At 47.5% G+C, this 71,289-nt stretch overlaps 1 protein-coding gene across 1 annotated transcript; it reads left to right on the plus strand.

Moving 5' to 3' along the window:
- Positions 1 to 15,444: 15,444 nt before the first annotated feature.
- EIF4EBP1 (eukaryotic translation initiation factor 4E binding protein 1) lies at positions 15,445 to 45,680 on the plus strand. Its single transcript, XM_030817110.1, has 3 exons — positions 15,445 to 15,661; positions 42,429 to 42,608; positions 45,219 to 45,680. The coding sequence occupies exons 1-3, from the start codon at positions 15,517 to 15,519 to the stop codon at positions 45,248 to 45,250; spliced, it is 357 nt and encodes a 118-aa protein (XP_030672970.1). The 5' UTR covers positions 15,445 to 15,516; the 3' UTR covers positions 45,251 to 45,680.
- Positions 45,681 to 71,289: the final 25,609 nt, after the last annotated feature.

Raw genomic sequence — 71,289 nt, forward strand, 5'->3', positions numbered from 1 at the left:
AAAAAAAAAAAAAAAAAAAAAATCTGAATTATAAAATCTTGTGGTAGATTTTAACAATTATATGTTTGGCTTGGTATTCATTTTTAATCTCCCTCTAACACACCCAGATTCTCTTTCTTTCTCCCCCTTTGTACTCTGAAAAGTAAATTTCACTATCTGATTTTAACCTGAGTTGTTCCTTTACTATGCAAATTTAGGGCTATCAAGCTGACAATTGCCTAAAGTAATGAAACAGGTTATCAATGTGAACCCAAAATACCTGAAAGAGGTCTCAATTTTAAAAAGTTTGTTTTGCCAAGGTTAAGGATGTGCCTGTAAAACAGCCTCAGGGGGTCCTGTCAACCATGTGCCCAAGGTGGTCAAGGTACAGCTGGGTTTTACATATTTTAGGGAGACATGAGACATCAGTCAACATGGGTAAGACATACGTTGGTTTGGTCCCAAAAGGCAGACAACTCGAAGTGGAGTGGAGGAGCTTCTAAGTCATAGGCAGATAAAAGACAAAAGGTTGTATTCTTTTGTTTGTTTGTTTTGAGACAGTCTCACTCTGTTGCCCAGGCTGGAGTGCAGTAGCTCAATCTGGGTTCACTGCAACCTCCGCCTCCCAGGTTCAAGCAATTCTTCAGCGTCAGCCTCCTGAGTAGCTGGGATTACAGGTGCCCACCACCACCATGCATAGCTAATTTTTGTATTTTTAGTAGAGACGGGGTTTCACCATGTTGGCCAGGCTGGTCTCGAACTCCTGACCTCAAGTGGTCCGCCCATCTCGGCCTCCCAAAGTGCTGGGATTACAGTCGTGAGCCACCACACTCAGCCTGTTTGTTTTTTTGAGACAGGGTATCACTCTTGTCTCCCAGGCTGGAGTGGGGTGCAGTGGCACCAACATCACAACTCACTGCAGCCCCGACCTCTTAGGCTCAAGCGATCCTCAGATCTCAGCCTCCCAAGTAACTGGGACTACAGGTGTGCACCACCACACCCAGCTAACTTTTGTATTTTTTGTAGCGACGTCTTTTCACCATGTTGCTCAGTCTGGTCTCCAACTCCTGGGCTCAAACAATCTACCCACCTGGGCCTCCGAAAATGCTGGGATTACAGGTGTAAGCCACCATGCCTGGCCTGGTTGCATTCTTTTGAGTCCTTGACCAGTCTTTCACTGAATACACAATTTAGTCTGACTCAGTGAATCTGCATTTTTACTTAAACAATAGAGTAAAGGAAGCAATCAGATATGCATTTGTCTCAAGTGAGGAGAGGGATGACTGTCCATTCTGCACCTGGGAAGATAAGCTATCAGTTTACAATGCCAGGGTGAAAGTCAACAGAACTGTTTTAAGGTAAAGATCTTGGGGCCCACAAGCAAATTGTGAGGGAGGTATGTAGCTTTTTTTTTTTCTCTTTTGAGACAGAGTTTCGCTCCTGTTGTCCAGGCTGGAGTGCAATGGCACAATCCCAGCTCACTGCAACCTCCACCTCCCAGTTTCCAGTATTTCTCCTGTCTCAGCCTCCCAAGTAGCTGGGATTACAGGCATGCACCATCACACCTGGGTAATTTTGTATTTTTAGTAGAGACGGGGTTTCACCATGTTGGCCAGGCTGGTCTCAAACTCTCGACCTCCAGTGATACACCCACCTCCGCCTCCCAAAGTGCTGGGATTACAGGCGTGTAAAATTTAACTAAAATTTACTTAAATTAAACACTTTATAGAAAAATAGAAACTTTAAGCCTAATTGCCTTTTTAAGTTCGTGTGACAAGTAAATCTTTAATAAATAACCTGGTTTTAAAAGTATTTGTAAAATAAAATTAGAAATGTTTTCAGAATTGTCAACATACATTATTGTTTAGATTTATTAGTCAAGTGGTTTATATTATCTCTGCTAGATATTATAAGTTGTCAAAATGTGGCATGAGGGTTATAAAACTATAAATGTAGCCCAAAAGAGAATTATCATTGTTTGTGTAATTTTTAAATAAATATTTAGGCCGGGCGAGGTGGCTCACGCCTGTAATCCCAGCACTTTGGGAGGCCGAGGCGGGAGGATCACGAGGTCAGGAGATCGAGACCATCCTGGCTAACACGGTGAAACCCCGTCTCTACTAAAAAAATACAAAACATTAGCCGGGCGCAGTGGCGGGTGCCTGTAGTCCCAGCTACTCGGGAGGCTGAGGCAGGAAAATGGCGTGAACCCGGGAGGTGGAGCTTGCAGTGAGCCCAGATAGCGCCACTGCACTCCAGCCTGGGCAAAAGAGCGAGATTCTGTCTCAAAAAATAAATAAATAAATAAATAAATAAATAAATAAATAAATATTTAATGTTGGCTTAATGGAAACAGCTAAATCCTGAGTTATTGGCAAAATAAAATAAAACAAACATTTATTTAATCTTAAGTTTCTTACTTTGGTAAACATCTGAAATTCATAAGACATAAAAATGTTTAACAGGAAAATAACTTTAAATGATAACTATCACAGTTTTCATAAGCTATCTAGGTAAACTATCTTTAAAAAATTAATTAGGCTGGGAGTGGTGGCTCATGCCTGTAATCCCAGCACTTTGGGAGGCTGAAGTGGGCGGATCGCCTGAGGTCAAGAGTTTGAGACCACCCTGGCCAACATGATGGAACCAGGTCTCTACTAAAAACACAGAAAAATTAGCAAGGCATGGTGGTGAGCGACTATAATCCCAGCTACTCGGGAGGCTGAGGCAGGAAAATCACTTGAACCCCGGAAGAGGAGGTTGCAGTGAGCCAAGATCACGTCATTGCACTCCAGCCTGGGTGACAAGAGCAAAACTCCCTCAAAAAAAAAAGGCCAGGCGCGGTGGTTCACGCTTGTAATCCCAGCACTTTGGGAGGCCGAGGCAGGCGGATCACGAGGTCAGGAGATCGAGACCACGGTGAAACCCCGTCTCTACTAAAAATACAACAAAAAAATTAGCCGGGCGTGGTGGCGGGCGCCTGTAGTCCCAGCTACTCGGAGAGGCTGAGGCAGGAGAATGGCATGAACCCGGGAGGCGGAGCTTGCAGTGAGCCGAGATTGCGCCACTGCACTCCAGCCTGGGCAACAGAGCAAGACTCCGTCTAAAAAAAAAAAAAAATTGATTAACTAGGTAAATTCAATAGAATAAATCCTTGTAAATAAACTTATATAATTTAGAATCTAAAGTTATATTAAATTGGCCAGGCGCAGTAGTTCACGCCTGTAATCCCAGCACTTTGGGAGGCCAAGGCAGGTGGATCACCTGAGGTCAGGAGTTCGAGACCACCCTGGCCAACATGGTGAAACCCTGACTCTACTGAAAATACAAAAATTAGCTGGGCATGGTGGTGCACTCCTGTAATCCGAGCTACTCGAGGGGCTGAGGCAGGAGAATCTCTTGAACCTGGGAGGTGGAGGTTGCAGTTTGCTGGATTGCGCCACTGCACTTCAACCTGGGCAACAGAATGAGACTGTGTAAAAAATAAAAATCTATGGCAAATAATTATTCTTGTTGCATTTATGCAAATAATCAAGCCAACTATAATAAGACTAAAACTTATTTTACAAATAAATTGATCCTACTATGATTTCGTCTTTAATAAAACTGAGGAGTTGGAGACAGAAAAATTATGTTTCACAATAAACTACAGTACACCAGTTATTAGCTTCTAGCCTTGTCCAATGCTTTTCCAGTTTATTATGTCCTACAATTTGAACTGAAACCTGAAATGTTTCCTGGCTACAAGTCTCCAAAATAATGTTTGCAACTTTTTTCTTCTTTTTTTTTCTTTTCCCCCCATTTATCCTGATTTGAAATCCCTAAAAATTAAGCTATGCTTTTCTTAAAGTGCTGTGAACTGAAGCTAGACAACTTAAATTTCAGAGGAAAATAAGAGAAACCTGTCTATATACATAAACCTTTGTTTTTTTATTTTATTTTACTGAGACGGAGTTTCCCTTTGTTGCCTAGGGTGGAATGCAGTGGCATGACCTCCGCTGACTGCATCCTCCACCTCCCAGGCTAAAGTGATTCTCCCTCCTCAGCCATCTGAGTAGCTGGGACTACAGGCGTGCACTACCACACCCGGCTAATTTTTGTATTTTTAGTAGAGATGGGGTTTTGCCATGTTGGCGAGGCTCGTCTTGAACTCCTGGCCTCAAATGATAGAAATCCTTGGCCTCCCAAAGTGGTGGGATTACAGGCATGAGCCACTGTGTCCAGTCCGTAAACCATTTTTATACCTGTCTACTGATGTATGGACTTCAGAGTAATATGGCCTATATTGGTTTTCCAGGATTGCTCTCCCTTTTTTCTTTGTTTGCTATTTCTTCCTTTTCTTCCTCTGTTTTCCTTCTTTCTTCCTTTCCCTATTTTTAATTCGTGGGACATGAGACTTCACAAACTACTGAAAATGGGCTTTTCTAACAGCATGGGACCTATCTAGGAATAAACCATCCTAACCATGACAGATCAAACAAACCCAAAACCAGAGACTCATTTTCTTCTTAAATGCTTTCTCTTGGCCTGGCTCAGTGGCTCATGCCTGTAATCCCAGCATGTTGGGAGGCCGAGGCAGGCAGATCACCTGAGGTCAGGAGTTCGAGACCAACCTGGCCAACATAACAAAATCCTAGCCCTACTAAAAATATAAAAATTAGCTGTGTGTGGTGGTGCACACCTGTAATCCCAGCTATTAGGGAGTCTGAGGCAGGAGAATAGCTTGAACCCGGGAGGTGGAGGTTTCAGTCAGTGGGATTGTGCCACTGTACTCCAGCCTGGGCAACAGAGCGAGATTCCATCTCAAAAAAAAAAAAAAAAAGCTGTCTTTGAAAGTTTTGTTTGTTTGTTTGCTTGTTTTGTTTTGTTTTTAGACCTCGCTCTGTCACCCAGTCTGGAGTGCAGTGGCGCAATCTCAGCTCACTGTAACCTCCGCCTGCCAGGTTCAAGCAATTCTCCTGCCTCAGCCTCCCGAGTAGCTGGGACTACAGGTGCCCGCCACCACGCCCGGCTAATTTTGTTTTGTATTTTAGTAGAGACGGGGTTTCACCATGTTGCCCAGGCTGGTCTCAAACTCCTAAGCTCAGGCAATCCACCCACCTTGGCCTCCAAAAGTGCTAGGATTACAGGTGTGAACCACTGCGCCCGGCAAACATTTTAAAAAGAAAAGGAGGGATAAATGTCAAAAGAAAAGGAGGGATAAATGTCAAAAGAAAATAAAACCTCGGGACACCAACTCAAAATGCCAAAAGGAAAAACCCCATTAAGCTGAACATTGAATCATACAAGAAGCTGGCTTTCCTTTTGTTCCTAAGACATCTACTAATATAAAGTTAAACAGGCCCACAAGTAGCTGTACTATGTTCACCTTATCTTATGTAAAGTGCCAGTTTACTGAGCACGAGACAAATTTGTAACTGACTGTTTCCTACCTGCTCTTTCTCTTGTAATGTGAATGACCACACCCTCCCTCTATCCCCACCCGCCTGCTTTTCCCCTTTAAATACTGAAGCCTCAGAATCTTCTTTGGAGAGAGGCACAGATCACAGACTGTTTCTGTGATTCTGTGTTCTTTTCTCCTGGGCATGTCCTTAATCTTGGCAAAATAAACTTCTAAATTGATAGAATCCTGCCTCAGATACTTTTTGATTTACAATACAACAGCCTAGGACAAAGTCTATTGGCCTTGTAGAGCAGACAATGGTTTGTGACAAAATTCTGTCCAAGTGTGTTGACAAACTTCAGTCTTTCATCCTGTGGTCAGAGTTCCATTAATGAGAACACATGGAAGGGACCAGAGGTGATTGTTTTCTTCTTTGGCAGATGTCAACTTTAGGGAGATAAGGAAACTTCAGAGAACTACTTCATCCTGTGCTTTGGGAGAGACAGAGGATTGAGAGATAGGGGGCCCAGGAAGTCAGAAAGACCTTGAGGCTTCTTCAGTTCAGCATGTCAAAGTTCCATATTGGCTTCTGAGCTCCAGCGCTGGGATACCATGAATCTATCTGGAATAGAAACAGAGCTTTCTGAAGAAAGGCTGAATTTATATCTGGGGAAGGAAATTGAGAAGAGGCACGCTCAATGAAGAGTCAAACTCTGAAAAATATCTGAAGAGATTTATTCTGAGCCAAATATGAGAGATCAGTGGCCCATGACACAATCCTCAGGAGATCTTGAGAACATGTGCCCATGGTGGTTGGGCCACAACTTGGTTTTATACATTTTAGGGAGACATAAGGCACCAGTGTATCCATGTAAGATGTACATTGGTTTGGTCTAGAAAGGCAGGACAACAGGAAAAATGGTGGGGGAGCCTTCCAGGTCATAGGTGGATTCAAAGATTTTCTGATTGGCGATTGGTTGAAAGAGTTAAGTTATTGTCTAAAGATGTAGAATCAATAGAACAGAATGTCTGGGTTAAGATAAGGGATTGTGGAGACCTAGGTTCTGATGCATATCAGCCTCCAGGTAGCAGGCTTCAGATAGAGTAGATTGTAAATGTTTCAATTTTTTTTTTCTTTGAGACAGAGTCTCACTCTGTCACCCAGGCTGGAGTGCAGTGGTGTGACCTTGGCTCACTGCAACCTCCACCTCCCAGGTTAAAATGATTCTCCTGCCTCAGTTTCCTGAGTAGCTGGGATTACAGGCATGTGCCACCATGCCTAATTTTTGTATTTGTAGTAAAGACCAGGTTTCACCATGTTGGCTGGGCTGGTCTTGAACTCCTGACCTCGTGATCTGCCCATCTCAGCCTCCCAAAATGCTGGGATTACATGTGTGAGCCACTGTGCCTGGCCTGTAAATGTTTCTTATCAGACTTAGAGTCTCTTCTATCAGCAATTTTAAAAGGGACGAGGGTACAGTGAGGCATATCCAGCTCGCCTTTCCCATCATAGCCTGAACTAGTTTTTCAGGTTAACTTTGGAAAGCCCTTGGCCTAGAGGAGGGGTCCATTCAGATGGCTGAGGGGCTTAGAATTTTATTTATGGCTTACAAAGCCCAGAATCCCTTATTGTACAAGAAATAACAGGAGCCATGAAAGATCACTGGGGCCATGACAACAGGACAAGAAAGGATTCCCAGTGGTGAAGCAGGGAATGTCTTCAGTATCAAATAATATTTGCATTAGACCAGGCGTGGTGGCTCACAGAGGTTAGAAGTTCAAAACCAGTGTAGCCAACATGGTGAAACCTTGTCTCTACTAAAAATACAAAAATTAGCCAGGTACAGTGGCACATGCCTGTAATCCCAGTTGCTCGGGAGGCTGAGGCAGGAGAATTGCTTGAACACAGGAGGCAGAGGTTACAGTGAGCCACGACTGTGCCACTGCACTCCAACCTGGGTGACAGAGAGAGACACCATTAAAAAAAAAAAATTTGCAATGGAGACACACACACATGCACACCCAGGACACTTCTCTCCCACTGTCTCCCAAGTCCCTTTCTAGCTTGAGTGGCTTCAGAAGTCAGCTCCACTACAGGTTTCTTTTCGCTTTTGTGTTTGAAGACAGAGTCTCACTCTGTTGCCCAGGCTGGAGTGCAGTGGCACAATCATGGCTCACTGCAGCCTTCTCAGCTTCAGCAATCCTGCCACCTCAGCCTCCTGAGTAGCTGGGCCTACAAGCACATGCCACCACATCCGGCTAATTTTTCTATTTTTTGTAGAGACAGAGTTTCATCATGTTGCTCAAGCTGATTGCAATATCCTGGGCTCAAGCAATCCTCCTGCCTTGGCCTCCCAAAATGCTGCAATTACAGGCGTGAGCCACCACACCTGGCCTCCACTACAGTTTCCATTCAGTGAACTGGAAGCATCTCACTCTTGCAGCTCTTGCTGCTTCCTGGAACCATTCCTGGGGACCCTCTCTTGACACACCTGCCCCAGCTGGTCCAGATCAGCAGAGCCGTGTTGAGATGAACACCAGAGGGTGCTGGTGCCTGCTCAGGGCTGTCCTTAATTTTCCATCAATATAATTTATGAACCTCACAAAGCATTTCAAACCAGAAGGACGGTGCCATTGTGCCTGTTTAGGTTACCAAGATGAATTCCACCCACTTAAAGTAACATCTGTCCCTGCCCCTCCCTGCCTGTTGGTCAAGTAGAGCAAGGTGTGATGGAACCTCTTCTCGGACCCTGCATCCCCCACCCCATCTTTCTTTCTTCCTCTTTTTTTTTTTTAATATGGAGTCTTGATCTGTTGCCCAGGCTGGAGTGCAGTGGCACAATCTCAGCTCACTGTAGCCTCCGCCTCCCAGGTTCAAGCAATTTTCCTGCTTCAGCCTCCTGAGTAGCTGGGATTACAAGTGCACACCACTACACTCAGCTAATTTTTTTGTATTTTCAGTAGAAACAGGGTTTCACTGTGTTGGTCAGGCTGGTCTCAAACTCCTGACCTCAAGTGATTCACCCACCTCAGACTCCCAAAGTGCTAGGATTACAGGCATGAGCCACTATCAGGCGAACCCACCCCCAGTATTTCAACGTAGGTTCTTTCTATTTTCCATAAGTGTCGGCCGGTCTGAGAAATAAAGAGAAACAGTACAAAGAGAGGAATTTTACAGCTGGGCCTCCGGGGGTGACATCACATATTGGTAGGGCCGTGATGCCCACCTGAGCCTTAAAGCCAGCAAGTTTTATTAAGGATTTCAAAAGGGGAGGGGGTGCAAGGACAGGGAGTAGGTCACAAGATCACATGCTTCAAAGGGCAAAAAGGAGAATAAAGATCACATGCTTCTGAGGAAACAGGACAAGGGCAAATTCAGAACTATTGATAAGGGTCTATGTTCAGCTGTGCACGTATTCTCTTGATAAACATCTTAAACAACAGAAAACAGGGTTCGAGAGCAGAGAACTGGTGTGACCTCAAATTTACCTGGGTGGGGTTTCCCAATCCTAGTAAGCCTGAAGGTACTGCAGGAGACCAGGGCGTATTTCAGTCCTTATCTCAACAGCATAAGACAGACACTCCCAGAGTGGCCATTTATAGACCTCCCCCCAGGAATGCATTCCTTTCCCAGGGTCTTCATTATTAATATTCCTTGCCAGGAGAAGAATTTAGCAATATCTTCTTTACTTGCAAGTCCGTTTATAGGCTCTCTGCAAGAAGAAAAATATGGCTCTACTCTGCCCGACCCTGCAGGCAGTCAGACCTTATGGTTGTCTTCCCTTGTTCCCTGAAAATCGCTGTTATTCTGTTCTTTTTCAAGGTGCACTGATTTCATATTGTTCAAACACACATGTTTTACAATCAATTTGTACAGTTAACACAGTAGTGGTCCTGAGTAACGTACATTCTCAGTTTACGAAGATAACAGGATTAAGAGATTAAAGTCAGGCATAAGAAATTATACAAGTATTAATTTTGGGAACTGATAAATGTCCATATTAAAATGAAATCTTCACAATTTGTGTTCAGAGATTGAAGTAAAGACAGGTGTAAGAAATTACAAAAGTATTATTTGGGAACTGATATATGTCCATATTAAAATGAAATCTTCACAATTTGTGTTCCTCTGCCACAGCTCCAGCTGGTCCCTCCGTTTGGGGTCCCTGACTTCCCGCAATAAGCTGCTGTGCCCAGCCTCCCACCCTAACTTTCTTTACTGGTTCTAGAAAACATTCCTCAGCTCATTCCAACTTTTTTTGTTTTTTGTTTTGAGACAGCATCTCACTCTGTTGCCCAGGCCAAAGTGCAGTGGCACCAACACAGCCCACTGTAACCTTGACCTCCCAGGCTTGAGCAATCCTCCCACCTCAACCTCCCAAGTAGCTGGGACTACAAGCATATACCACACCCCACTAAGTTTTGTTGTGGTGGTGATTAATATAGAGGTCTCCCTATGTTGCCCAGGCTGGTCACAAACTCCTGGGCTTAAGCCATCGTCTCACCTTGGCCTCCCAAAGTACTAGGATTAGAGGTGTGAGCCACCAAGCCTGGCCCTCCTTTTCTTTGACCTCCAGCTGTAACAGTTGTGAGCTTAAGTAATAGACTTAAATGAGCCTGGAAGAAAAGTCAGAAACATGTTTGGCTTTTGGCAGCAGCAGCACCCAAAAGTATTATCAGTGGCCTCTCTTGGGTAAGTGCTGAGGAGAGTGAGAGTAAGTAAACACATGGCCCCTGCCCTGTATTGATACTCTGTGACAACATGGATGTCCATATGACAGGAGCTGATACTCATTGACATGGTGAAATACTCGGCCCTCCATATCCAAGGGCTGCTCATCTGTGGACTTAACCAAGCTTGCATAGTACATGCCTGTGCCTTGCTTCTTTGTAATATTCTTTATAAAATACCAGTAAACCTAAGTATTTCCCTGAGTTTTGTGAGCCACTCTAGCAAATGAATCAAACCCAAGGCCCGGGTTGTCAGAAGCACAGATCACAGGCTGTGCTTTTGACTGACATCTCAAGGGGGGGCAGTCTTGTAGGACTGAGCCCTTAACCTATGGGATCTTGCACTATCTCCAGGCAGAGAGTGTCAGAATTCGACTGAATTAGAGGACATCGAGCTGGTGTCCCCTGGAGAGTCTACCTTGGCCAAATTGCTCGGTTGCTGTGTAGGGAGGAAACCTCACCCAACTGGTGTCTGAGTGTGGAGTTGGACATGTGAGAAGAGGAAGAAGAATTTGGATTTTTTTCCTATGTCCCTTTCTACTCAATTACAAGACTTGATATTGTCAACCTAAGGAAGAGCTGAGGCAAAATTAATATAAGTAGGGAGTTTATTTGGGCTAAACTTGAGGACTGCAACCCATGAGCATAGATTCATGTCCTGAATATACACTCCAATTAACAGGAATTACAAGTTTACAAGTTACAAGTTTAAGGCAATAGGTTCTGATACAAAGTGGTCTGTCAAGCATTCTCATTGGTTTACAGAAATGGTATCAATTAATGATTCGCTATACATTGATTTTTAATTTTTTATTTTATTTTTGAGACGAGGCACTCTGTCACCCAGGCTGGAGTGCAGTGGCGTGATCTCGGCTCAGTGCAACCTCTGCCACCCAGGTTCAAGCGATTCTCCTGTCTCAGCTTCCCTAGTAGCTGGGACTACAGGCGCATACCACCACGCCTGGCTACTTTTTGTATTTTTAGTAGAGACAGGGTTTCACCATGTTGGCCAGACTGGCCTCGAACTCCTGACCTCAGGTGATCCGCCTGCCTCAGCCTCACAAAGTGCTAGGATTATAGGCGTGAGCTACAACTCCCGGCCACATTTTAAAAATTTTTTTTGTAGAGATGAAGGGGGAGGGTCTCTCTGTTGCCCAGGCTGGTCTCAAACCCCTGGCCTCAAGCCATCCTCTCACCTTGGCTTGCCAAAGTGTGGAAATCACAGGAGTAAGCCACTGCACCCAGCCTTGGCTATATACTGTTAAGTTATAGGGTCCACACCCTATATAGTCTTTAGTGCAGCATTATTATTAATAGGTTAATTTATGGCTACTTACTATGACAATAGCAAGCAGTTTTATGAGATGAATACATAGCTCAAAAGGGGGTAGTGGGATGTGATTGCTGTCTCATTTTAATATCTAGATCTGATAATTTAAAAGGATTCCCATTCTTCAGATAAAAGCTGTTTTTTCCATATGAATGAGTTCCTGCTCTAGAAAAAGGTAGAGGGGCCGGTCACAGTGGCTCATGTCTGTAATTCCAACACTTTAAGAGGCTGAGGAGGGAGGATCACTTGAGGCCAGGAGTTTGAGACCAACCTGGGTAACATAGCAAGATTTCATTTCTACAAATTTTTTTTTTTTTTTTTTTTTTTTTGAGATGGAGTCTTGCTGTTGCCCAGGCTAAAGTGTAGTGGCAGGATCCTGGCTCACTGCAACCTATGCCTCCTGGGTTCAAGTGATTCTCCTGTCTCAGCCTCCTGAGTAGCTGGGATTACAGGCGCACACCACCACAACTGGCTAATTTTTGTATTTTCAGTAGAGACAGGGTTTCACCATGTTGGCCAGGTGGTCTCCTGACCTCAGGTGATCTGTCTGCCTTGGCCTCCCAAAGTGCTGGGATTACAGGCATGAGCCACCTCGCCCGGCCAAAAAATTCTTTTCTTTAATTAGCCAGGTGCAGTGGCACGCACCTGTAATCCCAGCTACTGGGGAGGCTGAGGTAGGAGGATTGTTTGAGCCCAGGAGTTGGAGGCTGCAGTGAGCTATGATTGTGCCTATAATTAGCCACTGCACTCCAGCCCAGGCAAGAGTGAAACTCTCTCTCTCTTTTTTTTTTTTTTTTTTGAGATGGAGTCTCGCTCTGTCACCCAGGCTGGGTGCAGTGGCACGATCTCAGCCCACTGCAACTTCTGCCTCCCGGTTTCAAGCGATTATCCTGCCTCAGCCTCCCGAGTAGCTGGGACTACAGGCATCTGCCATCATGCCCGGGTAATTTTTTTTTTTTTTTTTTTGTATTTTTAGTAGAGATGGGGTTTCACCGTGTTAGCCAGGATGGTCTCAATCTCCTGACCTCGTGATCTGCCCGCCTCGGCCTGCCAAAGTGTTAGGATTACAGGTGTGCACCACCACACCACACCCGGCCTGAAACTCTCTCGTTTTTGAAACAAGGTCTTGCTATGTTGCCCAGGCTGATCTCTGAACTCCCGGCCTCAAGCAATCCTCTGGCCTTGTAATCCCAGCCCTAGCTGGGATTATAGGTGCACATCGCTGCAACCAGCAAGGCCTGGTCTATTTTTATCTTATTTATTTTATTTATTTTTTGAGCCCCAGTTGGAGCGCAGTGGTGCAATCTTGGCTCATGGCAACCTCCACCTCTGGGGCTCAGTTCATCCTCCTACCTCATCCTTGAAAGTAGCTGGGACCACAGGTGTGAGCCACAACACTGGGCTAATTTTTTTTTTTTTTTTTTTTTTTTTTTTTGAGACGGAGTCTCGCTCTCACCCAGGCTGGAGTGCAGTGGTGTGATCTCAGCTCACTGCAAGCTCCGCCTCCCGGGTTCACGCCATTCTCCTGCCTCAGCCTCTCCAAGTAGCTGGGACTACAGGCGCCCGCCACCACACCCGGCTAATTTTTTGTATTTTTAGTAGAGACAGGGTTTCACCGTGGTCTCGATCTCCTGACCTTGTGATCCGCCCGCCTTGGCCTCCCAAAGTGCTGGGATTACAAGCGTGAGCCATTGCGCCCGGCCAACACTGGGCTAATTTTTAAATTCTTTTGTAGAGACAGGGTTTCACCATGTTACCCAGGCTTGTCTCAAACTCCTGAGCCCAAGCAATCTGCTCACCTCAGCCTCCAAATGTGCTAGGATTACAGGTGTGATCCACAGCACCTGGACAAAATTAATTTTTTTTTTTTTTTTGAGACTGAATCTCACTCTGTCACCCAGGCTGGAGTGCAGTGGCAGATCTTGGCTCACTACAACCTCTGCCTCCCAGGTTCAAGCAATTCTCCGCCTCAGCCTCCCGAGTAGCTGGGATTACAGGCGCCCGCTACCGTGCCCGGCCTGTTTTTTTGTTGTTGTTTTTGTTTCTTTTTGTATTTTTAGTAGAGACAGGGTTTCACCATCTTGGCCAGGCTGGTCTTGAACTCCTGACCTCATGATCCACCCGCCTAGGCCTCCCAAAGTGCTGGGATTACAGGCGTGAGCCACTGCACCCAGCCGAAATTTATTTTTTTTTTCTTTTGAGACAAGAGTCTTGCTCTGACGCCAGGCTGGAGTGCAGTGGCATGATTTTGGCTCACTGCAACCTTTGCCTCCAAGGTTCAAGCGATTCTCCTGCCTCAGCCTCCCGAGTAGCTGGGACTATAGGCACGCGCCACCATACCCAGCTAATTTTTTTTGTATTTTTAGTAGAGACAGGGTTTCACCATGTTGTCCAGGATGGTCTCAATCTCTTGACCTTGTGATCCGCCTGCCTCGGCCTCCCAAAGTGTTGGGATTACAGGCGTGAGCCACTGTGCCTGGCCCAAAATTAATTTTTATAATGTATTTTTCTTAACCTAGTATACTCAAAATATTATCAGTTCAACATACAATCAATATAGAAACAAATTATTCAGGTATTTTACATGATTGTTTTCACACTAAGTCTTTGAAATATGGTGTGTATGTTAAACTTGTGACAGTTTGGACTGGCCACATTTGGAGTGCTCAATGTGCACCTGTAGCTGGTGGCTACTGTCTTAGCCACTGTAGGTAGGCCTAAAGTTTCCCTCAAAACTGAGACCAAACTCAACAGGTCTCCCTATCTCAGGCCTTGCCCTCCTTGGCCCATCCTGAAACTTCACTGGCTACTAGTCATCCTTCCGAAAAACAACTCAAATCATGTCATCCCCCTGCTTAAAAGATCTCTGATGTCTCCTGCCCTTCTAAGACAAAGTCCAAGCACTTTGGCATCATTTGAAAAACTCAACGACCTGACCCCAATTTCCTTTTTAAAAAATTATTATATATTTTTTAGAGATAGGGTCTCTGTCACTAAGGGTGGAGTGCAGTGGTATGATCACAGCTCACTGGAGCCTCAAACTCCTGGGCTCAAGCATCCTCCAGCCTCAGCTTCCTGAGTAGCTGGTTTTACAGGTGCACCACCCAATTTCCCTTTTAAACTGTCCTCCCCTCTTCACCCTCTTCCCCACAATATGTGCCCATAATGCTAAGAACTTCTCAAACCCAACAAGCTTTTCCATCCTCGGTCCTTCTTGCATTTTTCTCTCTCCCCTTGAACATCCATCCATCCATCCATCCATCCATCCATCCATCCAACCATCCATCCATCCAAGGAGTAACTACTAAACCTCAGGTGGGCGTTGGACTCAATTCAGGGGCTATCGGGAAACCTCTTTGACAAACTCTTACTCCTCCCCTACGCCTTTCCCCACCCCCCAACTCCGCGCCCCCAGCTCTAAATTTAGCTCCCAGGACGCCGCTGGTTGGTTGACTCCTCCTCCCACACCCTCTCTAAAGGCCGGGAACGGAATTGTTAGCCCCTCCACCCCCACCCCCATCAAGGTCAAGAAATTGAAGCGGGGCGGGGGAGGGGGTTAGCATGACCACTCAATCCCCACTTTCTCATCTGAGGAACTAAGGCACGAAACAGGGAGTGCCGAAGGGTACACCGGGCCTGATGTCCTAATGCAGAAACCGGGCCTTCCTGCAGTAGGCCGGGTCAGCTCGGATCTCCGCGCGGTCCTGAGTCGCCGCCCCCAACCCAGCCAAGGATTAACTTAGGCGAGCTATCCCGCCCGCCACCCCCATCCCCGTCCCTGCCAGCGTGGCGGGGAGGGACCCCGGACGGAGGGGCAGTCGCTGCGGGGCGGCGCCGGCGCCGTGCGGAAGAGCCCGTGAGCAGGCGGGAGTGGGTCGGGGGCGGCGGGGGATCCCACGTGGAAGCAGCGTCCTGGAGCTGGGTGGTGCTGCGGCACGGACTACAAATCCCAGGGGCGTGGGGCGGGAGAGGCGGGAGAGGCGGAAGGGGCGTCCTGGGGCGGGGCGGGGCGGGACGGGACGGGGCGAGGCGGAGCGAGGCTGGAGGCGCGGGAGGGCAGCGAGAGGTTTGCGGGTGCAGCGCACAGGAGACCATGTCCGGGGGCAGCAGCTGCAGCCAGACCCCAAGCCGGGCCATCCCCGCCACTCGCCGGGTGGTGCTCGGCGACGGCGTGCAGCTCCCGCCCGGGGACTACAGCACGACCCCCGGCGGCACGCTCTTCAGCACCACCCCAGGAGGTAGGCGCGGGCTTGGGGACGCCGCTTGCCGGCTCCTGGGCGGGCGGGAGAATCGGGAATCGCGGATTGGACCGGGTGTCCAGGCTCAAGGGCGCCGTGATTGGAAGGAAGGAGAAGGGGCATCGGGGAGACAGCGAGGGTCATGGAAGTAGCCGCCCGCCTGCTCTCTGAGTGCGTCTTCCAGACCCGAGTTGCAAACTGCCCCGTTCGTTTCCTCTTTCTGTTAGGTGTCAGACAGCTGACACCTAACAAACACGCACGCCTCCAGGGCTGCCACATGTCGAACTGTGCTGCCCCTTGTGGGTGTTGGGGGCGCTCCCGAGGCGGGAGAGGGCGGAGTCAGGGTGGCCCACGATCCAGGAGAGGCCTGGCCTGGTGTTTTTATGGGATGGGTATTATCTGTTGGGATAAATGATTCCTGCAGGGCCCTTTTTCCTTCCCGAAGCACCCCTAGTTTTGCGTTAGACACGCGCGCTCTGACGGAGGTTCGGATCCGGCGGTGCTCGCCTGCTCCAGCAGCGCCTCCCGGGCACCTGTGGCACGTTCCCCATTTACGCGAGTGGGATCTCCGCGGGGGGGCCTGGCGCCACGGGCAGGGCTGTGCAGAAAAACACGTTTTTCTGTCCGGGGAGAGGAGGAGGCACCGTGTGACCTCCCTGGGAGAGGATGAGGAAGAGGAAGCTGAGCTGGCACGGGCGGGGGGGGCCAGCCTCGGGCTGCCCTCAGGAGCCTGGCATTCCCTCCCAGCCCCGAAGCCCCAGCGCACAGACGCTGATGAAACCTACGCGCCTGTTTGCATGATGAAACAAATCCTCGTGGCTCTCCACTCCCCTCCCATCGTCGCACTGCCCCCACCCCTTTTTGCTCCTCTCCCTTCATCCTCCTCCACGCTGCTTTCCAAACTACTCGAAAACGCGACAGATCCTGGCGCTTGGTTCGGTGGCGGGTGGGGGCCACATGCTTATTTTCTCAGGCAGCTGTCCTACCAGCAGCGAGCACAGCCAGATCCGAGGTCCTCTGCTGTTTGATCCAAAACATACACCGTTAGAACGGTTAGGGATCCTGTCCGGCCCTGCCGCCTTATTCTACAGAGCCCAGCATTGAGGCCCTAGAGCTTGAACACGTGTCTGTTGCCCATTGTCACACCGTTTTCCCAGATTGGACAAGAAATAGCAACCAGGCAGAGAAGGGAGAAATGCTTCCTTTTCTATTAGAAATGAGCCAAGGAAAAGCTCGCAGGGGCTTTGTTGCCGCTCTCGACTCATCCTCTTTCCCTTGCTGGGTCTTTTGTAGTCCATGCTGTTCTTCTTTGTCTCTATCACAATGGTCTACCAGGACAATTCCTGACAATTTTGGAGTTCTTTCAAGTGAGGGTGTAAGTGTCTGCTGGATTTGTTCAGGGTGGGCCCTGAGGCCGGCCTGAAGGCGCAGGTAGCCCTTTTTTGCACCCTTTATTGCTGGATTGTTGGGTCAAATTGGAAGCCACAGATACTGTTTCTAGGCACTTCTGGCCCGGGTACCAAGGTTCACACCTGTAATCCCAGCATTTTGGGGAGCCGAGGCAGGAGAATTGCTTGAGGCCAGGAGTTCAAGACCAGCCTGGGCAACACAGTGAGACTCCATCTCTACAAAAAAAACAAACAAAACAACAACAACAACAACAACAAAATGTTGTCCTAGCTACTACAGAGGCTGAGGCCAGAGGATCGCTTGAGCCCAGGAGTTGGAGGCTGTAGTGAGCTGTGATTGACCACTTCACTCCAGCCTGGGTGACAGAGCGAGACCCTATCTCTAAAATAAATGATAAATATAAAATATAGGAACTTCGAATCCACTTTTCACTTTGGGTTGGGAAGTGGGGAGTGGGCAGGGGGCTGACAGACCACAGCAAATCCCCCTCCCTTTGAAGGTCTTTAGCAGTAGGGGGAGTAGGGAAGGGACTTCTGCATCAGGGCATAGCATATGTTTCTGAGATCACTGGAAGAAGCTAGCAGTGCCAGGAGCCTAAAGCCAGCTCACTCTTTGGGTCGTCCAGTGGAGCAGGTACAGCTCACAGTCCCTAAGCCAGGGAAACCCGGCTGACTTCCACTAAAGTCAAGCAAGCCTGGTCGGCCTCGATTAGCCAAGGTGTGGACTCTTCCTCCAAAGCCCACCTCAGCCCACCTCTGCCAGGGCAGAGAAGCCGAAATGGTCACATCGCGGGACCCTTTTGCTTCAGAGCAGAACACTGCCTCTTAGTCTTCCAGGTGCTTGAGGATAACTGGGGGCTTCATTTAAGTGCATATTCTGATTCCGTAGGTGGGGATGGGAACTAGATTCAGCATTTCTTTTTCTTTTTTCTTTCTTTCTTTCTTTTTTTTTTTTTTTTTTTTTTTGAGACAGGGTCTCACTCTGTCGCCCAGGCTGGAGTGCAATGGCGCGATCTCTGCTCACAGCAACCTCTACCTCCTGGGTTCAAGCAATCCTCCCACCCCAGCCTCCCCAATAGCTGGGACAACAGGCACGCACCACCCATGCCTGGCTAATTTTTGCATTTTTTGGTAGAGACGGGGTTTTACCGTGTTGGCCAGGCTGGTCTCAAACTCCTGACCTCAAGTGATCTGCCTGCCTCGGCCTCGCAGAATGCTGGGATTACAGGCTTGAGTCACCATGCCTGGCCTAGATTTAGCATTTCTAACTAACTCTCAGTGATTGGTGCACATATCACACTCTGAGTACTCAGGAATTAGTGGAACATAACTTCCCTCACCTTTCAGATCTCTGGAGTCTGGCAAAAAAAAAAAAAAAAAAAAAAAAAGATGGCTCCATCCAGGTAAACTTTGATCCGTCTCTAAATCGTGGTGTGGAGAGCCAGGCTTTTGATAAGAGTGTCTGCACAGCTGTCTGCACCTGCTTACTTATAGGGACTGTCAGCTTCTTAGGAAGAACCATTGGAGTAAGTACCCACCAGTCACTCCTCCTGGGAATGGCCCTCAAGTGATTGTCCCTGGAGGGAAAGAAGCAGTGGTTGGGTTGTGCTATCTCCATTCCTATGACTCCAGTTTGCTTTCCTTTTTTTTTTTTTCCTGAGACAGGGTCTCACTGTGTCAGCCAGGCTGGAGTACAGTGGCACAAACATAGCTCACTGCAGTCTCAAACTCCTGGGCTCAAGTGATCCTCCTGCCTCAGCCTTGCAAGTAGCTGGGACTATAGGCACGTGCCACCAGGCCCTGCTAGTTTTTTTATTTTTTTGTAGAGGCAGGGTCTCTCTGTATTACCCAGGCTGGCCTCAGACTCCTGGGCTCAAGCAATCCTCCCACCTCGGCCTCCCAAACTGCTGGGATTATAGGCATGAGTCACCTCGCCTGGCCTCCAGTTTGCTTTCCATGGTCATTAACCATTTGCACACTGAGGCTCTGCTCTGAGGTTAGCTGTCTGGAGTACTTAAGATAATTTAATTTAATTGCTGAAGGGAGTGTCATGTATGAATATTTGAGTCTGTGGAGTCTTAGAAATATCCAGCAACACTATAAACAGCTCATTAGCCAGCAGAACCTTTGAGTGGGTCAGAAAGAAACTTTCCCTCATCAATCTCCACATTCCCAGCTCCGTGTTGCAGGTTTGACTCTGAAGCCTACATACAGGCTTGGATGGCAGTTGTGCCAAAGACCCGTACCTGGATAAAGTGAATCCGAGGTGAGCAGGTAGGGCTACAGGTGTTAATGGCACCCTGTTTGGTTAAGCAAACAAGGTCTGTGCCCAGGAAGCTTACCTTGGAGCAGCTCCCAAGTCTTTGGACATGAAACAGGCAGTGCTGGGAAGAGGGGGGCGTAGGCTGGGCACCAAAGCCAGAGCACAGCCCATGTCCTGAGGCCTTAGTTACATGGAGGGAAGAAGTTATTATTAAGGATGGGTTAAAAGAGCTTGGACATTAATGCGGTGAGGGAGAAAAAATGGACCCTCTTCTCACATTTACCTGAGCTTCCTTTTAAAGTGTTTGAAGGAACTGGGTGCAGTGGCTCACTCCTGTAATCCCAGCTACTAGGAAGGCTGAGACAGGAAAATTACTTGAGGCCGGGAGTTCAAGACCAGCCTGAGCAACATAGTGAAACTCTGTCGGTATAAATTAAATAAATAAAATTTTTTAAAGTGTTGGAGGCATTCCACACTGTGTCCCTTATTAAAGATTTGGTGGGGGGTTCCTGGTGTAGAGCACCCCAAAATCCCTCCAATCCTCAGACTCCTTTTTATTATTATTATTTTGAGATGGAGTTTCGCTCTTGCTGCCCAAGCTGGAGTGCAGTGGTGCGATCTTGGCTCACTGCAACCTATGCCTCCTGGTTTCAAGTGATTCTCCTGCCTCAGCCTCCCAAGTAGCTGGGATTACAGGCATGTGCCACCACACCCGGCTAATTTTTGTATTTTTATTAGAGACAGGGTTTCACCATGTTAGTCAGGCTGGTCTCAAACTCCTGACCTCAGGTGATCCACCCACCTTGGCCTCCCAAAGTGCTGGGATTACAGGCATGAGCCACCACACCCGGCCATTTTATTTTATTTTACTTTATTTTATTTTATTTTATTTATTTTATATTTTATTTTATTTTATTTTATTTTTGAGGCAGTCTAACTCTGTTGCCCAGGCTAGAGTGCAGTGGTGTGATCTCAGCTCACTGCAGCCTCCACCTGCCAGGTTCAGGCCAATTCTTCTGCCTCAGCTTCCCGGGTAGCTGGGATGACGGGCACGCACCACCATGCCCAGCTAATTATTTATTTATTATTATTATTATTTTCCTCAAGATGGAGCCTTGCTCTGTCGCCCAGGCTGGAGTGCAATGGTGCGATCTCAGCTCACTGCAACCGCCGCCTCCTGGGTTCAAGCAATTCTCCTGCCTCAGCCTCCCGAATAGCTGGGTTTACAGGCGCGCGCTACCACGCCCGGCTAATTTTTTGTATTTTTAGTAGAGACGGGGTTTCACCATATTGGCCAGGCTGGTCTCGAACTCCTGAACTCGTGATCCGTCCGCTTCAGCCTCCCAAAGTACTGACATTACAGCCGTGAGCCACCGCGCCCAGCCTATTTTATTTTATTTTTGAGGCAGAGTCTCATTCTGTCACCCAGGCTGGAATGCAGTGGCACTGTCTCAGCTCACTGCAGCATCTGCCTCCTTGGTTCAAGCAATTCTCCTGCCTCGGCCTCCCGAGTAGCTGGGACCACACACCTGGCTATTTATTTTTGTAGAGACAGGGTCATGCTTTGTTTCTGAGTCTGGCCCTCTAGTTTTTTATTATTTGAAAGGAGAGGCCAGGTGCGATGGCTCACACCTGTAATCCCAGCACTTTGGAAGGCTGAGCAGATCACCTGAGGTCAGGAGTTCAAGGCCAGCTTGGCCAACATGGTGAAACCCCATCTCTAATAAAAACACACAAAAAAATTAGCCGGGCCTGGTGACAGACGCCGGTAATCCCAGCTACTCAGGAGGCTGAGGCACGAGACTCACTCAAACGATTCTGGGTGACAAGAGTGAAACTCCGTCTCAAAAAAAAAAGAGAGAGAGTTTGATTTTTTTTTCTTCCTAAAAGAGCAAAAAAGTCCTTCATTGCCAAATCTGAGGAAAAAGGGTCAGCAGAGTGGTACCGTATTTATCCATTGACATAAAGTAGTGAGGCATTTTCTCATATGGACTTTTATTTTCATGTTCTGGAAGATGAGTTAGGAAGGCACAGCAATATTGTTTCTTTCTTTTTTTTTTTTTTTCTTTTTATTTGAAACAGGGTCTCACTTTGTCACCCAGGCTGGAGTGCAGTTGCAGCCTCAACCTCCTGGGCTCAAGCAATCCTCCCATCTCAGCCTCCCAAGTAGCTGGGACTACAGGCATGCACCACCACGCCTGGCTAATTTTTGTGTTTTTTGGTAGAGATGGGGTTTCACCATCTTGCCCAGGCTGGCCTCAAACTCCTGAGCTCAAGTAATCCACCCGCCTTGACCTTCCAAAGTTTTGGGATTATAGGCATGCTCCACTGTGCCTGGCCTGGGAAGGCACAGCAATATTGAAAAAAAGGAACATTGCTTTCTAAGGTGAGTTTTTAAAGAAAAAATGTTCAGTCGTGCACATAGATTCTTGCCTGTGCTAACAAACACATGAAAAACCTGTTTCTTTCTGGTCTGACTTAGACCCATGCCTGGGGTCTCTCTCCATTATGATTCATAGCGAATGGATCACATGTATTTGTTTACGTGTTTGTTCTCTAGGTTAGCCAGGAAATTTTTTCTGAGCAGTCTTACTCATCTTTGTATCCACATGACCTAATGCCAGGTCTAGTGTCTGGAAGGTGAAGAGTTGAAAAGAATGCTGGAATGAAAGCGTTCCCCTCAGGATAACCTAGTTTTCTTATTTTATTTATTTATTTATTTTTGAGACTGAGTCTTGCTCTGTCGCCGAGGCTGGAGTGCAGCGGCGCGATATCAGCTCACTGCAACCTCCACCTCCCTGGTTCAAGTGATTCTCCTGCCTCGCCTCCTGAGTAGCTGGGATTACAGGCACACACCACCACACCCAGCTAATTTTTGTATTTTTAGTAGAGACGGGGTTTCACCATGTTGGCCAGGATGGTCTCAATCTCCTGACCTTGTGATCCGCCCGCCCCGACCTCCCAAAGTGCTGGGATTACAGGCGTGAGCCACCATGCCTGGTCAGGATAACCTAGTTTTCTTACTATCAAGCCTGAGTCTCCGCTGGCTTAATGATGACGTTTAAATTTCCTTTTCTGTCCTTTCAGTTGCAGGGTATAAGTGTTTATCTCAGAATGTCCCAGGGGCAGAAACTAACTTTCTCTGTTTTGATGTTGTTGTCTGTTTTTTGTTTGTTTGTTTGTTTGTTTGAGACAAAGTCTTACTCTGTTGCAGGTTGGAGTACAGTGGCACGATCATGGCTCGCTGCAGTCTCGACCCCTTGAGCTCAGGTGATCCTTTTGCCTCAGCCTCCCCAGTAGCTGGGACTACAGGCACACGCCACCACGCCTGGCTAATCTTTAAATTTTTAGTAGTGACAAGAGTTTTGTCATGTTGCCCAGGCTGGTCTGGAACTCCTGGGCTCAAGAGATCCACCACCTCAGCCTCCCAAAGCACTGGGATTACAGGCGTGAGCCACTGGACTGGCCAGAGAATAACCTTCTCTGAACCCTCCTACTTATCCTCATACAGATTAGTCCCCAATTATGATGATGTGACTACAATTTTTGACTTTACGATGGTATGAAAGTGATATGTGTTCAGTAGAAATTGTACTTTTTAAATTTGTTTTTAAGACAGATTGTTGGCTGGGCACAGTGGCTCATGCCTGTAATCCCAGCACTTTGGGAGGCTGAGGCGGGTGGATCACGAGGTCAAGAGATAGAGACCATCCTGGCTAACATGGTGAAACCCCATCTCTACTAAAAGTACAAAAAATTAGCCGGGTGTGGTGGCACACACCGGTACTCCCAGCTGCTCAGGAGGCTGAGGCAGAAGAATCGCTTGAACCCGGGAGGCGGAGGTTGCAGTGAGCCGAGATTGTGCCACTGCACTCCAGCCTGGGAGACAGAGCAAGACTCTTGTCTCAAAAAAAAAAAAAACAAAACAGGCAGAATCTTCTTCTATTACCCATGTTAGAGTGCATTGGCATGATATCGGCTCACTGCAACCTCAGCCTCCCAAGTAGCTGGGATTACAGGTGTGCACCACCACGCCCAGCCTAGAAATTGTACATTGAATTGTGAATTTTGATCTGTTTCTGGGCCAGCGATACAAGGTACATACTCTCGAGACGCTCGGCAGGGACAGTGAGCTGCAGCTCCCATTTAGCCCTACAAACATGAAGACAAATGGCCAGTCACAAGCTTGTCCAACCCGAGGCCCTCAGGCCACATGCGCCCTGGACAGCTTTGAATGAGGCCCAATACAAGTCCGTAAACTTCCTTAAAACATGAAATTTCTTTCTTTTTTTTTTTTTTTTTTTTTAAGCTCGGCTGGAGTGCAATGGCACAATCTTGGCTCACCGCAACCTCTGCTTCCCAGGTTCAAGTGATTCTCCTGCTTCAGCCTCCCGAATAGCTGGGATTACAGGCATGGGCGACCACACCCAGCTAATTTTGTATTTTTAGTAGAGATGGTGTTTCTCTATGTTGGTCAGGCTGGTCTCGAACTCCCAAGTTCAGGTGATCCGCCCGCCTCGTCCTCCCAAAGTGCTGGGATTACAGGCATGAGCCACCGCGCCCAGCCAGTGTTAGTGTATTTTATGTGTGGTCCAAGACAATTCTTCTTCCAGCGTAGCCCAGGGAAGCCAGAAGATTGGACAGCCCACTATAGAGTCTATAGTGTGCTGTGTTGCCAGGTGGTTTTGTCCAACTGCAGGCTATGTAAGTGTTCTGAGCACATTTAAGGTAGGGAAGGCTAAGCTATAATGTTCAGTAGGTTAGGTGTACTAAATGCTTTTTTTTTTTTTTTTTGAGATGGAGTGTTGCTCTGTCGCCCAGGCTGGGGTGCAGTGGTACAATCTCTGCTCGCTGCAACCTCTGCCTCCCAGGTTCAAGCCATTCTCCTGCCTCAGCCTCTCGAGTAGCTGGGATTACAGGTGTGTGCCACCACACCCGACTAATTTTGTATTTTTAGTAGAGACGGGGTTTCATCATGTTGGCCAGGCTGGTCTCGAACTCCTGACCTCAAGTGATCTGCCCGCCTCGGCCTCCCAAAGTACTGGAATTACAGGCATGAGCCACCGTGCCTGGCCCTAAATGAATTTTTAACTTAAGATATTTTCTATGTATGGTGGATTTGTTGGGACATACTTCATTTTAAGTCAAGGAACATTTGTATTAAACAGTATTGCTGATATTACTTGTCCCAATATTACTGAACAGGGAGTGGATGTGACTTTTTCGTTTCTTTTTTTAAAAAAACAAAAACAAAAACTTTTTAAAGATAAGGCCTCACCTCTGTGGCCCAGGCTGGAGTGCCTATGGGCTGAAGTGCAGTGGTGCGATCACCACTCACTGTAACTTTGAGCCCTGGGCTCAAGCAATCTTCCTGCCTCAGCTTCCCAAGTATCTGGGACCACAGGCACACGCTGCCACACCTGGCTAATTTTTATTTTTTGTAGAGATGAGGTCTCTCTATGTTGCCCAGGCTGGTCTTGAACTCCTGGCTTCAGGCAATCCTCCTGCCTCAACCTCCCAAAGCATTGGGATTACAGATGTGAGCCACTGCACCTGGCAACTTTTTCTTACACTGAACAAGGCAGTATTGGGGCCAGGGTCTCAGACACTGGGACTGATGCTCTTTATTTACCTGTTTGCATCCAGCATTGCTGACAAGGCATGAGTAGGTAACTGCTGATCACTGGCATTTGGGCATATGCAGCAAAACGCTCCATGTAATCTAATGGTTATGCCCATGAAAGCTCATTAAGAGAGCTCAGATACTAGGCCCAGAGGATCAGCGCTTCTTAGGTGTGCAGGGACACTTGGTGAAAATGGTTGTATCAGTTAGCTATTGCTGTATAACAAGCCATCCCCAAACAGTGACTAAACAGCAGCGATTTGTTATTGCTCTCCATCTTTTGGGCTCATTGGGTTCTTTGTAGATCTTGCTGAGCTTACTCATATGGCTGCATACAGTGTACGACTGGATTGTCCTGGGGTGGAAGCTCCAAGATGGTCTTACCCATACATCTGGGGCATTGCTGGGGACAGCTGGAAGCCTGGGAGTTCCCTCTATCCTCTTGGTCTCCCAACATTCTGATCACTCAGTAGTCTAGCTTGAGTTTTATTGACATGGTAGTTTCCAAGGCCACTTAAGGCCTAGGCTCAGAAGTCCCGTAACATCACTTACCAGGTATTCTATCAGTCAAAGCAAGTCACGGGGCCAGCCCAGATTCAGGGAGAGGGGAAGTAAATGCCTGTTGTTGTTGTTGTTGTTGTTGTTTTGAGACAGAGTCTCTCTCTGTTGCCTGAGTAGCTGGGATTACAAGCGTGCACCACAGGCCCAGCTAATTTTTGTATTTTTAGTAGAGACAGGGTTTTACCGTGTTGCCCATGCTGGTCTTGAACTCCTGAGCTGAAGTGATCCGCCTGCCTCAGCTTCCCAAAGTGCTGGGATTACAGGCGTGAGCCATCGCGCCTGGCCTTTTTTGTTTGCTTGTTTGTTTGACAGAATCTGGCTCTGTCGCCCAGGCCAGAGTGCAGTGGCACGATCTCAGCTCACTGCAACCTCCGCCTCCCAGGTTCAAGTGATTCTCTTGCCTCAGCCTCCCAAGTAGCTGGGATTACAGGCACCTGCCACCATGCCCAGCTAATTTTTGTATTTTTAGTAGAGACGGAGTCTCACCATGTTGGCCAGCCTGGTCTCGAACTTCTAACCTCAGGTGATCTGCCTGCCTTGGCCTCCCAAATCACTGGGATTACAGGCGTGAGCCACCACACCTGGCAGGAAATATATGCCTTTTAATGAGAGAAGCTACATGTGCAAACAGGAATTGGAGGAGTGGTAGGAGCCACACTTTTGAATAATCCTCCACAAGGGCCAGACCTCAAAGAATGGGTCTTAGAGGGAACGTGCTGCCTGTCCTGATGTGTGGCCAGCAGAGCCAGGACCAGGTGCAGAAGCCAACTGGAATCACAACCCTGTGAATCAGGGTTAAAGAACAAAGGACACCTTCCTGAAGGTACTGACTCATAGATCCTATACCCTGTTCTCACAGCCTTATGTTCACCTCCACAAAGCAAACCACAAAGGGTCGGGTGCAGTAGCTCATGCCTGTAATCCCAGCACTGTGGGAAGCCAAGGCAGGTGGATTGCTTGAGGCCAGGAGTTCGAGACCAGCTTGGGCAACATAGTGAGACCCTGTCTTTAAAAAAAATTTTTTAAACTAGCCAGGCGTAGCAGCATGCACCTGTAGTCCTAGTTACTTGGGAAGCTGAGGCAGGAGGATCTCTGGAGCCCAGGAATTTGAGGTTACGGTGAGCTATGATCACACCACTGCACTTCAGCCTGGGTAACAGAGTGAGACCCTGTCTCAGAAGAAAAAAAAAAGCAAACCACACAGGTGGCCACGATGCTGGACCGCTAAGCAATATATTCCTCTTTGTGTTGTGCCTTCATTGCAGGCCACTACCCAAACCATCTCCTCTTCCCCGTCCAAGTGTCCTGCAGGCCAGGCTTTGGGAACACTCTTCAGAGGAGCTCACACTTCCCTGCCCTGCCCAGCACTACCATGTGAATATCCTTAATTTTCTGTAGTACTTGCAGTAGGATGGACTCGTGTCTGTGCCCAGCAGTACCAAACCAGGCAGGAGTGAGAATAGCAGAGGGTGCAGTCGGGCTCAGTACTCCCTTTGGTTTGGAAGTGGACAGTGTGGAGGTCTCTTGCCTTAAGGAGCATGTGTGTGAGTGTGTGGTGTAAACAGATTTCTCTCTTCTGCCCTTCTGAACACAAGGGTAGAGTGGGCTTGCGTTAGTTTACTATGGCTGCCATAACAAAATACCACAGATTGGGTGCTTTAAACAAAATGAATCATCTCCCAGTTCTGGAGGCTGGAAGTCCAAGATCAAAGTGCCAGCAGGGCTGGGTTCTGAGGCCCTTCTCCTTGGCTTGCAGATGGCCGCCTTCTCCCTGTGCCTGCACATGGGCCTTCCTCTGTCTGCATCCAAATCTCTTCTCATAAGGGCCCCAGTCAGATTGGATTAGGGCCCCACCCTAACAGCCTCGTTTTAATTTAATCATTCCCTTAAAGACTTTATCTCCAAATACAGTTACATTCCGAGGTACTGGGGTCGGGCTTCAACATAAGAGTTTTGGGGGCAGGCTGAGCATGGTGGCTCATGCCTGTAATCCCAGCACTTTGGGAGGTCAAGGCGGGCAGATCACTTGAGGTCAGGAGTTCTCAAGACCAGCCTGGCCAACATGGCAAAACTCTGTCTCTACTGAAAATACAAAAAATTACCCAGGCGTGGTAGCGGGTGCCTATAATCTCAGCTACCAGGAGGAGGCTGAGGCAGGAGAATCTCTGGAACTGGGGAGGCGGAGGCTGCAGTGAGCTAAGATCATGCCACTGAACTCCAGTCTGGGTGACAGAGAGAGACCCCATCTCAACACACACACACACAAATTTTGGGGAGAGATGCTATGCAACTATTCAGCTTATAACAGGGCCATTCCCCTTTCCAACTGGGACAGCAATCACTACTGTTTGTAATGGGAGGCATTTCAGAAGGGCATTCCCTTTTGGTAATGAGTTTCAGGGACAGCTTCACCCATAGGGTGCATTTGAAGTGTTTGGGAGGAGATTAAGGAAGGGGAGGAGCTTGGCCAGCAATCAGAATAATCAGCTCAGCTATTTTTTTCTGAAAGTCTCTGTCAAAGCCAATTTTCTTTTCTTTTTTTTTTTTGAGATGGAGTCTCGCTCTGTTGCCCAGGCTGGAGTGCAGTGGTGCGATCTCGGCTCACTGCAACCTCCGCCTCTTGGATTCAAGCAATTCTCCTGCCTCAGCCTCCTGAGTAGCTGGGACCACAGGTGTGCGCCACCACACCCGGCTAATTTTTGTATTTTTAATAGAGACAGGGTTTCACTATGTTGGCAGGCTGGTCTCGAACTCCTGACCTCAGACAATCCACCTGCCTCAGCCTCCCAAAGTGCTGGGATAACAGGTGTGAGCTACCACACCTGGCCTGAAGCCAATTTTCAAAGAAACTGACCTATTCCCTCCCATGCCAGGGCCTCAGAGGGAGAGGCTGCCGATCGTCCCCATCTGGTATCCAGCAGCTTCATAAGACCCCTAGCCCCTGAAAAATGTTGGGATCTTGGTTCTCTTTGTGGAGTTCGGGTTGGGGGGCAGAGGTAAAGAAAAGTCTTGGACTGAGCGTGCTCTGCATCTCTCACCAAGATTCCCCCCCTCCCCGCCCCGCCCGGGCAGTTCTGTCCTGCTTGTTAAATAGACCATCCAGCCAGAAAAGCCACCCAGACACATGCGATTCCTCCCTGGACTGTGTGGCGAGGAGGGAGGGAAGACCGAGATTCTGGCATGTCAGCGTATTCACCTCCAGATTAACAAGGAGCTGCTGCTCAAACCTGGAGTTCAGATTGCCCAGGGTGTTTTGCTCACTGGCTGTTGGCTTGGATCTGAGCACAAGCATTTGGACCTCCCCCACCCCGGCCCTGTTGTGAAATGCTCTCCGTCTCCCTGGAATGGAAACAGCAGTTCTAGGAATTCCGTCCTCGTACTCTCACTAAGCCTCACGTCCCCCCATCCAGTGGAAGAATGCTTCTGCCAAAGGAAGCCCAGGGGAAAGTGAGAGCCATGCGCGGCTCAGTTTACAGAAGTCCTATCCAGCCGCAGAGTATGGGCACTGGAGGGCTATGGGGAAGCGCTCAAGGCAGGGAACATCCTGTTCTGACAAGCACCCAGAAGTCTAAGACCTCTTATTTTTTCCAGCTGAGAGTGTTAGCTAAGGGGTGGTAGCCTGGTCTGCCTTACTGATTTTATTTTATTTTGTAGAGACAGGGTCTCACTGTCACCCAGGCTGGGAGTACAGTAGCATGATCCCAGCTCATTGCAGCCTCAAACTCCCGGGCTAAAGCGATCCTCCTGCCTCAGCCTCTTGAGTAGCTGGGACCATAGGTGCACGCCATCATGCCAGGCTACTTTTTAAATTTTTTGTAGAGATGAGGGTCTCGCTATGTTGCCCAGGCTGGTCTCAAACTCCTGGTCTCAAGCAGTCCTCATGCGTTGGCAGGCATGATCCAGCCTTGCTAATTTTAAACAGTAGGAGGCATTTAGGATTGGAATCAAGGTGGGTTAGGTTGGCCTCTGGACGGCTGTGAGGGGACAGCCTTTCTGGGCCTCAGTTTCCTCTTCTGCAAGGTGAGGCTCCTGCGTGGGGAGTTGTAAGGGGGAATAAGACCTAGCACGTCAGGCTGTGAGCACAGACCGGAGGGGATGACAGATGGCAACCACGATTGCTGTATGCACCTCGCCTGAAAATCTAAGCATTCATTCATGCAGCACTCCAATGCTCCTTGGCCTCCAAAAATGCTTCCTGCTCCCGGCTCGTGACATCTTTCTTTGGTTGCGTATGTTCTCCCAAGTGATCTTCTCTTTAACAGCAATTATGTGAGTGTCACTTTATTCTCATACAAAGAATCTTGACGTTCTTTATTTTGTTTAATCTTCACGATACTCCTCTGAGGTGTGGATTTTGTTATTCCCTCCCTCTTATAACTGAGGAATGAAAGTGCAACTTGGAGTTCAGGGACTGGTATGTGGCAAGCCCAGGTTTGAGCCCAGAACATCTGCCTCCAAGCACTATGCTATTTGTACATTAAGTACCTGCCAACAAGGAGATCCTAAAAATAAATGGCACATGCCTGGTGCTTTCAAAATAGTTCGAATGAGCCTAGTACAATGCCGTTGTTTTACAGGTGAGGAAACTAGAACCTAAGGGAATGTCTCTATGGCTTTATTTATTGTAATCCCAGAACTTTGGGAGGCCGAGGTGGGGGGGATTGCTTGAGCCCACAAGTTCAAGACTAGCCAAGGCAACATGACAAAACCTTGTCCACAAAAAAAAAAAAAAAAAAAAAATTAGCTGGGCATGGTGGTGCATGCCTGTAGTCCCAGCTACTTGGGAGGCTGAGGCAAGAGGATCACTTGAGCCCAGAAGGCAGAAGTTGCAGTAAGCCAAGATCACACTATTGTTCTCCAGCCTGGGCAACAGAGCGAGACTCTATCTCAAAAAATAATAATGATAATTAATTAATAGAAGTATTTATTTACTTATTTTTAGAGACAGATCTTGTTCTGTCTCCCAGGCTACCGTACAGTGGTAAAATTGTAGTTCCCTGCAACCTTGAATTCTGGGTTCAAGCCATCCTCCTGCCTCAGCCTCCTCAGTAGCTGGGACTGCAGACATGCACCACGACACCTGACTAATTTTTTTGTTTGTTTGTTTGAGACGGAGTCTTGCTCTGTCACCCAAGCTGGAGTGCAATGGTGCGATTTTGGCTCACTGCAACCTCTGCCTGGGTTCAAGCAATTCTCCTGCCTCAGCCTTCCAAGTAGCTGGGATTACAGGCATCTGCCACCATGCCCAGCTAATTTTTGTATTTTTAATAGAGACAGGGTTTCACCATGTTGGTCAGGCTGGTCTCAAACTCCTGACCTCAAGTGATCTACCTGCCTCGGCCTCCCAGTGTGCTGGGATTACAGGCGTGAGCTACCCCACCCGGCCTACACCTGGCTAATTTTTAACTTCTTTTGTAGAGATGGGATCGTGCTTTGTTACCCATGCTGGTCTGGAACCCCTCCGTTGCTTTATACATTGAAAGCAAACTACTGTCACCACAAAGCATGCCTTGAAAAAAAAATATCATTCCTATATTTGGTGCACATTTGCAGTTTAAAATCCTGAAGGATACTGGCTAGGAAACATGCTGAAGTTCATGATGGTTCTTGGTTTCCGTGGGCCTAAAAAGGAGGGAGGACGCCCTCACCTTGTCCTTTCCAAGTGTCTCTCCTGAGTTGCTTACCTGTCCTCTGATTTATCCCTGCTTTGACTGATAATTGGTTGCTAGGATGGGACTGAATAAATGGTGAAATATGTCACCTGGACCCTGCAGGTCATGATAATAACTGGAATTGTATGGGGCTTACATTGTGTCAGCCACTGTTCAAATCCACACAGTAACCCTATGAGGTTGGCACTATCATCATCATCATCATCATCATTGTCGTCACCAATCTGGAGAAGCAGAAACTGAGGCACAAAGAGTTTAAGTCATAACTTGCCCAGAGTTGCGAGAGCTAGCAAGTGGAATGACAGAGCTGGGTTTCCAAAGGATTTCAGGTAGAATGAGCCTCAGTTACTGTCCCCAGATAGTTCAAGACCAAACCTTGAACTGTACCCCCAGCACACGATGGGCTGGATCCCAGCTACACAAATGGTTTGAGGTGTAGGGGTGCTCCTCTCTTCTTCCCTTGCCCTGCTGGGAGGCGGGGTTCTGGGTTTCCCTGCTCTGCTTCTCTGGGTTGGCAATCAAGGTCAGCCTTAGCTCACCTCCCTCACCCCTTGGGCACTGCAGAACTGGGGTGAGATGGATCTTTCTCTGGGCCAGGGGTTTAGGGTCAGGCTGCTTGGAAGCAGGAAGATGGAGGACTTGGGATCTGTGTCCCTCGGTGGTCTCCCCTTACACCTGTCTGTGGACTTCACACACTTGGCTGTAATCACTTGTTTACAGGTCTTTCTCGACTAAATTAGATAAGGTTTAGATCTAGGCGCTTTCACTACATCTGACTTTTTTAAATCCCTGGCACCTCGCATGATGCTAGTAAAAAGTAGAGGTTCAGTGAGTAAATAAATGAGACCAGCACACCTACTTTCAGGAAAAAGGATTGAGCAAAGACCGGCAAATATGTGGGTAAGGATTAACACTTTTGTCCCTGGATTGCAGTAGTCTCTATACTTGAATACAGTTCATGGGAGTTAAGGTGTAGTGTAGGGTTTTTGGTTTTTTTTTTTTTTTTTTTTTTTTTTGAGACAGAGTCTCACTCTCTTGCCCAGGGTGGAGTGCAGTGACACGATCTCAACTCACTGCAACATCTGCCTCCCGGGTTCAAGCAGTTTTCCTGCCTCAGCCTCCCAAGTAGCTGGGATTACAGGCGCATGCCACCATGCCCAGCTAATTTTTGTATTTTTAGTAAAGACAGGGTTTTGCCATATTGGCCAGGCTGGTCTTGAACTCCTGACCTCAGGTGATCCACCCACCTTGGCCTCCCAAAGCACTGGGATTACAGGCATGAGCCACTGCGCCCAGCCTGAATTGCTTTTTTGATAAATGAGGTTTTTTTACTTCTGTATTTTCTCTCCCTCTCCCATCATTGTCTCAATAAAATTACATTTCAAAGTTTTAAAAATCCAGCCAGGTGCAGTGGCACACACCTGTAATCCCAGCTCCTCAGGAGGCTGAGGCGGGAGGATCACTTGAGCCCAGAAGTTTGAGTCTAGCCTGGGCAACATAGCAAGATTCTGTCTTTAAGGAAAACAAAAAACAAAAACAGGCTGGGTGCAGTGGATCACTTGAGCCCAGGAGTTCCAGCCCACCCTAGGCAACATGGTAAAACCCCGTCTCTACAAAAAAATATATACAAAAATTAGCTGGGTGTGGTGATACTTGCCTGTAGTCCCAGCTACTCAGGAAGCTGAGGCAGGAGGATCACCTGAGCCTAGGAGGTCCAAGGTTGCAATGAGCTGTGATGGCACCACTGCACTCCAGCCTGAGTGACAGAGCAAGACCCTGTTTCAAAAAAAAAAAAAATTAAACTAAAATTAAAAGTAAACATTTGTTGTTTTTATTATGATGATTCTTGAGCCAAGTACTATCTATAATAATAGCATTTCCACTTTTATTTTTTTTTAAAAAAAAAAGGCAGAGTTAATAATTGCTTTGTTTTAAAAATGTGCTTAGTTTTCATTTAGGTTTTCCCATGCCTTCCAGAAGCTCTCTAAAATGCCTCACAGTAAGGTCTTGCACACAGTCGGACTTCTAGATTTATCTGCCCATTTTTTCCTTCTCTCCTGAACTAAGACAAGATTTGGAGTAACGGTTTGGCTGCTCTAGCCCTGCCACACAACTGTCAATGTGGGGTTCCCTGAAGCCCTAGTCTTTCTATAATTTTGGCAGAACACATCTTACTGTATTCTTTCTGAAATGTCTCTATGGCCAGGCGCGGTGGCTCACACCTGTAATCCCAGCACTTTGGGAGGCTGAGGCAGAAGGATCATTTGAAACCAGGGGTTTGAGACCAGCCTGGGCAACATAGCAAGACCCTGTCTCTAAAAATAAAATTTAATTTAATTTAAAGAAAAAAGAAGGCCGGGCGTGGTGGCTCACGCTTGTAATCCCAGCACTTTGGGAGGCCAAGGTGGGCGGATCACGAGGTCAGGAGATCGAGACCACAGTGAAACCCCGTCTCTACTAAAAATACAAAAAAAATTAGCCGAGCGTGGTGGCGGGCGCCGGTAGTCCCAGCTACTCGGAGAGGCTGAGGCAGGAGAATGGCGTGAACCCGGGAGGCAGAGCTTGCAGTGAGCCGAGATTGCACCACTGCACTCCAGCCTGGGCGACAGAGCGAGACTCCGTCTCAAAAAAAAAAAGAAAAAAGAGAGGCTGGGTACGGTGGCTCACGCCTGTGATCCCAGCACTTCGGGAGGCCGAGGCGGGCGGATCACCTGAGGTCAGGAGTTCAAGACCAGCCTCAACATGGAGAAACCCCGTCTCTACTAGAAATACAAAATTAGCTGGCCGTGGTGGTGCAGGCCTGTAATCCCAGCTACTCGGGAGGCTGAGGCAGGAGAATTGCTTGAACCTGGGAGGCAGAGGTTGCAGTGAGCCGAGATTGCACCATCGCACTCCATCCTGGGCAACAAGAGCGAAACTCCATCTCAAAAAAAAAAAAAGAAAAAAGAGAAGTATCTCTGTTATACTTTTACTTGATTTGTGTTTGGCAGGGGATAAGATGCAGGTTGAAATGAATTTTCCGTCAGATGGTGAAGGCATCGAGGCACTGTTTGCAGGCTTCCAATCTTGCCATTTAAGACATTTTATGCCCTTCTCATTCCCTGTCCTTGTGTATACCTGAAAATCCTATAAAGGATTTTCTCTTTATCGCCAGTATTGTGAATTTCACAATGACGTTAACTGAGTGTTTTGAATTCATTGCACTACTTACTGAAAGGGGAGCTTCAATTTCAAAACATCTCTTTCAATTCAGGAAAATTTCTGTCTTCTTTTTTTTTTTTTTTCTTTGAGACAGGGTGTCGCTCTGTCCCCCAGGCCGGAGTGCAGTAGCGTGATCTCAACTCACTGCAACCTCCACCTTGTGGGTTTAAGCAATCCTTCTGCCTCAGCCTCCCGAGTACCTGGGATTATAGACACACGCCACCATGCCCGGCTAATTTTTGTATTTTTAGTAGAGATGGGTTTTCACCATGTTGTCCAGGCTGGTCTTAAACTCTTGATCTCAAGTGATCTACCCACCTCGGCCTCCCAAAGTGCTGGGATTACAGGCATGAGCCACCACACCTGGCCTTTCTTCATATTTTTAAAGTAAATTCCCTTTTATTAGTTTCTCTTTTCTCCTTCTGGACTTCCTGCCATCCAATATTGGACCCCTAATTTATTATCTTTTTGCCTATTGTTCATCTCTCTTTGTCCTTTTGTTTTTCTTTTTTCTTTTTCTTTTTTTTTTGAGATGGAATCTTGCTCTCTCCCCAGGCCAGAGTGCAGTGGCACAATCTCGGCTCACTGCAGCCTCAGCCTCCTGGGTTTAAGCGGTTCTCGTGCCTCAGCCTCCTGAATAGCTGGACTACAGGTGTGCACCACCACACCCAGCTAATGTTTTGTATTTTTAGTAGAGACGGGGTTTCACCATGTTGGCCAGGCTGGTCTTGAACTCCTGACCTCATGTGATCCACTCGCCTCAGCCTCCCAAAGTGTTGGGGTTGTATACGTGAACCACCGCACCCAGCCTCTTTTGTGTGTGCCACCACGCTTGGCTAATTTTTGTCTTTTTTGTAAAGACAGGATTTCACTGTGTTGCTCAGGCTGGTCTCAAACTCCTGGGCTCAGGCAATCTGCCTGCCTCGGGCTTTTCTTTCTTTCTTTCTTTTTTGAAAGACAGGGTCTCGCTCTTTCGCTCAGGCTACAGTGCAATGTCATGATTATAGCTCACTGCAGCCTCAACTTCCTAGGCTCAACTGATCTTCCTACCTCAGCCTTCCAGAGTGTTGGGATTACTTATAGGTGTGAACCACTGCACCGGGCCTGGCTGTTTTTATTTAAGGGTGGGGAACTCAGGAGCTGACCAGAAGTCCTTTGTGAGGCCCAGAGACTGATGGGTTCCATCTGGTGGCTAGCTGGTTTTATTCACTGTGGACCCCCATGCCACAATCAGTTTCTGTAGGTCTTTATCTTCACTCTTTATTCTGAAGCAGGGGAGAGGAGAGGGCTTAAGGCTCACCATTCAGGAGGTCAACTTTAATTTCCCTGTCACCCTTCTCCTTGGGGCAAGGGACACCTGGCACCCCTCTGGTAAGTTTGCTTAAGAGAGTAAACCTTGGCGGGGCGCGGTGGCTCACGCCTGTAATCCCAGCACTTTGGGAGGCCGAGGTGGGTGGATCACAAGGTCAGGAGATCAAGACTACGGTGAAACCCCATCTCTACTAAAAATACAAAAAATTAGCTGGGCGTAGTGGCAGGCGCCTGTAGTCCCAGCTACTCGGGAGGCTGAGGCAGGAGAACGGCGTGAACCCGGGAGGCGGAGCTTGCAGTGAGCCGAGACTGCGCCACTGTGTTCCAGCCTGGGCGACAGAGCAAGACTCCGTCTCAAAAAAAAAAAAAAAAAAAGAGTAAACCTCAGGGCAGCTGCTAGATGCTGGTAAGAACCTGGGGTTTCCATTTTCCATACAGACTTCCAAGCAGTCTCCCTGTTATCAGCCCCCATCCCCAGATTCCATGCTGTGCCTAATTCCTGAACCTTCCTGGGGTTCTCTGGGGCAAACGGAGAACTTGCTCCACCCCCACCTCCCTGCATTTCAGTGTCACCCGCTTCCTCCCCATGAGATCGTGGATCGCTCCTGTACTTGCCTCTGTCTTTACCTGTTGTGATTTGGGGTGACAGTTGGAGCTCTCCCTGCATCCAGATTGGAGAACCTGCTTGTACTTCTCATTCTTGGTGTTTGTCATGACTTTTGAGAGGAGTAGGAGAAAAATGTCATGGCTCTGCCATCTTGAAGTCGCTTTGATCCTCGAAAGCACTTCATACTCTTTGTTTATAGTGACCTAGTGGAGATGGGTCATTTACCCCAGTGTAGAGAGGAGTCCAAGACAGGCCTGCTGAGGACATAGGACCTCAGCTAAAGAGGTTTTGTTTTCCTTTTATTTATTTATATATTTTTTTATTTTTTTGTGAGAGAATCTCGCTCTGTCTCCCAGGCTGGAGTGCAGCGGCACAATCTCGGCTCACTGCAACCTCCGCCTCCCAGGTTCAAGTGATTCTCCTGCCTCAGCCTCCTGAGTGGCTAGGATTAGGTGTGTGCCACCATGCCCGGCTAATTTTTGTATTTTTAATAGAGGCGGGGTTTTGCCATGTTGGCCAGGCTGGTCTCGAACTCCTGACCTCAGGGGATCTGCCTGCCTCGGCCTCCCAAAGTGCTGGGATTACAGGCGTGAGCCACTGTACCCAGCCTGTTTTACTTTTAAAGATGAGGTCTCTCTGTGTTGGCCAAGCTGGTCTGGAACTCCCAGCCTCAAGTGATCCTCCAACCTTGGCCTCCCAAACTGTTGGGATTTACAGATGTGAGTCACTGCGCCCAGCCGTAGCCCCCACCTTTGGCTAAAGAGTTTTATGTGGAGGCCACCCTAGCGTGATGCCACTCCACCTGCCAGACACACACACACAGGTTTCTGTCAGACCACACCTGACCAGCAGCCCTGAAGGGACCTTGGCATCCATCCCGCCCACTCGTTTTTCCATTTCCTGATCTTGTACAGGGGCCAAGTGTCCCCAGCACCAAGTAGCTCCGCAGCAAGTGTCTTCAGCCAGGCTTTGAGGTTTGTCTTTTTTTTTTTTTGAGACAGGGTCTTGCTCTGTCTCCCAGACTGGAGTCCAGTGGTGCAATCACTGCTCACCACAGCCTCGATCTCTCAGGCTCAAGCGATCCTCCCACCTCAGCCTCCCATGTAGCTAGGACTCCAAGCGCATGCCACCATGCCTGGTTAATTTTTAAAAAATTTTAGTAGGCCAGGCGCAGTGGTTCATGCCTGTAATCCCAGCACTTTAGGAGGGCGAGGCAGGCGGATTACCTGAGGTCAGGAGCTCAAGACCAGCCTGGCCAACATGCAAAACCCCGTCTCCACTAAAACTACAAAAATTAGCCAGGCATCTTTAATCCCAGCTACTTGGGAGGCTGAGGCAGGAAGAATTGCTTGAACCCAGGAGGTGGAGGTTGCAGTGAGCCGAAATCGCACCACTGCACTCCAGCCTGGGCAACAGAACGAGACTCCATCTCAAAAAAAGGAAAAAAAAAGAAAAAAAAATTTGTAGATAAGGTCTTGCTATGTTGCCCAGGCTGGTCTCGAGCTCCTGGGCTCAAGTGATCCTCCCACCTCAGCCTCCCAAAGTGCTGGGATTGCAGGTGCGAGCCACCTCACCCGGCCTTCAGCTTTCTGAATGCTGCTGTTTACTCCTCACAGACCCCTCCCCAACTGAAATACTCTGATTTTATTAGGTAAAATTAGGATTCTTATTTTTAAGTAAGTGTGATAGCCATAGGACAAAGGGCACAGAGGCTTTTTCTTTCACTTTTAAGTATAATTGATGATTTAATTGTTTTTTTTTTTTTTTTTTTGAGACAGAGTCTTGCTTGCTCTGTTGCCCAGGCTGGAGTGCAGTGGCATGATCTTGGCTCACTGCAACCTCTGCCTCCCAGGTTCAACAATTCTCCTGCCTCAGCCTCCCAAGTAGCTGGGATTACAGGTGTGTGCCACCACGCCCACCTAATTTTTGTATTTTTAGTAGAGACAGGGTTTCACCATGTTGACCAGGCTGGTCTTGAACTCTTGACCTCAGGTGATCCGCCTGCCTCAGGCCCCCAAAGTGCTAGGATTACAAGCACGAGCCACCGCACCTGGCCTGTTTTTTCGTTTTGTTTTGAGACAGGGTCTTGCTCTGTCGCCCAGGCTGGAGCGCAGTGTCACGATCTTAGCTCACTGCAGCCTCTGCCTCCCAGGTTCAGGCGATTCTCCTGCCTCAGTCCAGAGTAGCTGGGATTACAGGTGTGTGCCACCAGGCCTGGCTAATTTTTGTATTTTTGGTAGAGACGGGGTTTCACCATGCTGGCTAGGCTGGTGAAAGCAAGATCTTCAGGAAGTATTTGTACTCCCATGTTCATTAGCAGCATTATTCACAATAATCAAGAAGTGGAAGCAACCCAGGTATCCATCAGTCAGAGGAAAGGATAAGCAAAATGGGCACACACTGTCAATGGGATATTATTCAGCCTTCAACAGGAAGGAAATCCTATCACATGCTACAGTGTGGAGGGACCTTGAGGACATTATGCTAAGTGAAATAAGCCGGTCATGAAAAAGCAAATCCTGTATGATTTCACTATATAAGATACCTAGAGTAGTCAAATTCAGAGAGACAGAAAGTAGAACCCTGGCCGGGCGCAGTGGCTCACGCTTGTAATCCCAGCACTTTGGGAGGCCGAGGCGGGCGGATCACGAGGTCAGGAGATCGAGACCACGGTGAAACCCCGTCTCTACTAAAAATACAAAAAATTAGCCTGGCGTGGTGGCGGGTGCCTGTAGTCCCAGCTACTCGGAGAGGCTGAGGCAGGAGAATGGCGTGAACCCGGGAGGCGGAGCTAGCAGTGAGCTGAGATCACACCACTGCACTCCAGCCTGGGTGACAGAGCGAGACTCCGTCTCAAAAAAAAAAAAAAGAAAGTAGAACCCTGCTTGCCAGGGCCTAGAGGGACGGGGGAAGGGGAGTTGTAGAGTTTCAGTTTCGCATGACGAAAACGTTTTGGAGATGATTGGCGGTGATGGTAGCACAACACTGAGAATTTACTTCACACTACTGAACTGTCTCCTTAAAATGTTTAAGATGGTCAATGTTATGTGTATTTCACCACAATTTTTAAAAAGTCACCAGGGGCTGATGACCTTTAAAGAGGCTCTCCAGATAGTTGCTGGCCCCTGGGCTCTTCTTTGAGACTATTGAATCTTTAACTCTTAGGTTTCACGCTATAATAAACAAACCAACAACAACAAAAAAGTGTGGCTCATGTCTGTAACCCCAGCACTTCGGGAGGCTGAGGCCGGTGGATCAATTGAGGTCAGGAGTTCAAGACCAGCTTGGCCAACATGGTAAAACCCCATCTCTACCAAAAAATACAAAAATTAGCCAGGTGTGATAGCACATGCCTGTTGTCCCAGCTACTGGGGAGGCTGAGGCGGGAGGATTGCTAGAACCCAGGAGGCCGAGATTGCAGTGAGCCAAGATCGTGCCATTGTATTCCAGCCTGGGTGACAGAGCGAGACTCCATCTCAAAACAAACAAAAAGCAAAGTTGGGGGGAAACAAGAAGAGGGGGACTCTTGCCGAGTCTCAAAGATTAAGAAACAACAGAAAAAAAGTGGTCCCCTCTGGAGCCAGGATGTCCAGCCACTTGTCCACTGAGTCCCCACCCTGCTGCCTGGACCCTGGGGTCTCTGGGCTTCCCTCCCCTCTGGGGAGGAGAGATTGTACAACCCCAAGCCTTGCAGAGTGGAGCAATGCCACATCTGGCCTCTAGAACCAAAACGAATCTGGGTCACTTAAAAAAAAAAAGAAGTTAGAAATTGGTCTTCCCTTACCTCCCCTCACTGTCACCCCGCCCTGCAAAGAGAGGGCACCACTGCTCTCCATTTGTAATCTGGGCTCATAAGCATTCAGACCTAGAAGGTGCATTATTTTACAGATGAGGAGACGGAGGCCCAAAACAGGAGGTGCAAGGAGCAAGGTGCATAGGGTCACACAGCTGACTGGGAACGGAGCCCAAATGCTCCCTGGTTCTTTCCTTTACATCCCTCCTCCTAAGAAACAGCTGTGCGCTGGAGTCCCACAGACAATGAGCAGGGCTGTCAGCTTCAGTATTACTGCCTCTCCTGCAAGGGGACAGGAGAGTAAGACCAGTGACTGCCTGGAGGGGCCACAGCCAGACTAGAGGAACACGGCCAACAGGTGAAGTTTATCTTTAGGTATCTCTCTGCATTCCTCTGCCCTTCAGCATCTCAGGTTGTCCTCAGCACAGAGCCCCAGGGTTTCAGGAACTCACACTCAGACTCCGAGATGGAAACTGGTGCCTTTCCAGGGGTTTACAGAGTCCAGTGCTGAGCATCAAGAAATGAATCTCAATATGTACAACTATTATGGATCCATAAAAATTAAAAATCAAAAAAGTAAAATAAAGTGTAAGAAATGAATCTCAGCTGTTGGAATGCTACTCATCATAGCCCCTAAGTGAAGGAGAGATTTCAAGGTTATTGCTAAGGAAAGGCATTCCTGAAGTCTTTAAATCATGGTTCCCAAACTTGGGTTATTCATATTTTATCTGCACAATTATTACCATACCTTGCATTCCACTTGTACAGATATTTAATATTTCTTTATATCATCTTAGCTTTTGAATTTAATTTACATTATTTTATTATAGAATCTATAATATATTATATTATTGTATATTAAAAGGAATTGCTGTCACTACTACATAAAGAACACTAGATTCACTTGCCATAAATAGAAGGTAGCTACAAAAAGATATAAAGGGGCCGGGCGCGGTGGCTCATGCCTGTAATCCCAGCACTTTGGGAGGCTGAGACGGGCAGATCACGAGGTCAAGAGTTTGAGACCAGCCTGGCCAACATGGTGAAACCCCGTCTCTACTAAAGATACAAAAAATTAGCTGGGCGTGGTGGCACACACCTATAATCCCAGCTACTTGGGAGAGTGGGGTAGAATTCCCAGGTCAGTGACACTGGCAGGACACACTGGGGGCCTCACAAAGGAGGGGCTCAGCAGGAGAGCCTTTGGGGGCAAGGAGAGCCCACCTTTCACTCCTGCCTATGGCTCTTCTCCGCAAAGCCCAGGCATTTCTCTTTTTTTTTTTTTTTTTTTTTTTAACTGTCTTTTTCTAAGATAGGGTCTCACTGCAGCCTGGACCTCCTGGGCTCAAGCAATCCTCCTGTCTCAGCTTCCCGAGTAGCTGGGACTATAGGCATGTGCCATCATGCCCGGCTCATTTTACCATTTTTGTAGAGATGAGGTCTTTCTAAGTTGTCCAGGCTGGTCTCAAGCTCCTGGACTCAAGCAGTCCTCCCACGTTGGCCTCCCAAAGTGCTGGGGTTACAGGTGTGAGCTACCACACCCGGCAAAAGTTCTTATTTTTACTACTCTGGTTGAATCACTTAATTTTCTGTTTGGTCCTTTGTAAAATGCAGCTATTCTGGGTATCCCACAGGAATGCTGTAAGGACAGGACTGAATAATGAATAGAAATGCATTTTTTCCACCATGGTATGTGATTGTCATGGGTAATTAACACTGAGCCCTGGTGGGTGAGTGAGCTGAGGGGCTATAGGGACAGAGCACAGTGTGCACAGAGCTCTGGGAAGACAGGTGCAGTCAGTGGCCTGCAGACCCCTTCCACTGGATCATTCCATGTGAAGGGGAGTCGGGGCCGTTTGGAGGTAGCAGAGTTCTGGGTGGCAGGCAGGCCCCCAAAGAAGCCTCACTATTCCGGCTTTTTTTTTTTTATGAAAAGGAGTCTCCCTTTGTTACCCAGGCTGGTGTACAGTGGTGCCATCGGCTCACTGCAACCTCCGCCTCCCAGGTTCAAGTGATTCTCCTGCCCCAGCCTCCTGAGTAGCTGGGATTACAGGCTTCCGCCACCACACTGGCTAATTTTTGTATTTTTAGTAGAGACGGAGTTTCACCATGTTGGCCAGGCTGGTCTCAAACTCCTGACCTCAGGTGATCCACCCACGTTGGTCTCCCAAAGTGCTGGGATTACAGGCATGAGCCACTGCACCCAGCCTCCTCTGGGTTTTTCAGGAGAATCTGCTGCCTCTACTGCAGCCACGCCTTTAAAAAGTGGAAAAACCAGCAGGCAAGAGGTTGCAGGCGGCTTGACCAACCTCCCTGTGCCCTTCTAGGTACCAGGATCATCTATGACCGGAAATTCCTGATGGAGTGTCGGAACTCACCTGTGACCAAAACACCCCCGAGGGATCTGCCCACCATTCCCGGGGTCACCAGCCCTTCCAGTGATGAGCCCCCCACAGAAGCCAGCCAGAGCCACCTGCGCAATAGCCCAGAAGATAAGCGGGCAGGCGGTGAGTGTCGGGGATTGGCCAGGCTCTACCTTGGGAAAGGGAATGTATGAGACTCCTGGAGTCCGTCCACTGGGGGGAATTCCAGGGAGGAGGAACAGCAGGGACTCTGCCCTACCCTCTAAGGAGCAGCTCAGACCCCAGAGGGTGAGAGTAGGGGTGGGGAGGTTGAACTCTTCATTGGTAGCAACTTTCCCCCTGAAAGGGACCCAGGCACCTCAGGAAAGGTGATCTGGCACCGTTGGGCCATGTAATTAGTGGGGAGTTTGTTTGAAATGTCAGCGGCTGCACACAGCAACTTTCATAAGTATCTGCCTCTGTATAATTGTCTCTGAAGCATTTCCACTTGGAACACACCCATGATGTTTGTGGTGCGAGACAAGTTATCAAAGACACAGTGTACTTGTCCTTTGAGAAATTACACGTCTACAAGATAAGAAATACATCCGGGATGCCTCCTGTCGAGCTGTTGGTCCCCTAGTGGATCTTTATGAAGGCAGGTAGAAACAATACAGCCAGTTGTCTCTGCTGATTTGACATTTGGTAGCTGGGTCCTTCCTGCTGTCCCCACCTCCAGAGTAATTAGAGCAGCCACTGTGGTAGTGGTGTAAGTGAATGCACTCTTTGTGGCATCCTGACTGGCTTGGCAGAGTTTTGGAGTTCTCTGCTGCAAGATGATGCAGCGTAAGCACTTCCAGGCAACTATAATCAAATTGGAACCCGCCAACCCTTCACCCGGAAGGCCGTACCCCAGGTCCAGACAGGAAGCAGCAGGGACCTCAGCTGGGCTTGCTCTGCTGACAGCAGCAGAATTAATCTCCCCAGGGCCTGCAGGACATGATTCATAATTACCTTGGGAACCTCACAGTACAAGACAGACAATAGTTGCCTGTGTCTTAGTCTGTTTTTTTATGGCTGTAACTGAATACCTGAGACTGGGAAATTTATAAAGAAAAGTGGTTTATTTCTTACAGTTCTGGAGGCTGGGAAGGCCAAGGGCATCTACTTGGCTTCTGGTGAGGGCCTCGTGCTGCATCATAACATGGCGGAAGGCATCACAGGGCAAGAGGGGCACATGAGAGAGAACCAAGCTGGCTTTTTATAACACTCTTGTGATAATTAGCCCACACCTGTGGTAACCCATTAATCCAGGAATGGGCTAATCCATTCATGAGGACAGAGCCTTCATGACCCAATTACCTCTTAACGGCCCCACCTCTTAATACTGTTACATTGGGGGTTAAGTTTCTCTATGAATTTCAAACCATAGCATTCCAGCCATGGACCCCCAAAACTCATGTACTTCTCATATACAAATATATTAACTTGGTCCCCATATCCCCAAAGACTTAACACGTTGCAGTCCTAGCTCAAAAGTTCAAAGTCCTGAATTTCATCTGAATCAGACGAGACTCACAGCATGATTCATCTCAAGCTTATTTTCCTTCCAGCTGTGAGCCTGTGAAACTCAAGTTATCCACTTTCAAAAAGTAGGGGCTCTCCCTGGCCCCTAAAAACATCAGCTGGTGGCCAGGCACAGTGGCTCATGCCTGAAATCCCAGCACTCTGGGAGGCTGAGGCAGAATGAATACTTGAGGCCAGAAGTTCAATACCAGCCTGGGCAACAATGCGAGACCCCATCTCTACATAAAATTTTAAAATTAGCCAGGCATGGTGGTGCATGCCTGTAATCCCAACTGCTTGGGAGGCTGAGGCCAGAGGATCACTTGAGCCCAGGAGGTCAAGGCTGCAGTGAGCCATGATTGCATAGCTGCACGCCAGCCTGGCCAAGAGAGTGAGACTCTGTCCCTAAGGAAAAAGCAAAAACAACAAAAGAGTCAGACCAAGTGATATAGTCTGGAAATTTTTCCCTGCCCAAATCTCATGTTAAATTGTAATCCCCAGTATTGGAGGTAGGGCCTGGTGGGAGGTGTTTGGGTCATGGGGACAGATCCCTCACAGCTTGGTGCTGTCCTCATGATAGTGAATGAGTTCTCTTGAGATCTGGTTGTTGTAAAGTGTGGGAGCACCACTCCACCCTCTTGCTCCTGCTTCCTCCATGTGACATGCCTGCTCCCGCTTTGCTTTCCATCAAGAGTAAAAGCTCCCTGAGGCCTCCCCAGAAGCCAAGCAGAGGCCGGCATCATGCTCGTACAGCCTGCAGAACCACGAGCTAGTTAAACCTCTTTTCTTGGCTGGGCGCGGTGGCTCACACCTGTAATCCCAGCACTTTGGGAGGCCGAGGAGAGTGGATCATCTGAGATCAGGAGTTCAAGACCAGCCTGGCCAACATGGCAAAACCCCGTGTCTACTAAAAATACAAAAATTAGCTGGGTGTGGTGGTGGGTGCCTATAATCCCAGCTACTATTTTGGGAGGCTTAGGTAGGAGAATCACTTGAACCCAGGAGGCGGAGGTTTGCAGTGAGCCAAAATTGGGCCACTGCACTCCAGCCTCGGAGACAGAGTGAGACTTCATCTCAAAAAAAAAAAAAAACTTATTTTCTTTATAAATTACCCAACCTCAGGTATTTCTTTATAGCAATGAAAGAATGGCCTCATATACCAAGCATTCACCCATTGTTGACCTGGCCCTCTGTCCCCTCTCTCCCCAGGTGAAGAGTCACAGTTTGAGATGGACATTTAAAGCACCAGCCATCGCATGGAGCGCTACCAAGGGGCCCCTTAGGGCCTTCCTGGGAGGAGTCCCACCAGCCAGGCCTTATGAAAGTGATCATACTGGGCAGGCGTTGGCGTGGGGTCGGCCACCCCAGCCCTTTCTCCCTCACTCAGGGCACCTGCCCCCTCCTCTTTGTGAACACCAGCAGATACCTCCTTGTGCCTCCACTGATGCAGGAGCTGCCACCCCAAGGGGAGTAACCCCTGCCAGCACACCCTGCAGCCAAGGGCCAGGAAGTGGACAAGAACGAACCCTTCCTTCCGAATGATCAGCAATTCCAGCCCCTCGCTGCTGGGGGCGCAACCACCCCTTCCTTAGGTTGATGTGCCTGGGAAAGCTCCCTCCCCCTCCTTCCCCAAGAGAGGAAATAAAAGCCACCTTCGCCCTAGGGCCAAGAGTTGGGCCCTGTCTGAGCTTTTTTCAACTCTGTTTGGTAACTAACACCAGCTGCTATCTGTACAGTGCTCTTTTTTTTTTTTTTTTTTTTTTTTTTTTTTTTTTTTTTTTTTTTTGAGACGGCGTTTCACTCTTGTGGCCCAGGCTGGAGTGCAATGGCGCAATCTCAGCTGATTGCAACCTCCACCTCCCGGGTTCAAGCAATTCTCCTGCCTCAGCCTCCCGAGTAGCTGGGATTACAGATGCCTGCCCACCACGCCCAGCTAGTATTTTTTTGTATTTTTGTAGAGACGGGGTTTCACCATGTTGGCCAGGCTGGTCTCAAACTCCTGACCTCAGGTGATCCACCCGCCTCGGCCTCCCAAAGTGCTGGGATTACAGGCATAAGCCACCGTGCCCAGCCTTGTATAGTACTTCTAAAGTGTGGGCCTGTCCTTATTTGATTCTGACTCTGATCCTGTGGGTAAGTAGAACTGTTATCCTCACTTTACAGCTAAGAAGACTGGCACAAGAACAGGTAAAATCGTGCAGCTGCTGAATAGCACATGGGACTGGATTTGAGTCCTGCTACTCTTTTTTGTTTTTTTTTTTTTTTTGAGACGAAATCTTGCTCCGTCACCCAGGCTGGAGTGCAGTGGCACGGTCCTAGCTCACTGCAGCCTCAAACTCCTAGGTTCAAGCAATCCTCCTGCCTCAGCCTCCTGAGTAGCTGGGACTACAAGTTCACACCACCATGCCTGGCTAAGTTTTTCATGTGTAGAGATAAGGTCTTGCTGTGTTGCCCAGGCTGGTCTTGGACTCCTGGGCTCAAGTGATCCTCCCACCTCAGCGTTTCAAAGTGTTGGGATGACAGATGTGAGCCACCATGCCCAGCGCATACCCTGGTATTCTTGATCTCTTGTTTTTCAGTGGCAAGGCAGCTGCCTGGCTTCTGGGCTTTCTCCCCCTTCTCTCAACCCCAAACCTGTCGAGTTTGGCACCTTCCCCTCAGGGCGCATTCCATGCAAGAATCAAAGGGAAGAGTCCCTGCCTTGGCCAGTGTGGCATCTGATCCATGGGCACTCGACCTTTGCCAAGTGATCGCTTTGCGTGAGTGGCACAAACACAGAGAAGCTCTCTGCCTTGAAGATTTCATTGAAATGTAAGATTTGCCCAAAAGTGAAGGTAGCATAGGCTGGGCACAGTGGCTCAAGCCTGTAATCCCAGCATTTTGGGAGGCTGAGGTGGGAGGATTGATTGAGGCCAGGAGTGGGAGACCAGTCTGGGCAACACAGTAAGACCCCGTCTCTATAGAAAATTTTTTAAGTAGCCAGACATGGTGGTGCACACCTGTGGTCCTAGCCACTCGGGAGACTGAGGTGGTAGGAACACTTGAGCCCAGGAGTTCAAAGCTGTGGTGAGCCACGATTGTGCCACTGCACTCCAGTGACAGAGTAGAGGCTTCATGGAGGTGATGCTACAGCTGGACCCTGGGAATGAGTGGGTTGGGGGAGGCAGGGGCCCAGTGTTGCCAAGCTCAGATGGTCTTGGGGAGCTGGGGTGTTCAGGGATGGGACACAGTAGCCTGCTTTGGTCAGAGCAGGCAGTTTGTATGGGTGAGAATGACTTTAACAAATGGCCAAAGAAGGGTGAGGTTTCTGAAGGTCTTGAATGCTAACTAGCCAGAGATCTTTGCTGAGAAGCACTAGGAATTTCTCATTACAGGGTATGCTGATGGGTGGATGGCCTATGAACAACAGGCAGTGGCTGGCATTTACTTAACAAGCTCCGAGCACATGGCACTTGTCCACCTGCCGTTTGGAGAGTAGCAGACCTTCAGTGGCCAAGTTGCTTGCTGGGCCTTTTCTATAGCTGGGTTGTAGCCCACTTCCCTCACAAGGACTGAAAGCAGCTGAGTCCAGGTGCATGGTGATGTGTGGCAGGCCTGGCCCTTGGCACGTTGCCTCCAAGCTCGCAGCAAAGTCTGTCCGTATGGATGGAAAAGAGAGGCTAGGGATGGGCCACCACTGGTGCAAAGAATAATGAAAGCTTCAAGTAGGCTCAAAGGAGAGATTGGGTCAGCCTTCCCAATCCCTTAACTTTCCAATAAAAGCATCTTGCTCCAAGGCCAGGCACAGTGGTTCCTGCCTGTAATCCCAAAGCTTTGAGAGGTCAAGGTGGGAGGATCACTTGAGGCCAGGAGTTCAAGACCAGCCTGGGCAACATAGTGAGACCCCATCTCTACTACCAAAAAAATTTAAAAATTAGCTAGACATGGTGGCACACACCTGTAGTCCCAGCTGCTTGGGAAGCTGGGGAGGGAGGATCACTTTAGCTCAGAAGATCGAGGCTGCACTGAGTTGTGATCGCACTACTGCACTGCAGCCTGAGCAACAGAACAAGAACTTATCTTAAAAAAAAAAAAAATGCGGCCAGACGAGGTGGCTCATGCCTGTAATCCCAGCACTTTGGGAAGCCATGGTGGGCGGATCACTTGAGGTCAAGAGTTTGAAAGCAGCCGCCCAACATGGCAAAACCCCATCTCTACTAAAAATACAAAACTTAGCCAGGTGTGGTGGCGCACGCATGTCATCCCAACTACTCGGGAGGCTGAGGCATGAGAATCGCTTGAACCTGGGAGGCGGAGGTTGCAGCGAGCCGAGATCGCACCACTGCACTCCAGCCTGGGCGACAGAGTGAGACTGACTCACAGAAAAAAAAAAATCTCACTCTGACATCCCACCAGAGGTCTTGCCAGCCTACAGGTCCATTTCCCTTCTTGGTCTTATGTCTCAGGGTCTAAGAGACAGGTAAATAAATCATTAAAAAATGATGTATCTGATAGTTCAGGGGCCACAGTAAGATAATTTTTCAGGCTGAGCTTGGTGGCTCATGCCTGTAAATACAGCATTTTGGAAGGCCAAGATGAGTTTGAGACCAGCCTGGGCAACATGGCAAGACCCCCATCTCTATGAAAAATAAAGATAAAAAGAAGAAATTAAAGGAGTATGCCCCTTTCCCACTTAGCAAAAGCATCCTCCCGAGGACCCCAGGTGTGTTTTGAGTGTCAATTCTGGCCGGGTGCTGTGGTGTGGCCATGATCCACAACACAGTCCTTGTCCACAAGGAAGTTAAAATCTTAAGGAAAGCGAGACTGTTGTGGTCCAGCTGAACATGCCTGTGCATTGAGACCTAAAGCTCATAGAGATGCTCACTCTAGGGGCCTCACAGTTTGGCCCCTGCCACCCTCCAACATCACCAAGACCACTGTTGTTGCAACTGGGGAACACCCTGACAACTGTTGGACAGATACCACATGCCAAGACCCAGAAGAGACAAATGAGTGTTTTTAGCTATGTTGTGTGTTCTCAAAGAGCTTACAACTTGATCAGGAGACGAGAAGTACTCCAAGTAGTAAATGGTCATTGGAAATACAAAGCAATACTTATGTGCTTGTCCATTGAATGGAGGGGAGGCTGTGCATGTCCCAAGTTAGAGGAATCTGAGGTTTGAGAAGCCTTCACGGAGGAGGTGTGGCTTGATAGGACTGGTAGGATTCCTGAGTCATGAATGGCGTAAGGTACAGGAGCCCCCAGGAACAGGTCAACTGGAGAAATGTGGACGCTGTTAGGCTTTCTGTGCACGAATGAAGAGGCTGGCCTGGCAGTGGAGATGGGAATGGGCTGTATTGAGAAGAAAGATTGACACCCTTGGGTGAGGTAGAGGGAGGAGGGATGTACTGAAGGTTTCTGGTCCAGGAGATCCAGGCAAGAGGTCAGAAAGGAATTGCTGGTTTAGGAATTATGCAGAGTGAACAGCAAGGAGACCAAAGATGCAACTGTGGGGAATGTTCCCAGTGAGCATGAGTGGAGTGTGGGGAGCTGAACTGCTGGTGATTTTCCAACCTCCAGGCTGCTATTGACACAGCTGTGGGTATCGCTCCAACTCCCAGGTAGTCTGACAGGTATTGACCAGGCCGTCTTTTTCCTGGCGCCTTTCATTGCGACATTTATCAAGATGAGTCAAGGAAAAGCCTAAGGACATGTGGCCAATCAAGAAGGCTCATACTTGGCTGGGCGCGGTGGTTCACACCTGTAATCCTAGCCCTTTGAGAGGCTGAGGCAGGCGGATCACCTGAGGTCAGGAGTTCCAGACCAGCCTGACCAATATGGAGCAACCCCATCTCTACTAAAAATACAAAATTAGCTGGGCGTGGTGGTGCATGCCTGTAATCCCAGCCACTTGGGAGGCTGAGGCAGGAAAATCGCTTGAACCCCAGAGGCGGAGGTTGCAGTGAGCCGAGATCACGCTGTTTGCACTCCAGCCTGGGCAACAAGAATGAAACTCCGTCTCAAAAAAAAAAAAAAAAAAAAAAGACCCAGGCACGGTGGCTCACGCTTGTAATCCCAGCACTTTGGGAGGGCGAGGCGGGCGGATCACGAGGTCAGGATACCGAGACCACGGTGAAACCCCGTCTCTACTAAAAATACAAAAAATTAGCCGGGCATGGTGGTGGGCGCCTGTAGTCCCAGCTACTCGGAGAGGCTGGGGCAGGAGAATGGCGTGAACCCGGGAGGCGGAGCTTGCAGTGAGCCGAGATCGTGCCACTGCACTCCAGCCTGGGTGACAGAGCGAGACTCCATCTCCAAAAAAAAAAAAAGAAAGAAAAAGAAGTCTCATAGTCTTGCCACCTAAAAGCCACTTCCAGAAGGGTGGGATTCAGCAAAAGACTCCAAGTGGTCTTTTCCAGGTAAATCCAACCTCTGATTTTTTTTTTTTTTTTTTTTTTTTTTTTTGAGAGGGAGTCTCGCTCTGTCGCGCAGGCTGGAGTGCAGTGGCACAATCTCAGCTCACTGCAACCTCTGCTGACTGGGTTCAAACAATTCCGTCTCAGCCTCCCGAGTACCTGGGACTACAGGCATGTGCCACCACGCCCAGCTAGTTTTTCTACTTTTAGTAGAGAGGGTTTTGCCATGTTGGCCTGGCTGGTCTCGAACTCCCAGCTTCAAGTGATCACCGCCCTTGTCAGGCTCCCAAAATGCTGGGATTAAAGGCATGAGCCACAGCTCGGGCCCCAACTGAACTCTGATTTAACAAGCATTTACTAAGCGTCTAGTAAATGCTAGGTCTTGGGGCAATACAAAAGAATTTTAAAACAAATGCCTGAGAAAATGTGAAATAATCCAAGGAGGCATGATTAGGTACAAATAAATGGAGTGATAAATGTGACAGGTCAGCAAGACAGGGACGATTAGTGACAGTGGGAAGGATATGTAGACTGTAGAAGAAATTGAAGTTGGGCGCAGTGATTCACACCTGTAATCCCAGCATTTTTGGAGGCTGAGGTGGAGGTGATCACTTGAGGCCAGAAGTTCAAGACCAGCCTGCCCAACATGGTGAAACCCTGTCTCTACTAAAAATACAAAAATTAGTCGAGCATGGTGGTGGGCACCTGTAGTCCCAGCTACTCGGGAGGCTGAGGCAGGAGAATCTCTTGAACCCAGGAGGTAGAGGTTGCAGTGAGCCAGGATTGCACCACTGCACCCCAGCCTGGGCGACAGAGTGAGACTCTGTTTAAGAAAAAAGAAAAAGGGCTGGGTGCAGTGGCTCACACCTGTAATTCTAGCACTTTGGGAGGCCGAGACAGGCAGATCACCTGAGGTCGGGAGTTTGATACCAGCCTGACCAATGTGGAGAAACCCTGTCTCTACTGAAAATACAAAATTAGCTGGACGTGGTGGCGCATTCCTGTAATCCCAGCTACTCGGGAGGCTGAGGGAGAAGAATCGCTTGAACCCAAAAGATGGAGGTTGCAGTGAGCCAAGATCGTGCCACTGCATTCCAGCCTGGGTAACAGAGTCAAAAAAAGAAGAAGAAGGAGAAGGAGAAGAAGAAGAAATTGCATTAGCAAAAGTGTGTCTAGAATGAATCCAGCATGTGTAAGATACTAGGATATTTTTAGTCAGCTGTGTGTTACAGGGTTGGGTAGCACGTACTAAGCTTAGATAGCATGGGATTTAATTGTTGGAACCCAAAAAAAAAAAAAAGCATGAATGGAATGTCAAGAAAAAAAAAAGATGGAATGTCTTCTGCCTGTCTGGAGCTTCACCACAATCTTATTTAGGATCTCCATAATTTATGAGGTTAGTATTTTTATTCCTGTTTTACACATGACCATGGCTAGTGAGGGCCAGAATTAGAATTCCAACTCCTGTATTTTCAGCCCCAAAACCTATCAGATTTTGTTTTGTTTTAGAGACAAGGATCTTGCCATGTTGCTCAGGCTGGTCTTGGATTCCCGGCCTCAAGTGATCCTCCTGCCTCGGCCTCCCAAAGTGTTGCGATTACAGGCATAAGCCACCATGCCCAGCCTCCAAAACCTATGCTCTTAATGCCACACTGTGAATAGAACTGAAGTCTGGGCTGTTCTGACTCCGAGCTATAGGCAACTGGGATACTGGTTGGAGATGTCAGAACAGGCAGTGACAGGTGAGTGTCAAGGTAAAGCAGGTAGAGGAGACACCTGGAGCCAGGAAGTCATTCAGGTGTTTGGTGAGTTGCTTAGAATTCATGGGTTTGGGGGAGTGAGGTAGTAAAAATAAAGGAGTATAGGGTTGATAGCCTTTTATCATTTACTCAAGGGCTATTTGTTGAGTGCCTACTGTGTGCCAGGCACTGTTTTAAGCACTAGGGGTAGAGTGGATAACACAAAGCCCTGCCTTCGAGGAGCAGACCTTCCAATGATGCAGCAGCCGTGTGTGCACTCCGCTTTCATTGCGGACATCACAAACCTGAACTCCTGGAAATAAGGTGCAGAACTGCGCATGCCCAACACTTCCTCCCCGCAAGCAAAGGACATGTGCTCCTTGCTGTGGGACAATCAATCCTGCATGGAGGAACCAGCACCCCAGTAACAGGCCATAGACGGAAATAACTGAACAAAGCCCTGTTTTTCGTCAGCAGGAAAAGGCAAGGAACCCGCTTTCTGCCGGTTAACCGGGGTGAAAGTGCAATCCTTAAGGATTAGGTTTTGCTCAGTTTAACACACTCCAGAGAGTATGCTGCAGGGAGAGTAGGGAAGAGAAGGGCTCTTGGGCCACAGCAAAGTGAAGGTGAATCCCTCCAACCCCCAGCTGCAAATCAGAGGCCGTTTCCTATGCAAAACAGCGTAGGAAGCCGTTTTCCTAAGGAGGAGCCTTAAATCCGTCCTTGTCTGTTCCTTGGTCTTGGGTTCTGCGAGGAACGATGTTGCAAGCCTCGTCTTTGTGCTGCCGCCTGCTGGTAGAGTTCATTAAAGCAAGGAAGGCTGGGTACGTCTAGGAAAATGGTTATCGCACTCCGTTAGGTGAAGAAAAGTGAGGATGCCATATGTATTCAGGACTTAAGCACATTTCTCCACATTTTTTCTATCGAGATCATGCAACTGTATCTTCATTGTCTGAAAGGAATACTAAGGAAAAAGTTTTCCAGACAGAGTGGCCAGGATTGTGTTGTGGGCCAGAACCAGACGTAGAACAGAATCCGCCTGCAATGCCCAGACCTGGTTTGGGACAAGCTAGTTATGGCCCTGCTTCCTCCCTTCGACCAGGCGCAGCCATGCACATGGTCATACTGCCCTTTGATCCTCGACCCACTTCTCTGGCCAGCAGCCGCCAGCTGGCTCTATCTGCCAAGGAATTCCAGCCAGGAACACAGTTTACTCTTGTCTGGCATTTCTCAACCCGAGCTTCTACCATGAGGTTGCATTTGAACCTTTTCCTAGGTACTGCACTACCTTCCAAAAACAGTCAGGACTCTGGGCTGTTCAAAACTTCTTCCTTAGCCACTATAGGATAGGTTTCAGATTGGCATAGGAATCCTGGATATAAATGTAGCCATTACTCAGGTTATCCTCCAACTCCTGGGACAGTTTCAGCTTTTTTTTTTTTTTTTTTTTTTTTTTTTGACACGGAGTTCTGCTCTTGTCTCCCAGGCTGGAGTGCGATGGCACAATCTCGGCTCACTGCAACCTCCGCCTCCCAGGTTCAAGCAATTCTCCTGCCTCAGCCTCCCAAGTAGCTGGGATTACAGGCGCCTGCCACCATGCCCCGATAATTTTCGCATTTTTAGTAGAGACGGGGTGTCACCATGTTGGCCAGGCTGGCCTCGAACTCCAGACCTCAGGTGATCCGCCCTCCTCAGCCTCCTTAAGTGTTGGGATTACAGGCATGAGCCACTGCGCCTGGCCTAGTTTCAGCTTCTGAGCCTTTCAGGAAACAACCAAAAAACCCATTCACAGCTCCCCAACCTCTTCACTCCAAGAGGGACATCTACAGCATAGGAGAAAGCTCTGATGACCTACACAGCAACACTGATACCCAAGTATTCTTTTACGTTTTTAAATGTAATTTTTAATTGTTTTATTATAAATTGGCAAATTATAATTGTATACATTTATGAGGTACAAAGTGATGTTATGACATATGTATACGGTGCGGACTGATTAATTCAAGCTGTTTAACATATCAATCACCTCAAATGCTTTTTTTTTTTTTCTTTTTTGAGACAAGCTCTTGCTCTGTCACCCAGGCGGGAGTGCAGTGATGTGAGAAGAGTTCATTTTGGGAGGCTGAGGCAGGAGAATGGCGTGAACCCGGGAGGCAGAGCTTGCAGTGAGCCGAGATCCCGCCACTGCACTCCAGCCTGGGCGACAGAGCAAAACTCCGTCTCAAAAAAAAGAGTTCATTGTAGCTTCACCTCCTTGGATCAAACAATCCTCCTGCCTCAGCCTTGCATGTAGCTGGGGCCACAGGCATGCACCACTGCACTTGCCTAATTTTTTAATTTTTTTGTAGAGACAGGGTCTTGCCTTGTTGCCCAGGCTTGCATAATCATTTTTTTTTGTGGTGAGAACATTTGAATTTTATTCTCAGCAATTTTGTGTATTTTTCTCTTTTTTTTCTTTAAATTTCTTTTTTTTTTTTTTTTTTTGAGACAGAGTCTGGCTCTATCGCCCAGGCTGGAGTGCAGTGGCATGATCTCGGCTCACTGCAAGCTCCGTCTGCCGAGTTCACGCCATTCTCCTGCCTCAGCCTCCCGAGTAGCTGGGACTACAAGCGCCCGCTACCACGCCTGGCTAATTTTTTGTATTTTTAGTAGAGATGGGGTTTCACCATGGTATTGATCTCCTGACCTCGTGATCCACCCGCCGTGGCCTCCCAAAGTACTGGGATTACAGGCGTGAGCCACTGCATCTGGCCCTTTTTTTTTTTTTTTTTTTTTTTGAGAAGAAGTTTTGCTCTCGTCGCACAGGCTGGAGTGCAATGGTGGGATCTTGGCTCACTGCAACCTCTGCCTCCCGGGTTCAAGCGATTCTCCTGCCCCAGCCTCCCAAGTAGCTGGGATTACAGGCACCCACCACCACACCCAGCTAATTTTTGTATTTTTAGTAGAGATGGGGTTTCACTATGTTGGCCAGGCTGGTCTCAAACTCCTGACCTAAGTTGCTCTGCCTGCCTCAGCCTCCCAAAGTGCTGGGATTACAGGCATGAGCCACCAGGCCCAGCCACTTTAAATTTCTTAAAAAAAATTTTTTTTTTTACTCTTAATCCCATGACAGATTACTCTTGGCATTTTTGAAGTACATAATATACTATTATTAACTATAGGACATCCAAATACTCCTTAAGCCTGATGAACTTTGCCACAGTCTTATTCAATTCACTAACAGATTATGTTAGTAATGCTGGTCTGATTTGGGATAAATAGCATGACTTCCTCTCCATTTTCCTCCATAGATGGCATCTATCTATCTGTCTTATTCCATTTTGTGTTGCTATAACAGAATACCTGAAGCTGGTTTGTCTGGAAAGAAAAGAGGTTTATTTGGCTCATGATTCTGGTGGTTGGAAAGTCCAAGGGTATGGCACAAGCATCTGCTTGACTTCTGGTGAGGACTCATGCTGTGTCACAACAAGGCAGAGAAGCAGAAGAGGAAGTGGGTATGTGCAAGAAAGGGACCAAACACCTTACTTTAAAACAATATGAGCTCGAGGGAACTAATCTATTCCTGTGTGAACTAACCCAGTCTCCAGAGAAAGACATTACTCTATCCTAGCCCTGTGTGGGGGTGAGTGCCCCTAGTCCCAGCTACTCGGGAGGCTGAGGTGGGAAAATTGCTTGGGCTCAGCTTGGAATTTGAGGCCAACTTGGGCAACAGAGTAAGACTCTATCTCAAAAATAAATTTTAAAATAGGCCAGGCACAGTGACTCATGCCTATAATCCCAGCACTTTGAGAGGCTGAGGCAGGAGGATCACTTGAGCTCAGGAATTCCAGACCAGCCTGGGCAACATAGTGAGACTTTGTGTCTACTAAAAATAAAAAATTAACCAGGTACAGTGGTGTGCACCTGTAGTCCCAGCTACTCAGCAGGCTGAGGATAACTTGAGCAACTACTCAGAGGCGGGAGGATCACTTGAGCCAGGTAGATGGAGGCTGCAGTGAGCTATGATTGCACCACTGTACTCCAGTCTGGGCAACGAAGTGAGACCCTGTCTCAAAAATAAATAAACGAAAAAACACATGTTAAAAGAAAAACAAGGGGCCGGGCACAGTGGCTCATGCCTGTAATCCCAGCACTTTGGGAGGCCGAGGCAGGTGGATCACCTGAGGTCAGGAGTTTCAGACCAGCCTAGGCAACATGGTGAAGCCCCGTCTCTACTAAAATTACAAATATTAGCCAGGCATGGTGGTGGGTGTCTGTAATCCAGCTACTCGGGAGGCTGAGGCAGGAGAATCACTTGAGCCCAGGAGGTGGAGGTTGCAGTGAGTCAAGATTGCGCCATTGCACTCCAGCCTGAGTGACACAGAGAGACTGTCTCAAAAAAAAGAAAAAAAGGGCATTAATCTACCTTAACATAATCACATTTTAAAGGCACCACCTCCCAACACCATTTTATTGGCAATGAACTTTTAACATGGGTTTCGATATGGACAAACCACACCCAAACCATAGCAGCATTTAAACTAGATTAGCCTTTTGCATTACAAAGGGCCAACATGCTGCCCAGGGGCAAAAGATTATCTTGTGTGGGAACCTCGTAGTGTGTATACCATGTGGCCTACTACCTGTGTCTCTTCAATCAGAGGTTTGGAGATCCCAAATCATAGAGGAACAAGATGGCATCACTATTCTTTGCTATAGTCCAGATATGATTGGAAATGCCATTCAATCATAAGCAGATAGTCCTCCTGTTGACAAGATATCCTATTTACCACCTCCAATCAAAATCTTCAGCCACGGCCTCTTCTCCCTCCTTAAGAATTCAGTTCTTCCTTCCTTACATTGAGCCTGTCAGCTTCTTTCAGGTTCCTGCAGGGCTGAGGATGGGCCACCACAAGCGGGAGGACATTGACAGCCCAAGGGAGTGCTGTTGACCCTGACCGGTCAGACAGCTGGCCAGCCATGCATAGGGCTCACACAGGCCGATATGTGAGCAAATACAGCTGCTTCAGCGGCCAGATGGGTATTCGGATTCAGTGTGTGGATGACAAAGGGCCCTGGCTCTTGGGCCTGAATCAAGAAAACTTAAATCCTTGAGTTAGTAACTGCATTGTTGTAACCGAGCGAGTTATAGAGAAACGCCACACTCTGAGACGAATTCAGGAGTCCTTTATTACCCGGCGACTGAGAGATGGCTAGTGCTCAAAATTATCTCAGCCCCGAAGAAGGGGCTAGATTTTCTTTTATACTTTGGTTTAGAAAGGGGAGGGGGAGCCTAGCTGAAGCAATCTTACAGAAGTGAAACAGGCAAAAAAGTTAAAAGGACAAATGGTTACAGGAAAACAAACAGTTCCAGGTGCAGGGGCTTTAAATCCATCACAAGGTGATAGATGTGGAGGCTTTGGGTACTATAAACCAGACACAAATGCAGGGGCTTAGGGTACTATCAACCGGAGAATTCCTGGAAACTGCGGATATAGCTTGCCACAGTATCTTATCAGTTAATTGCATTCTTTGATGTGCTGGGAGTCAGCTTGCACAAGTTAAGTCATTGAGGAAGGGGGGTGGGTAAGAGGCTGCAAGGGGCTGCAAGTGAAGGAGCCAAAATGGAGTTTGTCTGGCTCTCTCAGCTAAGGGAGAGTCAATTCAGGTTAAAACAAGGTAGGGTAGCACAGTATTAAAGTTTTTGGTTCAATCGGAACCTTCCTTTTGTCAAGGAAGAGAGAAAGGAGGTCATGACATTGTCTCTTCTCAGGAGTCCATCTCAGCCAGGCGCGGTGGCTCACGCCTGTAATCCCAGCACTTTGGAGACCGAGGCGGGTAGATCGCTTGAGATCAGGAGTTCAAGACCAGCCTGGCCAACATGGTGAAACCCTGTCTCTACTAAAAATACAAACATTAGCTAGGCGTGGTGGTGCACACCTGTAATCCCAGCCTTGAGAGGCTGAGGCACAAAAATCACTTGAACCCAGGAGGCAGAGATTGCTGTGAGCTGAGATGGCGCCACTGCACTCCAGCTTGGGTAACAGAGCAAGACTTTGTGTCAAACAAAAAAAGAGTCCATCTCATCCCCTCCATGAGGCAGGCAAGCTCACTCTTAGATTTGCCCTAATTCAGGTCTCTCATGACTGCTGTCCTCTTGACCTCTCCCAGATATTTGGGTTTTTTGTACTACACAGCTTCTCAGCACTTTGGAAAGCTGAGGTGGGTGGATCACGAGGTCAAGAGATCAAGACCATCCTGGCCAACATGGTGAAACCCCGTCTCTACTAAAACTACAAAAATTAGCCGGGCATGGTGGCACGTGCCTGTAGTCCCAGCTACTTGGGAGGCTGAAGTAGGAGAATCACTTAAACCCGGGAGGTGGAGGTTGCAGTGAGCCTAGATCACGCCACTGCACTCCACCCTGGACAACAAGAGCGAAACTCCATCTCAAGAAAGAAGAAAAAAAAGTTCATCTCACCCTTTCCCTGCCCCACTTTCTGGCCTCCAGCACTCTGCAGGGACTCTCACAAGAGACATTCGCTATGGCCTAACCCATGGTGAGTCTTCCTCATAGCTCCCTGAGGAACTTCCATCTTCTCGGTTACACATGCACCCCCTTGGCATTTAAAATGACCCTGAGCTTCCAGCACTTGTTCCTCTTCCAGCTCATCCTCCCGCTCTGTCATCTCACTACATCAGCTGTTCTCAAACCTTCATGTGCATCAGAATGACATGGAGGGCTGACTAGAACACAGATTGTGAGGTCTGACCCCCAGAGATTCTAATTCAGTAGGTCTGTGGTGAAGCCTGAGAATTTGCATTTCTGATCAGTTCCCAGGTGGCGCTAATGTGGTTTAGTCTAGGACCGTGCTTGGACAACTGCCCAGCTGCATTCAGGATGTTAGCTCTCCTAGTCCAGTAATTGCATCAAGCCTACATTCGCAAGGAGTGGAGAACCAGCCATTCAGTGCTCCTGTGTCCCTGGGTAAACAGGCAGCTTGTTTCCAAACTCCTCAGGCTCCAGAGGAGCATGTTAACAGAAAAACCAAACTCTGTAAAAAAAAAAAAAAATATATATATATATATATATATATATATACACACACACACACACACATATAAATATATATATACGTGTATATATACACATATATAAAATATATAATATATAAATATATAGTATATATATTTATATATAATATATAAATATATAATAAAAATATATATAGTATGTATATTTAAATACATAATAAATATATAGTATATATATTAAATACATTAAATATATATTTAAATATATATTTAATATATATTTTTTTAAAATATAGCCCGGGCGCGGTGGCTCACACACATAATCCAGCACTTTGGGAGGCTGAGGTGGGCGGATCACAAGGTCAGGAGATCAAGACCATCCTGGCTAACACGGTGAAATCCTGTCTCTACTAAAAATACAAAAAATTAGTCGGGCATGGTGGCAGGTGCCTGTAGTCCCAGTTACTCGGGAGGCTGAGGCAGGAGAATGGCGTGAACCTGGGAGGCGGAGCTTGCAGTGAGCTGAGATCGCGCCCCTGCACTCCAGCCTGGGCGACAGAGCAAGACTCTGTCTCAAAAAAAATAAATATATATATATTTAAATTAATATATTAATTTATTTATAATTAATATGATTTAAATTAATACATATTTAAATATATATTTAAATTATAATATATTTAAATTATAATATATATTTGACGATATATTTAAATTAATATATATTTTATATATATATATATATTTTTTTTTTTTAATGGAGTCTCACTCTGTCACCCAGGCTGGAGTGCAGTGGTGTGATCTTGGCTCACTGCAACCTCCGCCTCTCAAGTTCAAGTGATTCTCTTGCCTCAGCCTCCCAAATAACTGGGATTGCAGGCACCTGCCACCATGCCCAGCTAAATTTTGCATTTTTAGTAGAGACAGGGTTTCACTATGTTGGCCAGGCTAGTCTTGAACTCCTGACCTCAGGCTATCCACCCGCCTCGGCCTCCCAAAGTGCTAGGATTACAAGTGTGAGCCACTGAGCCCAGCTGTAAAATGTTTTAAAGAGGCTGATTCTGAGCCAATAGGAGTGACCATAGCCCTGGGGAAAACATAGACCGAAGGAGCCTTGATGAGCCTTTGGTTTCATACATTGTAGGGAGGCAGGAGTTATAGGCAAAGACGTATATCAATGCATGAAAGGTACACATTGGTTCAGCCCTAAAAGGCAGGATGTCTTGAAGTGGGGCCTTATAGGTATAAGTAGATTCAGTGATTATTGAATTTGCAGTTGGTTAAAGGAGTAAGGCTCTGTCGAAAACTTGGAATTAGCAGAAAGGAATGTTTAAGATAAGGATGTTATGTAGCAAGATTGCTGGCCTGCAGGCTAGACTTTACCCCTGCTTGGGATAGCCTTGGGTCTTGTTTATAATTTGGTACCTTATTGCAACAAAGAATCTGTTTGTCAGTCAGCTTGCTAGGGAATGTTTGTCTGTCTTATGATCTCTATTTAACATGCTGGTCAGTTGTGCCTAAACTCCAAAAGGGAGGGGGTATAACAAGGCGTGTTTGACCTCCCTTCCTGTCATGGCTGGGAGTTCAGTTTTCTTTTCTATTATTTATTTTATTTATTATTATTATTATTTTGAGATGGAGTCTTGCTCTGTTGCCCAGGCTGGAGTGCAATGGCAAGATCTCAGCTCACTGCAACCTCTGCCTCCCAGGTTCAAGCGATTCTCGTGCCTCAGCCTCCCAAGTAGCTGGGATTACAGGCGCCCACCACCATGCGGAGCTAAATTTTGTATTTTTACTAGAGACAAGGTTTCGCCATGTTGGCCAGGGTGGTCTCAAACTCCTGACTTCAGGTGATCCACCCACCTCGGCCTCCCAAAGTGCTGGCCAGGGAGTTCAGTTTATTTATTTTATTTTATTTTATTTCATTTTATTTTATTTCTTTGAGACGGAGTTTCGCTCTTGTTGTCCAGGCTGGAGTGCAATGGCACGATCTCGGCTCACCACAACCTCTGCCTCCCTAGTTCAAGCGATTCTCCTGCTTCAGCCTCCCGAGTAGCTGGGATTACAGGCACCCGCCACCACGCCCAGCTAATTTTGTATTTTTATTAGAGACAGGGTTTCTCCATGTTGGTCAGGCTGGTCTTGAGGGAGTTCAGTTTTTAATGTTCATCTAGGCTCCCCTTGGCCAAGAAGGGTATTGACCATTCAGTCAGTGGGGGGCGGGGGGGCGGTAGAATGTAGAATTTTATTTTATTTATTTATTTATTTATTTATTTATTTATTTTGAGACAGAGTTTCACTCTTGTTGCCTAGGCTGGAGTGCAGTGGCACAATCTCGGCTCACCGCCATCTCCGCCTCCCAGGTTCAAGCGATTCTCCTGCCTCAACCTCCCGAGTAGCTGAGATTACAGGTGCACACCACCACGCCCGGCTAATTTTGTATTTTTAGTAGAGACAGGGTTTCTCCACATTGGTCTGGCTGGTCTGGAACTCCTGGCCTCAGGTGATCCGTCTGCTTCGGCCTCCCAAAGTGCTGGGATTACAGGCCTGAGCCACCATGCCCGGCCCAGAATTTTATGTTTATTTTACAAGCTCCTTGCTGAACCCTTCTGGGCTGCTTCCCCAGTGTGGTTGGTGGCATCTTTGGCGCTAAAATGGGACAAGCCTCAGGCCGGGCATGGTGGCTGACACCTGTAATCCTAGCATTTTGGAAGGCCAAGGTGAGCGAATTGCCTGAGCTCAGGAGTCTGACACCAGCCTGGGCAACACGATGAAACCCCATCTCTGCTAAAATACAAAAAATTAGCTGGGCTTGTTGGCGCGTGCCTGTAGTCCCAGCTACTCAGGAGGCTGAGGCATGAGAATTGCTTGAATCTGGGAGGTGGAGGTTGCAGTGAGCCTAGATCATGCCACTGCACTTCAGCCTGGGTGACAGAGCAAGACTCTGTCTGAAAAGTAAATAAATAAATAAATAAATAAATAAATAAATAAATATAAAGGAACAAGCCTCATTCACAGGAGAGAATGCAGTTTCATTTATTCGACAAATATTTACTGAGAGCCTTATATGTGCCAGTATGGTTCTAGGTGCCTACGATACATCAGTAAACAAAACAGACACAAATCTCTACCCACAGCCAGGCGCGGTGACTCACGACTGTAGTCCCAGCACTTTGTGAGGCCAAGGAGGGTGGATCACCTGAGGTCAGGAGTTCAAGACCAGCCTGAACAACATTGTGAAACTCCATCTCCACTACAAATACAAAAATTAGCTGGGCGTGGCAGCGTGTGCCTGTAATACCAGCTACTCAGAAGGCTGAGACAGGAGAATGGCTTGAACCCAGGAGGCAGAGGTTGCATGCAATGAGTTGAGATCAGCCACCGCACCCCGGCCTGGGCAACAGAGCGAGGCTCTGTCTAAAAATAAATAAATAAAAGCCAGGCCTAGTGGTGCACGCCTATAGTCCCAGCTACTTCGGAGGCTGAGGCAGGAGAATTGCTTGAACCCTGGAGACGGAGGTTTCAGTGAGCCAAGATCGCACCGCTGCACTCCAACCCTGGCTGACAGAGTGAGACTCCATCTCAAAATATATATACCCACCTTTTATGGAGCTCACCTTTTCCTAATAATAATAATAAGAAAACTCTTTTTACTGTGTTCGGTGGGACTCAGATATCTGGTTACTGGAAGTAGAAGTAACCAGGAATGCTTAGTTGGCTCAGTTTACAGACACTAGACATGAAGGCCCAGAAGCTTCGGCAGAGACTGAATGACTGCTCCACTGAGATGAACTACTGCATAATTATCTTCATCATGACTTTAACAAACACAAAAAGCTTTGTTTTGCTTAATTGATGATAACAACATGGGGGCGTCAGAGTAGGGGAGAGAGTGAGTCCTTGGAGTCGAGTCCAGGGCATCTGACCCACTGTTCTTTGTTAGGAGAGAGCCTAGAAGCCTTCAACAAAGGCTGTGTTGGAGGAAAACCTGAAGCTAAATTAATATTTAAATGGAATAAACTGAAGCTAAATTAATATAAGTGGACAGTTTATTTGCACCAAGCTTGAGGATTGTAACATGGGAGCATAGATTTAAGTTTCCTGAATATACATTCCAATTAGCAGCAGTTACAAGTGGATTTTTTTTTTTTTTTTTTGAGAGGGAGTTTCGCTCTTGTTACCCAGGCTGGAATACAATGGCATGATCTCGGCTCACCACAACCTCTGCCTCCCAGGTTCAAGCAATTCTCCTGCCTCACCTTCCCTGGTAGCTGAGATTACAGGCATGTGCCACCACGCCTGGCTAATTTTTGTATTTTTAGTAGAGACAGGGTTTCTCCATGTTGGTCAGGCTGGTCTCGAACTCCCAACCTCAGGTGATCTGCCTGCCTCAGCCTCCCAAAGTGCTGGGATTACAGGCATGAGCCACCATGCCCGGCCACAAGTGGATTTTTTTTGTTTTTTGAAACAGAGTTTTGCTCGTCGCCCAGGCTAGAGTGCAATGGCTCAATCTCGGCTCACTGCAATCTCTTTCTCCTGGGTTCAAGCAATTCTCCTGCCTCAACCTCCCGAGTAGCTGAGATTACAGGTGCCCACCACAACACCTGGCTAATTTTTGAATTTTTGGTAGAGACGGGGTTTCACCATGTTGGCCAGGCTGGTCTTGAACGCCTAACCTCAGGTGATCCACCCACCTCGGCCTCCCAAAGTGCTGGGATTACAGGTGGGAGCTGCCGTGCTGGTCCACAAGTGGATTTTTAAAGGGAAAGAAGAGGCAGTTCCTGAGTCGTTTACCAAGAATTTCCATTAAAATAACATAAGCTGCTGATTGGCTATATACATTGTTAAGCTATAGGGTGTGGGTTATAGTGGCTGTTACAGCACTATTAGGTTAATTTATGGCTACTTTTAGCAAAAGCAAGCAATTTCAAGAGATGAACACATAGCTCAAAATGGGGTGGGGGAAAGTGAGACTCGATTGCTATTTCATTTTAATGCCTCTTTGGACCTGATAATTTAAAAGGACTCCCATGCATCAGATAAAACTTATTTTCTTACCTGGTACAGGGATGGGACATAACTTGTTTTCATACAAGTTCTCTCCTTTGGGTATTGAAGGCCCTGTGGTCAGTACAGGCTGGGAGCAGTGGCTTATGACTGTAATCCAAGCACTTTGGGAGGCCAAGGCAGGAGGATCGCTTGAGTCCATGAATTCAAGACCAGCCTGGGCAACACAGTAGATCCTGTCTCTACAAAAATTTTAAAATTAGCCAAGTGTGATGGCACACACCTGTAGTCCCAGCTACTTAGGAGGCTGAGTGGTGTGAACACATCTCACTGCAACCTTGACCTCCTGGGCTCAAACAATCCTCCTGCCTTGGCCTCCTGAATAACTAAGGCTACAGGCATGCACCATCACACTCGGCTAATTTTTTTTTTTTTTTTTTTTTTTTTTTTTGAGACAGAGTCTGACTCTGTCACCCAGGCTGGAGTGCAGTGGTGCGATCTCGGCTCACTGCAACCACCACCTCCCAGGTTCAAGCAATTCCCCTGCCTCAGCCTCCTGAGTAGCTGGGATTACAGGTGTCCACCACAATGACCGGCTAATTTTTGTATTTTTAGCAGGGACGGGGTTTCACCATGTTGTCTAGGCTGGTCTCGAACTCCTGACCTCAAGTGATCCACCTGCCTTGGCCTCCCAAAGTGCTGGGATTACAGGTGTGAGCCATCACGCCCAGCCCAGCTAATTTTTTTAATTTTTTGTAGAGTCGGGGTCTCACTATGTTGCCCAGGCTGGTCTCCAACCCATGGGCTCAAGTGATCCTCCTAACTTGGCCTCCCAAAGTGCTGAGAGACAAAGCAGGGACCGCACCCTCCCTCTCCACTCCCCCATCTGCTTGTTAGAGGCCTGCCAAGTCCCTCCCAAGCGTGGAAATAAAGGAAAATCTTGAGTTCCTTCAAACGAAATTCCAAGCACCTAGCTAGCCTTGATAAATAAATGAGCAACTTGATAAGCAAGAATGTAATAGTAGCCTAAAACAATAGCAAAGGAAGCTATAGCCAGGAAATGTTTGGTTCCCTATGTAAACTAAAGATAACATCTTAGCATGTGTCCCTGAACTATTTTTCAGAAACTGGACCCCCACCCAATGGATCTGCTGGCACACAGACCTCAGATAAGGAGAAACTGAAGACTGAACTCTGACAGCTGTCCTTCATTCTAAAGTTCTTCCTGAGGGGCCTAGAGCAAGTCACACTCACAACATTGAGCTAACATTCTTTTCTCCTGACCCCAAATTTTTCTTCCTTAAACGATTGCAAATCAGAAAATCTTTGAATTTACCTGTTTCCTATAACACCCCTACATTCCCCCGAACCCTCCTCCCCTTCAAGATACCCGACTCTTTTAAGCCAAAACCAATGTGTAAGCTTCATGTACTGACTTATGACTTTGCCTGTAACTTCTGCTTTCCCGAATTTTACCCCTGCCTTTAAGAACCCTTACCTGCAAGCTATTGGGGAAGTCAGGATTTGAGAGTGAGCTACCTGGTCCTTCCTGCTTGCTGCACTGCAAATAAATGTCTTCCTTTCTGCTGTTGCAGGACAATCAGGGATGGGAAAGACTGAACAGAATTCAGGAAAACCTTTATTAAGGTGATCACCTGGCTCAGTAGGACTAGCATCCAGGAAAGTCTGAGCCCCAGGACAAAGAAAGCAGCCACCTTTTAAGCAGTCAGTGGCCGGGAGCTATGTGATGCAGGAAGCGTACTTACAGAAGTGAGAACAAAGGCAGTTGATCAGTCTTTTACATTTATCTATACTACGTGTTCTACATCCTTGGGAAACTCTGTTTCTGTAACATATGCTTATCAACCTTGTAACTTTACAGCTGTGCTAGGGAGGTGAAGCAGGAACTCACTGAGCCTCAAGGAATGTGAAACTGGTGAGTGCAGATAAGGCTGGCTGAACACAGAAGGAAAAGCAGTCAGTATTCTTCTCTAACTTAGACTATGTGGGGTGGGGGGGCTAAACTACACTTAGCTTTTGAAGGAAAAAGTAAAAATTTCTTGGTGGTCTTTGATTATACTTGTAAAATTCATGAATTCCTTCTTCATCCCCCCCTTCGGTGCTCGCCATAAATGTAGATTAATAAAGAGCACCACAGTCGTTTATCTCTTCCTGTGTAGGCACGTATTCTTCCTGGGGGACTGGTTGGTATTTTTGTAATGCCATTATTTGGGCGGTAGTTGTTCTGTCCACTATTGCTTTAATAGTAGACTGGATGCTTCTGATGAGGAGAGGTGAAAGACAAGGCAGTATTAGACATCCTCCTACTATAGCTATAAAACCAATTATCAAGGTTTTAAAGCCTCCAAACCATGAGAACCATCCTCCAAAAAGTGACTTTGGGCTCCACCAGGACCAAGTCTGGCCTGGGACATGGGCTAACTTCCTCATTCTAGCAGTAATTTCCATAGCAGCTCTTCCATTATTATCGATTTGTAAGCAATACTTGGTCAAATTAAGCTTGCCACAAACTCCTCCTTCTGAGGCTAGGAGGTAGTCTAATGCTAGCCTGTTTTGGTATATAGCATCTCTCATTTGAGTGGCCTGTAAGGCTAACAGATCCAAGGCTCAGGGTGTTTTATTGACTATGATTTCTAGTACTGCTTGCAATCTTATAATTCAGTTTAACATGTAAATAGGGGTGCGGTAGCCCCATGATCCATCTTGGGCCCATGTAGCTGGCCCATGGTATTTGATAATTTTTTCAGGAGGCCATTCATTATCCTTCCAGCTACCTATCTCAATGTCCTTCTTTATGTTTGTGTTTATCTTCTCTACAGTACTTATCTGAGGAAAGACGTTTCTTCTGGTCCTTTTTCCTTCTTCATTATAGACCGGGTAACTTAAATCTTCCCCTTGTTTCAGTGGGAGCAAGAAGAAGGACGGCCTTATTGTCCTTAACACACAGGCTCCAGTCCACTTCTCAGGCAATCGTTGATAGGCTTTTGTCCCACAGGTCCAATATAGTTCTGCCGGTGCTTTCTAAACATTTGGAGCATCGAGTTGATACCATGACTGATTTAGTGCTGGAAACTGAAAGAGAGGGTTGAAATCTGGTACAGAGGAATTGTTTATAAAGCTTCTCCACTGTGTCTTATTCTTAGACTATTCAAAATATTGCTGACCTAAACAAGTCATATCTCCTACTTGAGTTTGAAAGTCTTTTCCCCATGGTGCTATGCAATATCTTCTAATAATAGGAGTTTTTAATAGCCAGACACTTGGGTTTGCATTGAACCTTGTAATAAATTCCAGTATGGTAAAGTTATCTTATGGCGTTAGTTTTCTAGCCTCCCAGGGCCATTGGTCACCTATACTGGTACCTCCACATACATTAACATGAGGTGACTCCGAGATTAGTAGCAATACTTTCAGCTAGCTGAGCGAATAGGTTCTCAGCTGACATTGGTGGAATCTGAACTTTTGGCTCCTTGGGGTTAAAATGTTTACTGAAGGATTTGAAAAATCTGAACTGTGACATTGGACTGACTTGAGCTTCAGCTTGCTGAGTCTTTTAAATAACGATTAATTGAATACCTAGATTTGCTCCTTCTTGAGCAAAGATTGCTCTCTTTGGTGTCCTTTAGTCCAAAAAGGCATGTTTGGCCTTAATATGGTCAGATTTAGGGGGTTTCATGTTTTAGTTGCACAACCAATCTTTGCTTCTTGGCTGGTTAGCAGAGCTACTCTCCCTGCATAAAGGCATTGGCTGAACTCATTTGTGGTCCATTGAATGTTACCATTAGGACATTCTTCTTCTAGTTCTCCTGTTATGATCTTAGCAACCTTGCTGCTGACTCTTTCTTGTCCTAAGTTCTTGCAGACTACTCCTAGATTGTTTAGGTTGCTGAGGTGTGCAGCCTGACAGGCATCAAAATATATAGAAACAGATCCTTTATGTGAATAAGGGAATACCTGCGTTTTGCTTACGAGTTTCCCAGTTTTAGCGTCTTTGGGATTGGCATATGAAGGTAATAAAGGTTTCCCTATTTGAATTTAAAACCAGAAGTCATAGGGAAGGAGGCCTGGATTATAACATACTTGAGGTTGCCTATTTCCGGGTCACAGACGGAGTAGCTGGTTTGATTATAAACACATGTCCCCAAGGGAGTTCCTGTACACTCATAATAAGTTTGATATAACAGGGTTTTAGTTATACCTTTACCAGACCAAGCTTCTATCATACAATGATGACAATTATCTTGGTTTCCTCCCATGCCTGTTAACATTACTGTCATTAGTCTGATCAAGTTTATACTATGCACGGGCATCCTCCTGGGCAACAAGTTTGATAGCAATTGCAAAGATAGCATGACAGCAAGACAGTCAATATAAGCAATAGTACACATTTGCAAATTCAATCCACGTTTACTTATCTAGTGCTGGCTTCCTCAGGCTTTGGCCGTGCATAGACTAGTCAGCTTCTGATTGTGTGACTAGAGCAGGGCTTGATGTTTCCTTAAGCTTCAGCCGTGTGTAGACTAGTCAGCTTCCAGTTGTGTGACTAGAGCAGAGCTTGACGCTTCATTAAGCTATAGCTGTGCATTGACTGACCAGCCTCTGGTGTGGTCAGAGCAGGGCAGTTGTCTTTTCCTGCTGCGCCTTGGTTCCTCTACAAGATCGGTCGAGTTGGATGATCTGGATCTTGCTGACTCGTCCATTGGTCTTGAACTGAGGCTGCAGGTTTTAGTTGACTGTGATAGTGTAATACCTGCAACTTTAACAGCAGTAGGGGTAGTCATGATCACAATATGGGCCATCCCATAAGGGCCCGAGGGTGGTAGGATTCCAGCATTTAACCCATACAGAGTCCCCAGGTTGAAAAGGATGTATTGCATCTGTAAGGCTAACAGGTATTCTTTGTCTTATCCACCCTTGTACTTCTTGCATTACCTCACCTAATGCCTGCATTTATCTTCTTAGGGTCAGCTCTCCAATTTCCTTTCAATCTCCCTTTAACTGAGATATAAGTGGGGGTGGTGGGCCATACACTGTCTCATAAGGTAGATACCCGGTTAATTCGTAGGGGTACACCTGACTCGGAGAAGGACCGTGGGCATTACCTGGTCCCACCTTAAATGAGTCTCTTGGCAAAACTTCTTCAACAGTTGTTTCAGTCCAGTTCATCCTTTCAACCTTTCAAGAATTTTGTGGGCGATAGGCTGTAGGCAGTTTCCATGTAATTTTTAACATCTCAGTTAGTTGCTGTACTACTTCTGCCACAAAAGCTGGTCCATTGTCTGAGCCTAAGGTTAGAGGCATCCAAATCTAGGAATAATGTCTTTTAATAATATCCTTGTTACTTCTCATGCCTTTTCTGTCCTAGTGGGGAATGATTCGACACACCCTGAAAAGGTGCAGACAAACACTAACATGTAACAATAGCCTCCAGCCTGAGACAGTTCGGTAAAGTCTACAAGTAGGTTTACACATGGCACTGGCCCTGTTTCCTGAATTCCTGGGGGCCAAGTAGGTCCTTGCCTTGGGTTATTCTGGGCGCAAGTAACACACTGCTCGCAGACAGCTCGAGTGATGGCAGTTAGGCGTGGCACATAGAAATACTGCCCTACAAGAATCTCTAAAGCTGTCTTCCCCATGTGTGTTCCTTGGTGAAACCACTTTATAAATCGGGGGGCAATGGCTTCTGGAATGGCAAGCCTCCCATCTGAAAACTTCCACCAGCCTCCTTTCTGATAACTCCGGTTTTCCTGCACGAACCATGCCTTCTTGTTGGACAAGTAGTTAGGAGCATCTGCAAGGGGAGGCTCTAATAAGGGCATGGCATAAGTCTCTTCTTTATTTGTTTTTTTCTGTCATTGCAGCCTTTTTTCCTTCCTTGTCTGCTTTTCTGTTTCCTGTAGCCTTATCACTTCCTCCTGTTTGATGTTCTTTACAGTGAATGACTGCTACTTCCTTTGGAGTCCATACAGCCTCTAGGAGCTGCTCTATTTCCTTTTCATTCTTTATTTCTTATCCTTCAGTAGTCAACAGCCCTCTTTCTTTGTAAATAGCACCATGAGCATGCAAGGTTGCAAAAGCATATCGTGAGTCAGTATAGATATTCACTGACCTTCCCTTCACTAGAAATAGTGCTCTTGTGAGAGCTATTAGTTCTGCCTTCTGCATTGAGGTTCCTACTGGTAGGGGGTGGGCTTCAGCTACTGAGCTTAATGTGACTACGGCATATCTGGCCTTTCTGATACCCTCAGATACGAAGCTGCTTCCATTAGTAAAATATTCAACATCTGGGTATTTTAAGGGTTGATCCTTTAAGTCTTCCTGGCTTGAAAAGACTTCATCCACTGTTTCTACACAGCAGTGGTACCCTGGGGCACATAACAGGGGCTTTCCATGTTCTGCACATTCTATTGGTAACAGTGTGGATGGATTTAGGGTATTCACAGTCTCTAAGGTGATATGGATTCTCACACAGGAGTCCTTGGTATCTTAGCATCCTAGGGTTAGAGAGTCAACGATGTCCTCTCTGTTCCATCAAGGTGACAACTGTGTGGGGCACACGAATTATCAGCTTCTGTCCAAATGTGAGCTTGTTAGCATCTTCGGCTAACAAGGCAGTGGCAGCCTGTGCCTTGAAACAGGGTGGCCATCCCATAGCCACCAAGTCTAGTTGCTTGGACAAATATGCTACAGGCCGATACCATGACCCTAGCGTTTGCACTAAGACTCCTGTAGCCATACCTTTTCTTTCATGAACATACGGGTAAAAGGGCTTTGTCATGTCTGGCAGTCCTAGTGCTGGAGCGTGGGTTAAAGCTTTCTTGATTTCCTTGAAAGCCATGTCCTGTTCTTTTCCTCAAAGAAGGGGCTCCTTTTCTCCCACTTTGGTTGCCTCATATAAAGGCTTTGCTAGGAGCGAGTAGTTAGGAATCCATATGTGGCAAAAACCAGTTGCCCCTAGGAATTCCCACACTTGCCGCCGTGTGTCTGGCTGAGGAATGCTACAGACAGTTTCTTTTCGCTCCTGTCCAAGCTCACACCGCCCTTGGGAGATGTAAAAGCCAAGATACTGAACTCCCTGGCCACAGATCTGTGCCTTTTCCTTA

Source organism: Nomascus leucogenys, chromosome 8 (assembly GCF_006542625.1).
Source record: "Nomascus leucogenys isolate Asia chromosome 8, Asia_NLE_v1, whole genome shotgun sequence".
NCBI classification, from domain to species: domain Eukaryota; kingdom Metazoa; phylum Chordata; class Mammalia; order Primates; family Hylobatidae; genus Nomascus; species Nomascus leucogenys.

What these genes read in the sequence shown, in the direction of transcription:
- EIF4EBP1 (XM_030817110.1), top strand. Translation starts at nt 15,517, where the DNA reads ATGTCCGGGGGCAGCAGCTGCAGCCAGACCCCAAGCCGGGCCATCCCC. An exon ending in CTTCAGCACCACCCCAGGAG is followed by an intron (nt 15,662 to 42,428) that starts GTAGGCGCGGGC and finishes GTGCCCTTCTAG; the next exon opens with GTACCAGGATCATCTATGAC. An exon ending in AGAAGATAAGCGGGCAGGCG is followed by an intron (nt 42,609 to 45,218) that starts GTGAGTGTCGGG and finishes CTCTCTCCCCAG; the next exon opens with GTGAAGAGTCACAGTTTGAG.